At 40.4% G+C, this 72,089-nt stretch overlaps 3 protein-coding genes across 4 annotated transcripts; 1 reads left to right on the top strand and 2 right to left on the bottom strand.

Moving 5' to 3' along the window:
* The first annotated feature begins 18,927 nt into the window (after nt 1-18,927).
* On the top strand, nt 18,928-23,936 carry LOC109464541 (acetylcholine receptor subunit beta-like 1). The gene is made up of 7 exons (XM_019761544.1): nt 18,928-19,128; nt 19,745-19,844; nt 20,973-21,130; nt 21,653-21,808; nt 22,394-22,570; nt 22,763-22,810; nt 23,817-23,936. Exons 1-7 carry the CDS (start codon nt 18,928-18,930, stop codon nt 23,934-23,936), a joined length of 960 nt encoding a protein of 319 aa, XP_019617103.1.
* A 6,326-nt stretch (nt 23,937-30,262) lies between these two features.
* LOC109464679 (DBH-like monooxygenase protein 1) lies at nt 30,263-40,024 on the bottom strand. 2 transcript variants are annotated; one of them, XM_019761717.1, is made up of 15 exons: nt 39,925-40,024; nt 39,479-39,564; nt 38,760-38,799; nt 37,991-38,193; nt 37,070-37,219; nt 36,196-36,381; nt 35,550-35,633; nt 34,865-35,044; nt 34,088-34,190; nt 33,153-33,313; nt 32,398-32,586; nt 31,864-31,923; nt 31,482-31,615; nt 31,052-31,199; nt 30,263-30,433 (listed from the first exon to the last, which is right to left on the bottom strand). In XM_019761717.1, the coding sequence occupies exons 2-15, from the start codon at nt 39,554-39,556 to the stop codon at nt 30,347-30,349; spliced, it is 1,803 nt and encodes a 600-aa protein (XP_019617276.1). In that variant the 5' UTR covers nt 39,557-39,564; nt 39,925-40,024; the 3' UTR covers nt 30,263-30,346. The 2 variants fall into 2 exon arrangements, with proteins under 2 accessions (XP_019617276.1, XP_019617277.1); XM_019761718.1 differs by having other exon boundaries at nt 39,950-40,024.
* A 25,133-nt stretch (nt 40,025-65,157) lies between these two features.
* Nucleotides 65,158-66,676, bottom strand: LOC109464682 (gastrin-releasing peptide receptor-like). The gene has a single exon (XM_019761722.1). It carries the CDS (start codon nt 66,448-66,450, stop codon nt 65,161-65,163), a length of 1,290 nt encoding a protein of 429 aa, XP_019617281.1. The 5' UTR covers nt 66,451-66,676; the 3' UTR covers nt 65,158-65,160.
* Between the last annotated feature and the right edge of the window lie 5,413 nt (nt 66,677-72,089).

Here is a 72,089-nt window from a genome sequence, read left to right as displayed (position 1 = left end):
AGAAAGTGAAATAAAAACAGTTGAAAGCGACATACCGGCTTTGAAATGACTACTTAAAGGCATCCAATGCAGTCTTTAGGGCTTGAAAAACTAATTTTTCAAAGTCAATATTCAAGTCACTTATCTACCTACTGAGTTAAAACCACACTATGCCAATGTATATTGACCCTCAAAGAACAAAAATACCCCAAAGTATGACAGAAAATGGTCACTGGAAGGGCCTTTGGCTGATTTTTAGGGTACCACCCAGAAGATAAAGGGCTCATCTTGGGGCTTGTTTCTGCAGTTTTAAATACCCGAAGTATGAAATACTGATTGAAATGTGCTAATGTAAAGTAGTATGTGTCAACATCATAAAGATTACCTTATCCATAATATTTCCAGTTTTGCTAGAAGTCCACGACAGGCACCCGAAAAGCCTAAGCCTAAAAGAAAAATCGTAAGTCTAGAACTTACCTTTGGACAATTCTTGTACTCTTGTGTGCAGTGTTGTAAAGATATCAGGACAGCTTCCTTCCTGTGAGCGAGTGAAAACGTGTGGCAGCTTCTGAGAGGTCGACCCTAGATCTGAGCCTGCTCCCCGGACACTCCAACTACCAAGGTTGTCGTTAACCAAAGAACGCACAACATTTCTCAACTATTTCCCAAATTTCCGCCGTCGTATCTAGCAGTATTTTACAATGGTGACAGCAGATATTGATGCAAGCTGTTTTATAAACACTGTCAGAAGCAGATGTTTCAAGGCAACAGTAACCTGCTGACAAGGATAGGTTCTTTTGTGGTTAGTACTGGATGTTGTTACGTAAACACGTAAGGCCACAGCAAGCTTAAATTTTATGGATGACATCCTCCGCAGACTCCAAATCTAATGTGAGCGGGCGAAAAAAGGTTCCTACATTTCACAATTTTGACTCAATCATTGTACAAATGGTTTTGATTCAGCTGAATTGGGAACATCACATATACACAGCCAACATCACATCACTGCGTCAAAGTAAGAAACAAAACATTATTAAATCAGAGCCTTTTCTTGTCTCCTCTCTTCAGAGAGTATCTGCCACCCACAATCCAGCATGGCAACAGACATATTATTTGCCCATTTTCGACATGTTGACCACTGTCAGAAGGCAAAAAATTTCTTGTTTTTTTTCCAAACTCAGGCGGAAATTAATGCGCGCTCTGATGTCATCCATAAAAATGACTTGCTGTGGCCTAATGTCCCCATCACCATTTACCGGATGCATGTTGTGTTAAATATTGCAGGAGTATAACAGTAAACCAAATGATCATTTGTAACGCTGGCTTAGGTTGTTATGACTATCCTGAGGTCGATTTCCTCGGAGAAATTATATTACAAACTTTGTGATGGCGTCATTCCACTAGTAAATGTAATTTGCATACATGTATACTGTCCCGAGGAGAGACAATACATTCATATTACAACTTAATACATAGATATAGTCCACTTTTCAGTCAGCATTTTGTATAAGGCGACAGCAAGTTAATTTCATGGATGACATCCTCCGCAGACTCCAAATCTAATGCGAGCGGGCGAAAAAAAAACAAGACGGGCCGAAAAAACAAGTTCCTACATTTTAAAATTTTGACTCAATTATGGTACAAATGGTTTTGATTCAGTGGGAACATCACATATGTACAGCCAGCATCACATATCATTGCATCAAGGTAAGAAACAAAACTTAAATCAGAGTTTTTTCTTGTCTCCTCTCTTTATAGTTATCTGCCATCCACCTTCCGGCATGGCAGCAGACATCTTTGCCCATTTTCGGCATGTTGACCATGTTGGCAACAAAATTTCTTTTTTTTTTCAAAATCAGGCAAAAATTAATGCGCGCGTTGATGTCATCCATAACAATTACTTGCTGTGGCCTAACGTTACGTCACGGTGAATTTCTCCTGAGTCATCCTGTCTGGAACAACCTTGTCAACCGCCGACGACATCTGTCAACAGCCGACGACATGGCAGTAGAGAACGCTCAGTAGAAATTCTTCGTGTGAGCACCAAGGTCGTTCTGGACAATCCGCGGCCTTGACGCTGACATGTGACAAACTGTACTTGCCCGATTTCCCTGACTGATAGTAGCCTCCTGTGCAGGCTCCGGGGCGGGTGGAAATTTTAATACAGCGTTTTGAAAGGGTTTTTAATACGTGTTCTTTTCAATATATATAGCCAGCCATCCTACAACCGTGGGCGGAATGGAACCTTCACTCGCGGCTGGTTGTAGGATGACCGGCTATTAAATTCCTCTCCAGAATAGACTCTGTCAATCCTATAACACGAATAGAATAGAAGATGAACAACACTTTATTTTTGACTGTACTTTATATTCTAATGAACGATCTGTCCTTTTTAATCATATCAAAGAGAAGTTCCCATAATTTGAACATCTAAGTGCAAATGATAGATTTATATTTTTGATGCGTCTAGACAAACCATGTATCACAAACAAGATCTGTTCCCACATTTTCCATTGTACAGAAAACAGCGAGAAGAAGTTGAGCTCTCTATACTAGCTCAGTGACTAGAACACTTTGTATTAGCCTAGTATAGTACTCAGACTTATAAGTTCCTTATGTATGTATGTCTAAGTCAAGTAGTGCATCCTTTGTCTCCACTTTTCTATATATGTTTGTTATGTGTCTGTTATATCTTGACCTGTACCTAGCCCGTCGTGGCATGAATGTACAATAAAGGTATTTCATTATCGCTGTATCAAAATTCCCACCCGCCCCGGAGCCTGCACAGGAGGCTAAGTGAGAAGCGTGCTGTGGGGCATGGACGTCCTTGTTACCCCGGAAAGGCCACGGTCTCTTTGGGAAATGGGTTTGTACAAAATGTAATCGTCCACATTGCTCTGAATCTGGTACTCTCCAAGCAGAGGTTTGGGTTTTTTTATCGGGCTTTTCTTTTATGTAATGGTATCCTTTTGTGTGTAGGGCTGGCACAAAAAAAAAGATAAAAGATACCATTACGAAAAAGAAAGACAGATTAAAAAAAGCCTAAAAAACACGCCAAAAATAAGCCAAAGCCCAAATATCTGCTTGAAGAGTATGAATCCTGGCAAACCGTACTCAAGAGTTGGCAATTAATATCTTAGATCCTACATGTGCCTACATTTTAAGCTACGACTATGGAGTCCGAGGTAAAATAAGTGTATTGTTTGGACTAGGAACCCTTTAAAGTTTTAGGTAGATCCTAGCCTCTTTCAGTCTTCGGAAATGGGTGGAAAGAGTAGAAATTTGCCAAATATGCCAGGGGGCTTAGTCAGCTAAAACTGTACTCCTTTGGCGGACTAACTCCTCTGATGTTATCTGTATGTTTGTTCAATTTCTACTCTTTCCAGCGGCTTACGAAGCCTTCGATCTGGTTAACCACCAGAGGCAAAGTAGATCTGAACTTTACGTACCTAACTCTTTCTTCTCTAATATACAATCAACAGAAAGGTACCGGCCTTCGGTATCAAACTCATACAGAGGTTTCTTGAGTCTGTGGATGCTTTAAAAGTCATAAAAAATAATTTTGTACGGTAAAAATCTGCACAAGGTGAATGTTATACAACAGCTGCAAAGTCTGGAGAAAGTTTATCTTGTTCAGAAATTTCGAGGAAAAATTATGGTTCTCTCATTTCCGCTGTACATGATTTACAGCAACAGCTGTGTTACAGACGGAAGGTCTTGAGACTCTTGACTAGCCTCTACCAGGCTTCAGAAGCGGCTTAAAACGGTATCTTGGTAGCGGCAAACTGTACACATGTAGTCCTTTAGCAGATTACATTATTAGATCTTGGTCTCCATAGCGGCTTGTTATGGTACTGCAGCGGAACTTACGGTTTTGACATCTCGTGATCTGGACATGGTAGGGTCACAAATATATAGGATAGTAGATTGTTTTTCTTTTTCTCGGGAAGAAGTAACACGTAAGTTTTAACTTAATTATCATCACCAGATCTAGACGTTTCCAAAAAGTTTTAAAACTTTAACATCAGTATGACTTATCTTGAAAGTCCATCTGTGTTGGTAGAAGTCATTATGCAGCAAGTTTAAACTGTAATTTCCAACTCAAGAAATTTGACTCACCCAAATTTTCGACTGTACAGCTCCAGTCTTTGTCAAGGAATCCACCGCTTCCGTGACGTCACGCAGATAACACACGTGACTCCGTGAGCAGTGGGTCATAGGTTGCAGAAAGTATGTGGCGCCTCCCGTCTCAGTATGACTTGCAGACATGAAATTTGCGAAGATCACTCCAACCGTGACGGGTTTGGCTATACCTAGATGTACAGGTTAGAATGTCAATGACCTGTACCAAGGTGGTTATACCTCCTTGCCTGGTACTAATTATAATCAGCGCGCAAGGCCCGCTGGGACAGAAGTAATCAAACTGTTGATCTCCTGTCGACATGCTCATCTCCTAAAGACCATCAAGTCTGCAGTTTTATCTACCTCCAGCATCTACTACTACAATCCACAGTGCCGGTGGATTAAACCTCATTACCATATAGCCAGAAGGCGTCGACCAATTAGAAGGCTCCATTTGCCATTGGTTACCAGACCGTAACCTCAAAAGTGGTAAGTAATTGGAATAACCGACCACTTTTTAGACCGTACCATTATGCAGGAGACAGAATACTAACAGTAGCGTTAAGACTTGTAGTATTTGTCTATCAAAACGTATTGTAGATTTTTTTGAATGATTAATTTAATTTAATAATTTATTTGAAAATAGAACAGAATTAAAAAGATATAAATAAAACTCAAAAAGAAAAAGACTAAATTAAACGTGGTACTGTTCCAATGTCACGTGGTCACCGCAGATCATTACCTATATATAGACGATCTGTTTTTCTGTCCATACCATCTCGTTTCACGTAACATAGAATATGGGAGGTTTTTTTGGCAATAGAGGAATTTTATAAAGGCATTTGTGTCAAATAACTGTGTCAGTTAGATAGATAGATGCCCCCGCCTTATCTTAGGTGTATACGGTGATATCACCCCTGATCAGGTGCAGTAACTACCTCATAAACCACCTCGTTTGCTACGCTCACTTGGTGGTTTGCTCGGTGGTTATTGCACCTGGCCAGGGAATATCTCACCTTATAAACCTCGGGCGGGGCATTAACCCTTTATTGGTTGCCGTCAGTTTATTAGTTATACCCCCAAAGATGTGGACAACGACATACTTGCATGCATTATATTGACTACATGCTAGGCCCCCTGGTGGCTTTCTTTTGAACAATAACCTGCTATTAAACTGCAGGGTAGAAACTGTTATAGTCAAATGGCGTAAGAAATATGATCGACGCTGTCTTTCTTCCAGAAACAATCCTTTTCTTTTCAAAACGATATTTTTTAATAATTTATTCTACTTTCCTGCACAAAATTAATCCACAGAAGAAGGAACATTAAACCTTCGTCTTTGGCAACGTATAACTGACGTTCTCACATTTGATAGAAAGGGTTCTCTTCACTAGTGATGGTCCTCACTTTTATCAACGCAATCCACGTTGGCAGAAAAATGTTACTTCTGTTTCAGATACGCCCTTAAAGAATGGGTTTTATGTTTTACGCTAGAGGCGTTTTCTTCATTCTGCTACAACTGACTACGAGCGCCATACGTCACTCATTCACCCGGTCTAACGGGCGACGCCAATTTTCGAAGAAAACGCATTTGTCTTCTGGGGAAACCAGCCGCCAGTGCGGGAGTAATAAGATTTGTACGCCTGGCCACTCGGCGATCGTTCCACAGATTGTACTCTGGCGTCAGGCCCCCGACCCTGTTTGGATATTGTGAAACATCAACAGATACCAATTATGCAAATGATGACATAATTTGCATATATTCTGTCGAAATGTAGATGTCGTTTGTATAATTAATAAGGACAAAAACTCATATATTTCATGGAGGTATGAGATCTCCGAATTCTTGTTTGCATGTACTTTATCAAATGTTTCTTTTGTATTTGCAATTAGCCCTAGGGCATGGGTTTGCAATATAAAAAGTCAGTTATTTGATCAGTACGCAAAAGTTTCCAAAGGTTTACTTTTTTTTCATTTCTGTAAATACGTCATACGTCACCCATTCACCCAGTCTAACGGGCGACGCCAATTTCCGAAGAAAACGCATTTGTCTTCTGGGGAAACCAGCCGCCAGTACGCGGGAGTAATAAGATTTGTACGCCTGGCCACTCGGTGATCGTTCTACAGATTGTGCTCTGACGTCAGGCCCCCGACCCAGTTCGGATATTGTGAGACAGAATCCCGTGGAGACTACGACAGTGTGTGGGCGAGACGAGCGGGGAATGGGAGATCGAACGATGTTATAACTACGTAAATAACTTCATCAGTTTGGTAAACGAATGAATAGCAAGATCCTTTGATCACAACCATTTATTTTTCACGTATATATGTCACAATTGCACTACGTTCGGAAATGCATTGTGAACCATGTAACACCTGTAGTGCACTATGCACCAAGTAATACTCGTATCCAGCGTCAGTGCATGCACAGTAAACCAGTCAGAATTGCCCTGATGAAGATGACAGACGGTCATCGAAACGTCGGCCCGTGAAAAATAAATGGTTATGATCAAAGAACTTTGCTATTCATACGATGTTATAACTTCTTCCGAAAGTAGTTTCGTCAGGTTGCTAAAGTTATAGGATACAAGAGTTTTCTTTTACACAATCAAAGGAGCAGACCTCCAATCAGAAGCTCTGAGGAAGGTGTCTAATAGAATTCAAAACGTCAGCACTTCAGGTGAGAAAATATGGTTGTGAAAAAGAAAAATCCTGTATGTTATAACTGTTAAAGGCATCCAATGCAATTTCAAGGTGGCTAAAAGAAAAATATTCTGGATGGGGAAATCTGTATGATATTGACATTTACGTATACTGTTATTTCTTCTTAGCTCAATTTCATCATCATTTCATATTTGAAGGGTTTGATAGGTGACACAAGATCGGTGGCATGTCAGGACTCGAAATCGGGACCTCTTGGTTCCGAGTCGAGCACTCTGCCGCTACGCCACAAAACTACCCCACTTGCTAGTATTACTTGTTTATAATTATACTAGACATTGATATAAACATCTAGTATATACATATTGTATATGATTGATAAAATGTGGCATAATATAATTCTAATCAAACGATCCAATGTTTCTTCACAAAATACATTTTGTTACTGATACTGCTTAAACCATGTTTTACCGAAGAAATGGTCAGCGCCCAGTGCAGACTCCAAAAAGCCCCGGGCAGCAATTTGCTTCGCGTGGTGAAAGCTTCCCCTTTGCGCCTAAAATCTTCAGGCATTTCGAGGTTATTTAGAATAATGGCATTCGGGGATGGGAATAAAAGGCTCTTGCCGTGAAGGGAAAGAGAGCCCGACCGCCCAACTTATCTTTTGGTGGAAAGGCCAAGCACAAGAGACGTGCTCTCATACAGTTCGTGACGGGAAAGAGCTCGAGGGAGAGAGGGAGGGGGGGAGAGAGGGAGGGAGGGAGAGAGAGAGGGAGGGAGGGAGGGGACGTAGGGAACATTTTCGGTTAAGAAAGCGTTTTCTAAATGTATAACTAAGTAATACTGTAACAATAAGTAACTGGAAAGGCCACATTTGTACGTTTTGTACGTTTTTTTGGGGGTTCATTTTCACAGTCATTCTTGTACATTCTGCATCATATTCAAATCATGGAATCAAGGTGTAAGGCCCCCATTCTACTAGGACGGCGCTCTCACTGTGCTCTCTCTGCGACCTGAAATTGGCCAGAGCGCGGAGAGAGCGTCGTGAGAGCGCCGAGGTCGCCATGTTTTGAATCTAAATTAACGTTGGGGCCGTTGTGCGCTCTCACTGCGCTCTCTCTGCGGTCATTGTTGGATCGCCGTCCTTGGGACTCTCACGGTGACGGTATGAGCAGGTTCAAAACAGCCAACGCTGGGGGCCTAACTGTCCATCAGAATTTTCCGATACGATACTAGTATTTGAAAACTATGGACAGGATGCCACCCCTTATAATCAAATATACATGAATGAATGAAGACCTTTATTGCATTCACATTTTGCCCCACTAGGCTAAGCACAGGTCACATGTCAACAGTCTATACAATGAATATAGATGTATATATAAACGTCTAGTATACACAAGTATTTTCGACTTCCTCTGGCTTCTTGGTAATTGTATAAACTGTGTGATTGGTTAGAGTTGTAATATGAGACGCTCTGCCGAAGTTCTATGCATAATACATTCGTTATAGGCGCAGTACGTTCTGCCAAGGTCCTTACAACAAAAACGCAGAAAGAATCCAGTTAGGAATACGACAATATAGCAACACAACTATAAGTCTCTATAATTATGTTAGCGACTTGATTGGAATTTTGACAGTCTAGGGGTACTTTCAGACCTAAAGCTGTCACATTGCTAAAGGCAAGGGCGCGAATATAACGGCTTTATCTTTAAAACCGCAACACATGAAAGCATGTCGAAACTTAGTTCTATTCTGCGATAAATTATATATTTTGCAATAGAAGTCGGAGTGCTTGACACATCGGTTACCGTATTATTGTCGGCTGCAGGGCATTGCTAATTGCGTTAGCCACGAAGACGCCATGTATCTAAAGCCAATACATGCGTGACGTGTGAACTTGTAGTTCATTTCTTAACATCCTGCACATTGTGATAAGAGCTTGGACGTTTGTCACAGACAAGGTGCTTCCATGGCAAACATTGCATTTTTTTGGTTCAATTTGATATGTTTTTGATAGTCTTACTTTATTGTTTAGTCAATTAGTTAGTTAGTTCGTCGTGTTAACTCTATATTATTTTGTATCTATTTCGATTTAATTTGTTTATTTCGTTGTCACTTATTTCCAATACACGTGTGTAAAAAGAAGTCATAAAAACAATTGGATTTAAGGAAACCCACTCAATAAACCCTTAGGTTTCTTGGGTTCTCCCGCACATTTGGTTGTACATAGTCATTACATATTGTTTTTATTTTTATGTGCAAACTGAAATAAACAATAAAAAAATAATAAACAATAAACATTTTCAAATTCGCGACGAACGATTTCGTCGACCTTAAAGGTTACTGGATGTACAGTTCGTACCTCCTCTTTGTGTAAAGATTTACCGTAACAAATTTCATGCTTGTATCACAAAACACATTTTTGACATGTTCGAACTCAGAAATTACATGAACCAAAGGAAAGGTCAAATGTATATATCAAAGTGCACATATAGTCACTTTGGTGTGTTACTGGAAGAAAATATTGTATAAAAAAAAGGAAAAAAAATCGTTTATACTCACAATAGAGGGTCGCACTGGCGATTAGAAAACTAGACTAGAAAGGTAACATTTGCAAAGCATAATGTTTACCTTCGCATATGGTCTGCTCTTTTATTTTAATTCTTACTCAAACCATAACCTAATTGCTCAAACAGATTCATATATATGGTCGGACAGGAGTCTAAATCCCTCCTACTACAAAATTGCAACATGATGTAATGCTGAGGTCACATTTTCCAAACCGGGGCCCGGCCGGGTAGTCATTTGGAATGAAAAATATGGTATAAAACGCAACAAAGCACAGAAAGGTTGAAAAATATCACAATGGAACTATTTACGTATATTCTTGATGAAAATTGGTGACTTTTCGTTAATTGAAACAGCCCGGCCGGGCCCCGGCTTGGAAATGTGACCCCAGCATTACCCAACACCAGTTACCATGGTAACAGACAGTCTGGTTCAGGTCATTGACCTTTTTTGGTTTGGAGAAGAAGAGGAAGCGAAGTAAAAACAATATGTTTTCCTTCGGTAAACATCACTAGTGTAGAAGTACGTTGTCTCTTTCGCTGTGATTTCAAAAGTCATAGGCTCTACAATACGGGATTTAATCAATCACAGTGATTAAGCTGGATTATCTGTAAGTCAGCTTAAAGTATACCAATCAATGGTACACACGTACCAAGTGCTTCTGTGAAAACAAGGACAATTCCTATGGGCAGGTTATACCCACTTAAACGTGACCGTGGGCTCTTATGTTATCTACAAGTCCATAGTGTACTGTAGTAATGAACCTGATGAAAGCATGGCTTCAAGGCACGCAGTCTAGCATGCTAGGGTCTGCTCAGACGTCAGTAGTATAGTAGGTGCAGTGTAGGTCTCTTCATTCGGGAGGCATACATATTCAACATGTATGGCATGTCTCTTTCCTAACTGCTTTGTTAAGTCTTTGGTACGGTATCTTTCATAGAAAGAAGGAGAGAAAAATCATATTAGAACTATAAAACAGCATGTCTAAATTAGCAATCAAAGGATAAGATAGCTCCTTTCTATAAGTAAGGCCACATCAAGTACATTTTATGGATGACATTCTCCACAGACACCAAATGTAATGTTTTAGGGCGAAAAAACAAGACGGACCAAAAAAAATTCCTACATTTTAAAATTTTGATATCTTAATCCTTGTTAAACAAGAAATGATACATATCTTGTGCTAAATTCACTGCCAACTACATTACAAATCAAATCTATTTCTCTCTAAAACATCTGGAAAAAATCGTCTCCCCTCTTCATATTTTTCACCATCCACGTTCCGGCATGGCAACAGACATCTTTGCCCATTTTCGACATGTTGACCACTGTTAGAAGGCAACAAAATTTCTTTTTTTTTTCCAAAATCAGGTGAAAATCGATGCGCGCACTGATGTCATCCATAAAATTACTTTCTGTGGCCTAATTTCATATTCCTAGTACATGGATAACAACATTCAAAAGAAAAATCGTCTCCCCTTTTCATATTTTTCGCCATCCACGTTCCTGCATGGCAACAGACATGTTTGCCTATATTTGGTATGATGACCACTGTTAGCGGGCAAAAAAATGTTTTTTTTTATAAGAAATCAGGCAAAAATCAATGCACGCGCTGATGTCATCCATTAGAATTACTTTCTGTGGCCTAATCCATGTTCCTAGTACACGGACAACAACATTCAAAAGAAAAATCGTCTCCCTTCTTCATATTTTTCGCCATCTACGTTCCAAGGCAACAGACATGTTTGCGCAATTTCGGCATGTAGGCCACTGTTAGAAGGCAACAAAAGGTTTTTTTTTTAAGAAATCAGGCGAAAATTAATGCACGCGCTGATGTCATCCATAAAAATTACTTGCTGTGAACCAATTCATATTCCTAGTACATGGATAACAACATTCAAAAGACATCCCCTAAGGCACTATTATCATGACCGTTGACCTGACCCCCATTAAACATGGACCATTGTGCTGCCAGGTATCTACTCGGCCTGTATCCCGGGTATCTACAGGTTTATTGATCCCCGCATGTTTTAAACGATAACACGAATAACTTGCATTGAATCTCAAAGACTTCCTTCTTGTATTCTATGGCAGTCTATTCGCTCTTATGCTGAGGTCACATTTCCAAACCAGGGACCGGCCGGGCAGTCTTATAGAACGAAAAGTATGATATAGAAAAAGAAACAAAGCACAAAAAAAGTTGAAAAAAACTAGTAATGGGAACTATTTTGCGTATGTTATTGATATAAATTGTTGATTTTTTTCGGTAATCGAAACAGCCCGGCCGGGCCCCGGTTTGGAAATGTGACCTCAGCATTACTCAAGACAAGGTTGAGTAGAGAGAGGTGGCGAGCACACTACCGCTATGCCTACAACACTCACACTAGCTAGACGCATCCCGTATGGTTTAAACGATAACACGAATAACTTGCATTGAATCGATATCTCAAAGGTTTCTTCTTATATTTTATGGCAGTTTATTCGCTCTCTTACTACTCGAGACAAGGTTGAATGCAATTGAAGTGGCTATGCCTGGTAGACGCAGCAAGTTTGGTCTAGGGAGGGGACAGGCAAAGCTCTACAAGCAGTTAGAGACAAAGCACAAAAAGAGGAAAAAAAACGCAACCACAAAATATCCAAACTTTCCAAAATATCTCAACTTTCTTGTGTCCTAATTGTGGTCGAAACAGCCAAGCGAAAACAGGGCTGATAAGCCACAGTAGACGCTACACACAACCACAACACCAGACTTAAAAGGCCCATTTCCCACCAGGATAAAATTGTCCGGATATCGAGCCGAATTGATTTGTTTTCGAGCCGGATCGGAGCCGGATCAAAGCCGGATCAAAGCGAATCAATTCGGGTCGATCCGAACAATTTTATCCTAGTGGGAATGGGGCCATTGAGTGCTATATATTATCTAGCCTGTGTGCCAGCCAGCGGGACCAGATAGTACAGGACACGGGGTGGTCCCTCAAGTACGCTGAACGAAAGGCTAAGGACCGTGATGCCTGGCGGGAAAAAATGAAGAGGAGCAAGGGGCCAGTCCTGGCCTAAGCATTTAGGCAGGTAGGCAGGCAGGCAGGTGTGCCATCCTCCGTAGTTTCCGCCGGCTCTCTAATGTCGATGGCACCCAGGCTAGCTACTGTCATCTCTCGAGATGGTAGGGTGCCTACTACTGCAACTCAAGACAAGGCCCACACAGTTCAACATTGAACCATTCAGTGTCCATCTTTATTTGTAATATTGTAACAAAGGGATAAGGTGCAAATGATATGCACGGTGCAGCCTTGATTGACTATTCTTAGTCAAGGTCAAAGCCTGTTGGGTCGTATGTAGTGTAACGCCACACAACGGTATCCCCTTCGTGCAGATAAACCCAGTCCACTCCTGTAAAGCAAGAAACACACACAGCTGAGTTCTACCTGCATCAGGACATCAATACAGACATTTTCAATGTTTGCTCTTTCTTTTAACTTGTCCATTTAGTGTCTTGGAGCTATTTATTTAGGTGCACTCTATGAAACCTTTTCTTACCTGCCCACAGTCTACTTTCAGACAGAAAGATGAATTTGCTTCGTTTTACATTCTACTAAGCGAACAGCGACACACAGCGATTGTGTTCCACACGACAACATGACTACCAGAGTGGAAAACTTCGTTCTGCGCAGCAGAGATACCGTATGTAATCTCCAAGCAGATCCCTCTCGGTGGCAAAAAGACAGTATCAAATTGGCCAGGCAGTATCCATTAGCCAGAGAAGCTCCGCGGTCACCGACGGAGATCAGGACAAAAAAACGGCCATATATAAAAAGGTAACGATCATTCCCCACAACCTCTGCTTGGAGAGTAACCGTATGTACAGATCCCTTGTGGTGATAAAGTTTATTTTAGACAACCAGCTAAACAGCCGTAGGGAAGCTTCTTACAAGCTCACGGATTGATTTTGATGGAGGGGTCACAGTAGTCGTCACTTTTAGTGAAGGGGGAGGGGATATACGTTTTATCCAATGTAACAAATTCTTTTCATCTTTTGTATCATTCTGGAGCAGATTCCAAAGTTACTGGGTCCAGTCTTTCTAAGCGCCTTATACACAAAAGAGACAGAATGAACATACAATAGAATATACAACGTTAGGCTATATTGCAGCAAGGTGTACCTTGTGCGTGAGGTACGCCATTGCCGTCCTCAAGCTGCCAGAAGGTGTTCACACTGTTGTCTGCAGCCAGGTGGTTAATGGACGTCACGTGATGACCCCACTGGGCATGGTAGGTCGCCTCGAACCTGATTAGAATGGAAGATAAACAAACATTTTTTGTCCAAATTAGGCCATCTTGATTTGATTATATGGATGACATCCGCGCGCGCATGAATTTTCGTCCGTTTCCAAAAAAAGTTTTCGACCATACTGTAAATCGTACAAAGCAACTGCAAAATTTAATAGCATATGCCGAAGATTGCAAAAAAATATTGGAGAACGATACTAATGTCTTAGAATGCCAAAGTCAAGTCCAAAGGAAAAGAAGAAAATGTGAAGAAATGAAGAGTCTATTATTATTCGCCATACCATACTGTGTGTTTAGTCATTTGTTCAACCTTCATGACCACGTAGATTTCATAATGAAGGCAACTTTTTTTGCAAAACTTTTTTTATTCACACGTTTTGGGGTTCCCAGAGGATGTCATCCATATAATCAAATCAACATGGCCATGGCCTTACCATGAAAGCTCATCTGCGTTGGTAGTAATCATAGTAAAATGTTGCACTTTGTTCCAACACAAGGTGTACACAGAGATCAAATTTTCAACCACCCCTGTCACCTTCATCATGATAATTGATGACCAATCACTTCCGAACGTAATCTCGAGAGTTACGGTTACAGACACGTGACCTTATTTTTACGAGACCTTACGGATACGTGACGCCAACAATTTTTGTCCAAAGGCATGTTATTTGTTCCTGTGTGTTTGTTCGCTGTTATCTGCTCGGAAATTTGCGCAAGAGTTCGCGCGTTCGTGGATGTTTGCTAACGATAAGAAGGTCATACACGTACAAAGAGTTCCACGATTTCATACCTTCGCCAAATGATAATAACATTGACGAATGTTGACGAATTATAGATGATTTTCATTGATTATGAAACAAGATCCTCACTGGCAAGAATTATATACAGTGAGAACTTTATTGACACAACAAAAGTACAGCGACTCTCGTAAGGTCTAAGACATGTAGATAATTTTTATACAGACAAATATACATGGGTACAACGAAATTATCCTACGTACAAAACACTAGATGGGTCAACGAATACTACTTGTTCTAAGGTCTAAACATTCTTTGATATATTTACCTATTTGTACACAGTAAGGGTTATTGCCTATATATCTGATTCAGTTGATCATATTCCTATCCCATCCCTTTCTCTATTCCTCTATACATATCCCTCTATCCCTCTCCTTGTATCCCTAGGCCCATCCCAGGGGCCTATTCCTTTATCCCTACCCCCTTGTCAACCAGTTCTTGAGTTAGCCTCATTAAAGCATCTTTTAAACAAACAAACAAACAAACAAACCATCACACACACCAAGAGAGACACACACAGACACTGACTCTACCGAGGACATGGCCTAACTTGGCAAATTAAGTTGTCAAAGCGCTGGCTAATTCAGTATTCTATTCTGTAACATCTTACATACGTGAAGTCAGGAATGGTCTCTCTTGCAATCAGCATCAGCTTGTAGACAGACTGTCCGGCAGGCATGGTGACTACAGTGGTGTACGGGACCCAGGTAGGATCCACGGCATTCACAACCTCCAGAGTCACATGGGCAACTCCACGTTCTGTGAGAGAATAATAATTGTTTAATTTTTTTTTCCTCTAGAAATATTTAACCCTAGAAAAGAAATCTGTATCTGTATCTGTATCTGTATAGCCGGTATAACCGCCTTTCGGAAATATATCCTTTATGGACACACGTCAGATATTCTTTTAAACAAAGCCATGTTGTTAGCTAAATATTACATCTTTAAATATATTGTACGAAACGAAAGTTTTAGATTACAAAATATGCGCCAACATTTAGAACACTTGATGTAAAAGGGGTAAGCCACAACGCACCATGTATTTGTATGTGTGTCTGTATGTAAAATTTGAAATAAATGATTTTAGAAAATTATGATAATAATTGTTTTATTACAAATTCATGCCCGAGGGCTAATTGCAGGAACAGAAGAAACATTTGGTATAAATAAAAACTGACAATTACACAGAGAACTACTGATAACTCCTAAAAAAACTACTGGCAAAAAAACTACCGGGTTTGACTTCTTTTTTGAAGAATAATGAGTATTGACTAACTTTATTGCACAACAACTGTACAGGGTACAAACTATGGCATCTACACTTTTATAAAATTAGCCTAAACAATACAAGAGTGGGTGGCTTGTATGAGATAGGTATGAATTTTTACAATCATTGGAGGAATAAAAAGGAATTGCCTCTAATGTCAGACTAAATCAAGGAATTATGACTAGTTTTGGGAATAGAGTGTACAACTAACTCAATTAGGATTGAGTTTGTTTACAACTAACTCAATTAGGATTGAACGTTTTAGTGTGTTTTTAGCCTTGAAAACGGCAAACCAGCTCTGTTGTTGAAACTATCTGCCCTGTGTTTTATATATACCTTACACCTGAGGGCACTTCTTGAACTGGTTCGACTACTTCTGTATTTGGCATAGACACAGCGCTCAAGACAACAACCATGGAGGAATCTGACAAAGAGGTCAGTGCAAATGTTTTGGGGCTCTTCTGTCTTGATATGATTCAGGACCAATTTAATGTATAGATTATTAAAATGACTTTGACTTTACCCCGAACATTCTCTGGATAAAACAGAGAAACTGGAAAGTCAACGGGAAAGAAAGTCTTGGGGAAAGGCTCGTACCTCGACACACCATATATTTTTTATTTACAATTCGACATGAATAATACTGGACATGGTGGTGAGGTACTCTAGCTATAGCTAATATTAACCTCACCACCAGACATACAGGTATATATAGAGACAAAATACATGACAAAAACAACAGGGAATAGTACTCTCCAAGCAGAGGTTTGGGTTTTGGGGGTATTTTTAGTGTGTTTTTAGGCTTTTTTGGGGGGGGGTTCTCTTTTGCACTGAATTTTTTTCCCCAAAATTCAGTGCAAAAGAGAAACCCCCCCAAAAAAGCCTTAAAAACACACTAAAAATACCCCCAAAACCCAAACCTCTGCTTGGAGAGTAAGGGAACAGCAAATGGGTGGAAATGGCAACACGGTAATTATGGCAATGAATAATTAATGAATGGTAGGAATTAATCTAATACAAACCGTTTAGTATCAATAACGTAAGTTCGGGTGATTGTCAAAATGTTACAGTTTGTATCTGGGTGTAAATCGGGTGATCCTCTAAGTAAAATATTACATAAGAATTGTTCGGACATGTTATGTACATGTCCGATACACCTTGGTATTAGGGGTCAGAATACAGTTTAGATTCAGTTGCAAACTTTTCCTCGCTACCTCCGTTTTCTTCTTGTAACTGAAATCCTAAGTAGTACTTATCTGAGACCCAAGAAGACATTATGAAAGCACTGGTGTTCATAACACGCGTACGAGGCAAGTGTCCTTTAACTATATTTTGTATTTGATGTCTTCATTTAGAGTGCATAAAAACCATTCGAGTTATAGTGGAGGTTATATAGCTACACAAACTATCAGACATTTTAAAGGAAAGTGAATGTAGGAACAGCACAAGATATAAGCAGCCCTCAAGGAAATATAGAATCTGACCTCTGATTCCCTTAAACTGAGTTCGTCCTTATTGAGACACCTAAATTGGAAGGTATTAAATTGGAGGTTAGAACGATCGACCAATATGGCTACATTGCCTTAGGGGCAGGTGTGCCAAATGACGCAGTCAATTTAGACTAAAGTGTGTGTGTGTGTGTGTGTGTGTGTGTGTGTGTGTGTGTGTGTGTGTGTGCGTGCGTGCGTGCGTCAGTGTGTGTGTTTTGTGTGTGTACATGTGTGTGTGCATGTATGTGTGTGTGTGTGTGTGTGTGTGTGTGTGAGTGTGTGTGTCTTGTGTGTGTATGCGTATGTTTTGTGTGTGTGTGTTTTGTGTGTGTGCCTGTGTGTGTTGTGTGTGTGTGTGTGTGTGTGTGTGATTCTATCAGACTTGGCAGATCATGTTGTATTGATAACCTGACACTGTATTTTTGTATTTTTTTTTAACCGATGTCCTTCCATATTCCTAACCCCCGACAGGAAAATGTGCTTGCTGAGTTGAGGCAAATCAGATGTGAGGTCAAACAAATCAACAATTACCTGGAGAGCAGCAGCGGACAGAAATGGTACGCCGGCAGAAAAGGGCAGGTGAGTTATGGACTTCTTACTTTTGAGACCCCACAAATTTAGTTTCTGTATCTGTATCTGTATAGCCGATATAACCGCCTTTCGGCGTAACACACCAGCTTCGGAGGCACGCGGCGCGGCGGCATCTGGCTATATCACACCGATCGACTTGTTACACCTAACCCTTATAAGCTTCTAACTCTAGACATTGTTTGAAGCTATCCAATGACAATGCCCCTACTGTACTTGGTGAGAGCGAGTTCCACTCTGCGATACTTCTAGGAAAGAATGAATTCTTGAACAGCTCAATCCTTGGTTGATAACTCTGGTACTTGAAGGCATGGCTATTTCTTGTTCTCATCTGGGCTGGTATTAGGTACTTAGTAGTAGTTGGGACGTCAACCAGTTTATTAGTAATTTTGAACATCATGCATAGTTTGGAGCAAAGCTCGATCATATCTTGATGAAATGTTATTTACCAAGACAGCTGAGCTTTTCTGTTCATGATTCCTGCCCCCCTTCCCACTCTCCCCAGATGATCCGAGTGCTGATCACCCCCACCCTGTTCTCCCTGAGGGATGTGGACACCGTCAAACAGGAGTTCTCGGCAGAACTCTGGTATGAAATTTTCTACAAGGACAAGACTCTCAAGGGGATTAAAAATAGACAGGTAAGAGGTAACCTGTGACGATATCGATTCAATTTTACAAGCTGAGAATGGTGTAAAAGTTCATTCACCCAGTTACTAGAGGATTCTTTCAACAGTGACTAGTTAAAAGGGTAAGGATACTGACCTCCAAATTTTCGATGACTATCAGTCCATCTTGTTCACGGAGTGCATGGCCTCGTTAAACCGGACCGGAGGTTGGGAGCTCCCCAGGACAACTTACCCTTGCTCCGGAGGGAGGCAACAGGGGTAGGGCCCAGCAGACCGATGCAAGTCTCGAGCCTAGTCTCGCGCTCTCGCCACTCCGTGAACAAGATGGACTGATAGTCATCGAAAATTTGGAGGTCAGTATCCTTACCCTTCCAACAAGTCACTGATGAAAGAATCCCCTAGTAACTGTATCTATACGTGACAAATTAATCTTTTCAACGATATTCATTCAACCAGCTTTACAATCATGCATGTGGCACTAACATTGGCCAGGTGGTCCTTATGTAGAGTTGCAGACCACGTATACAGGTTTAGTCCATGTTTCAGGAAGTAGACTGGGACGATCAGTGGGATCCGAGGATCGTGCTGAGGAACACGACGAGCATTGAGAGCGAGAAGTCAGCGCAAAACCTGATCCCGGTAGTCGGGGAGGACGTGCCCATCGTGCACGAGTTCAGGAAGGTCCGGGCAACCTTCAAGGTCGACATGGACCTCACGGACTTCCCTGTTGACCACCAGGTATGTTATCTGTTCCTTTTCACAGCTCCGATTGTGCAGGGATGAGTAATTTTTTTAACGGAGTGGTTCAATGCAAGGCCTATACGACTACTTCTCGGCATTGAACTAGAAATATGAGAGAAACATGGCTATGTCAAGACAAGAGGTGGTGGTGAACGTTTGATTTGAAAGCCTGAAGATTGTAAGATGGTGGGAAGCACTTGTCAGGGAGGGAATTCCAAAGCTTGGCCGTACGGGGAAAGAAACTGTCACTGTAAAAAGATTTCGAACAAGGAATAATATTCAATTTGGACGGTAAAGTTGTGTGAGCTAGTGGAGAACTTAGTGGAACGCTTAAAAGTTCTGAGTGGTGGAACTAGCTGGGTGAGTTCTGCAAAGCAAAGACCATGAAAATATCTGTAAAAGAGGGTTGTGGAATTAAGGTACCTGACTTGTACTAACCGTTCGTCTACAAGCCTCGGCCCTAAACGTTGCCTAGGCCAAATGCATCACGACTACACTCTCGCAATGTCACCATTTTCGTCCAGTAACGTTCCATGTTGAGTGAGTGACAATTACTAACCACTTGATTACGCACGCTACATTTTCATCCTTGATACTGTTATGATGCTTCCAGAAACTGACTGTCCAGCTGATGTCAGGATGGCCACTTAAGAAGGCGGAACTGAGAAAGAACTACGGGTCCAATGACACCATTAATGACGAGGACTTTGCAGGTAAGGCGCGGTGTTACATTTGTCGTAGACTGTCGTTTGTTTTTTTTATCGTAGAATTTGTACATTTGTGATATAATGAGAACTATAGAAGTAACATTTGCAAAGCAAATGCATAATGTTTACCTTCGGACATGGTCTGCTCTGTAAGTCTTACTCAAACACATTCACATACATGTACTACGAGTATATGGTGACAGGAGTAGAGCAGACCATGAAATTGCAACATTATGTAACCCAACACCAGTCACCATGGTGACAGAAATCAACAAATCATGTCATTGTCCAGGTCATAGGTCACTGCTTGGAGAAGAAGAGGAAGAAACTGAGTAAAAACAATATGTATTCCTTCGGTAAACATAATAAACTAGAAAGGCCAATATTTGCTTTGGAGCAAATACAGCGATGGGTTCACCACATTTTACGACATGGCAGGGAAAGAATGAGAAACACAAGGGAAAACAATGATTTACATTGATATAACTATAATATGAAGTAAAATACAACTAAAACAACAGTTGGATAGCTATTCCCTACTTTATTGGTTAGGATTTTTAATTGCATAATGCAAACTGTTGATTTTCAAAAAAAAAAAAAACGTACCAATGCCCCGCATTCCAATGCTGGAGCAGGAAAGCTTGAAATCCCTACCAAAACACTTGAATACAGACATACTGTCAGTATGGAAATGCTCTGTGCAGGTGTTAATCAAGTTAAATCCCAACAGCCAATCAGCAAGAAGAATAGAGGAAAGCTGCATGCCTATTGGTTGATGCCCTGCATTCCATTGTGATGACTCATGCCCAAACGTGGTAAACAAGGCACACTAACACAGTAATACATTTGCTATAACACAGCCAAAAAACTCAAATAAAACCATTCTAAAAGCCTGTATCACAATAATTTAAAAAACGCCTAGGGGTATTTGCCCACTGTACCTCCATACCAAATTTCAGGACCTCGGGCCCTAAAATGAAGAAGCTGAATCCATTTAAAAAATGGCAGGAGAAGAAGGAGGAGGAGAAGAAACATCAGAAAAAGCAACATGGGTTCACCACCACTTCGTGGTGTGGTGAACCCATAATAATGTCTTAATAGTGACTATATCTTTACCACCATCTAATCCCTTAGATGCAGACCAATGGAATGTGAGTGAGTACCTAGACTGCAGGCATGGCACCAAAGGCAACAGCCAGTCCAAAACCTTCAGCGAGTACCCCGTGTACAACATCACTGCGCACGTGCAGAGGAAGTCGGCTTTCTATAATTGGAACACCGTGCTTATCTTGGTATGTGTATCCTTTTTTTTTGATTGAGACTTTTACTTTTAAAGAGACTCTTTTTAAACAATCAGAAGTTTTTTTTCAGCCGACGTTTCGGTGACCGTCAATGTGAACCAGTCAGAATATTGCCCTGAAGAAGGGAACAGACGGTCATCAAAACGTCCACTGAATAAATGATATGAATCTTTATTGCATGTTCTTGCCCAAATGGGCTAAACGCACAAGAGGATTATGCTGTATGCAAAACATGAGTATTACATACTGGAACGCTATATTCTAATGCTAAGTGCTAGGAATCTATACATTACAACAATACTATATACTATCTATCATCTACAAATAGTTTTGAAACATTTGGAAACATAATTACATAGTTTGTCTGCTATACATTCGTTCTTGCATGACATCAAGTCATTAAACGTGTCCTGCTTTGACATTATTCTTACATGTCTTGTCAAATTGTAAAGTATCGAATAAAACTCCTGGTTTTGTAAAATTCTTCTGTCATCTCTGTTGTTTTCCCAACAGTTCCTGATCATGGCACTCTCCTTCACCGTGTTCTTCATCCCAGTGGAAGATTACAAGGACCGGCTCGGCGTCATTTTCACTCTGCTGCTCACAACAGTAGCCTTCAAGCTGGTGGTGTCCCAGTATCTCCCCACTGTCTCCTACCTGACTCTCTTGGTGAGTAGGAATTTTTCTGGTACAAAATTGTGGTAAACAAACTTCTTGACATAACATTTCTGTTGTATTTGGTGGCAGTTAGTCCTACGATGATCACTCTCAGTGAGTCCAATATTGACGTTTCAATGCTGTTAACGTTCCAGTAACCCAAACACAGGGCTCGAAATTCATTTTTGGGAATATGTGCACTGGTGCACCATATAAAACAAAACGTAATCACAGATCTTGACTGCTCCTCTTCTGAGCTTGAATCTGAAATAGAAACTTCAAAATCCAAGAATTTACTGTTTTTCTGACACTTAGATGCCAAGACTATCCTTCCTGTGTACTATTATACATTTCATATGTACAAAAATACCAACAAAAAAATGGGTGCACGGCTCGAATTTTGGGTGCACTAAGGTGCACATGCACCCAGTATTTCGAGCCCTACAAACTTAATTCACTGTCTAGAGATGTTCTCTTGGCATTGCACTGAGCAAATCTGTAAAAATACCGTGAAAACTTCCTTTCCTTCCTACCAGAAAGGCAAGGGCAAGTACATATTGGGGTATTCATCTTCTTTATCATCTTGATTCTTCTTAGGACAAGTACGTGCTGGCGTGTATCATCTTCCAGTGGGTGGTGGCAGTGCAGAGCACGGTGGCCTCGGTCATCAGGGACAAGAACAGCGCCAGGCTGTTTGACTGGGTCTCTGCGGGTGTGCTTGTTGTTGTGGTCCTTTTGGCCCACCTTTTCTTTGGGATCATCATAAGGAGGAAGGTGCGTACACAGACAGCGACAAGAGTAGATTTATATATGTTTAAAGTTTTGTTAAAAAGTTAAAACTTTTGGTCCAACACAAAAAACATCTCTCACCTAGAGCATTATTTGGAGTATTCGTGTGCGCGATAATGTATGCCGTATGACAGTTATTTGCATGAAATAATCTTTATGCTTCGAATACTCAATTAGGTGAACGAGAAGGATGGAAAGCTGCGAAAGATTCAAGAGAAGTTCAAGGTAAGGCTTTGCATCTAGTAGACCTCCTAATTACGAAAGACCATAGGTACAATTATGTATTTTTTTTCTTGCGTGTGTACTTTGAGTTTCTACGAGTACTTACAGTTTCTATCGGAGTTTTTATGAGTACTTAGAGTTTCTATGAGTACTTAGAGTGTCTATGAGTACTTAGAGGTTCCATACAAACTCTAAGTGCTCACAGAAACTATAATTAAGTACACATAGAAACTCTAAGAACACACACAAGAAAAAATTGTACCAATGGTCTTTCGTACCTAATTGCTCCACCCCCTCCATGAACTTCCCCTCCATCAACAAAACAGTGATATCAAGTTCAAGGCTAGTTTATGAAATATATCATAAGCTTTATATAATTTTCAGATAACGTTCTACGGTGTATTTTGGAGACGTCTTGCTCAGTTATGATGACAGGAGACATATTCATAAAGTATTGTACTTGTAAAATGCAAGCAACTGTTAGGGGAGCACTAGTTTAACACACAAAAAAGCATCTTGGAGAACGTGACATCTGCTCAGACTCTCAGAGATAATCTTCTAGTCCAGGTCAAGTTAAGTGTATAATGAAAGAAACAAAAAGTTTTTGTAAAAGGTCCCTTAGTACAAATGAAGTATAAGGAATAATATTGTCCGGCTTCTTGCTCAAACACATTCATATATATGGTCAGACAGGGGTCTAAATCCCTCCTGCTATGAAATTGCAACATTATGTTACCCAAAACTAGTTACCATGGTGACAGACATCAACAAATCATGTCATTGGCCAGGTCGAGGTCAGTGTTTGGAACAGAAGAAGAAGAAACGTAGCAACAACAATATATTTTCCTTCGGTAAACATAAATATAGTACACCTACGTCGAAACACTGCAAATTTACAAAAGATTCAGAGACAACAACAATGTTATGATATTTCTTTGTCAACACTTTAAGATGATATAAACGCATCAAAGTGAATCCTTGTTATATCTTGCTTCTTATGTAAAATCAGCGGCTAAAGGAACGAGTTGACAAAGCCTACGAGAATCGTGACACGGACGCACCGGGGAGCACCAAGACCAACATGATCATCAAGGGCTTTACCGACGAGGAGGTTAAAGAGGTAATTTGAGCACATTTGAACCTTCAATGTAAACACTCTACACTCACACAAACACTCACATCTGCAGACAAACACAGGCATACACAGACACAAATACGGACACGAAAACACACACACACACAAGGACACACACACACAAGGACACACACACGAGGCTCGAGGACACACACACACACACACAAGGGCACACACACTGGGCGAAAAGGCCTCGAATGCAGCCATTTACGCACAGGGATATTTACGCATTTTTAGCAGATACAAGCGGATGCAAACGGATACGGGTAGGATCCGTAAAATATCCTAAATTTGCATTCTTAGGGATCCGGAATGTTTGGATCCCTAAATATCCCAAAATGGGATTTTCCACGGATACCAATTTGTTTCTTTGGGAATTTTTTTGCATACCTGGACTGTCCGGATCCCAAAGCATTCCAAAGCGGGATTTTCCGCGGATTCCAATTTGTTTCTTAAGGGATTTTTTGTACACCTGAAGTAACCTGGACTGTCCGGATCCCAAAGAATGCAAAAAGCGGGATTTTCTACGGATGCGAATATTTTTAATAGGGATTTTTCCGGATATGCGATATATCCCCACGTGCAGACGTCGGTATTTTACACGGATGCGTACAGATACAACTTGTGATTTTCCCGTATCCCTATCGGATTTCCATACACATTTCTCTGCATTTGCCTCGGATGCAAACAGAGCCGGCGTTTGGATTTTTAGTATCCGTACCTCGGATCTTCCCGAATCCTTACGGCGTTCTCCTCTGGATACGCCCGTGTTTGATATGTATACGTGCAGATCCAACAAGCAAGTCAAATTAAGTAAATGAAGGAATAAACGAATGACTAGATTTAGCCTGAAAGCCTTTATTAAAACTCCGCACATACTGTGTAAAGCGACAAAAAAGAGAGAACTAACTATACGAATACAATGTCATGTACCATATGTAAAATAAATATTTGCAATACTAAACAGGTAGAACTAGAACTATCACGTCATGCTTCGCCAGGATGATCGTCTCACAGTCCATCTTCTTTGTAGAAGTCTGCGCTGCAGTCTTACCACGTTCTATCAGTCGCTTCTGACCTACGAAAAAATACAACAACAGAAAACAAGTACAGTGTAAAAATGGCATTTTGGCCAGAATGTGCTAAAAACCGTTAGGATAACAGTCTCCCCAGCGGCCTGGATGCCAGCAGCAGGCATTGTTATGCGAGCCAGCATTGACATGTGAAATACCCCCCGTGAGAAGCCGGCGCTTTTACATATGGGAACAACAGGTCAGATAAAGGTCACACTCGGATGTGAGTTGCGAAGTTGAGTTGCTCCAAGGACATTATACTTGGTTGCTCTAAACTTTCGTCAGAAATGATCTGAAACCATAATGATTATACTAATTAAAAGAGTTTCGAAGGTTTTACTCACTTCTATATGCCGTCAACAGTCTTATGCAGTCGGTTTATGGTCCAGTTGAACTGTTCGTCAGGCGAGTCTGCAACGTGTCATGACATGCCTGGCGGCTTCGTGCCCTCGCCGGGCGACGTATAGGGCGATGTCCCCGGTACGTCTCTCGTCCTTGCCACCCTGCTCGGCTACTGATACCGTCCAGTCGGTGTACGGTCAGTATCCTAGACTTTGAAAATCAATGCCGTGGTTGCTGAACTTATGTGCAGCGGATATATATGGACAGCCAGCGGGACGATAGAAAGGGACGCACACTCAAGCAAGCGGTCACTGAAAGTCACTGAAAGTGACCGTTGAGTTTGATTCTCCCCCGGGGGGGAATCTCAGATTACCCACAAGGCACTGCTGCTGCCGGAACTGCTCTGCGGATCCAGCGAAAATGCAGAAGTGGATCTTTGAGAGATGCTCGGTTTTGACACCGGCGAAGGTTGTATGTGAACCAACTTCTTGTCTGATACGCAAAGTTTCCAATCAGCAAAAATCAGTACAGTCACAAATCCGAGCAGACATTTGCTTATGCAACACGCAAAGGCAACGTACGTACAATGTACGTATATGGCTATTTACGGGGTGCACCCTCTTGTGGCGACTGTAATTTCAACAATTTGCGGATGCGTACGAAAACAAATTCGGATATTCAAGATATCCCCAGATTACCCACAATTCGCTTCTGCTGTGGAGTGGGCCCGCAGATGCGTACGAAAACAAATTCGGATATTTAAGGTATCCCCAGATTACCCACAATTCGCTACTGCTGTGGAGTGGGCCCGCGGATGCGTACGAAAACAAATTCGGATATTTAGGTATCCCCAGATTACCCACAATTCACTTCTGCTGTGGAGTGGGCCCGCGGATGCGTACGAAAACAAATTCGGATATTTAAGATATCCCCATATTACCCACAATTCGCTTCTGCTGTGGAGTGGGCCCGCGGATGCGTACGAAAACAAATTGGGATATTTAAGGTATCCCCAGATTACCCACAATTCACTTCTGCTGTGGAGTGGGCAAGCGAAAGCGTAAGAAAGCAAATTTGGATATTCAAGAAATCCCCAGATTACCCACAATTCGCTTCTGCTGTGGAGTGGGATTAAAAAAAAACAGGAATACAAGTATCCTTGTATCCAGTGTATAATGGAGTATCTCACATATTTATCTTACAAACGGTGGTATCCGAGGTACAAAAATATGGCAGGATATGACCCCTAAAGATGTGGCATGTTGCTATCCTAACAACGTATTATTTCTTAAGTATACGTAACCAGCAAGTATCCATACGGATACCGTGTCTGCATCCGCTGCGAAGTAAGTATCCTTACGAATGCCGCATCTGCATCCGCTGTGAGGCACGGATGCATACGTATGCGTTACAGATGTGTGTGGGATCCGCAATTCTGGGGATTCTTGGTGTGGGATCAGCAATCTTTGGGATTCTTGGGGATCTGCGCAGCATCCGTAAGGTGATGCAAATTGGGATCCTTGGGATCCGGCTGCATCCGAGGCCTTTTCGCCCAGTGACACACACAACGGCACACACACACACACACACACACAAGGACACACACACACAAGGACACACAAGAACACACACACACAATGACACACACACACACAAGGACACACACACACACAAGGACACGCTCACACAAGGACACACACACACAAGGACACACACACACACAAGGACACACACACACACACACACACAAGGACACACACACACAAGGACACGCACTCATTGAGACACACAACATCATAGTCGCACACACACACACACACACACACACACACACACACACACACACATACAGAACACGCTCAAATGCATTCAACAATTTGCATTTTCTAGCGTTTCTTACTCTCCTCCTTGCATTTTGACCAGACAAAATTCTACACTTATCATTAAAACACAATTTCACATTTCAGCCCAACAGCCTAAAGTTGGTAAATATCATGGTCATGCCGTATACGCCCTGATGTTTCAGTTACACACCTTGTCTCTTTTTGAGGCCGAAAAAGACACGTATAGCTTTAAATCGGCCTCTCCTTATGTTTAGTGACTTAGCAAGTAATTGCTGTGTTCTTCCCTTTATCTTCCAACAAAAGTTTGAGTGCGACTCGAATCGTGAAGATGAACCACTTGCGTACGGCCTTCAACACGACCATGATGGAGTCTAGAGGGGCGATGTGAAGAACTTTATTGCACGACAATTGCACATGGTATAATGTATGGCAAACTACATAAAGAAAGTAACAAACAATAAGATAAATGTGTTGAATAATGTCAAATAAAACCTAACATATCTTAATTACTCAAACAGTAAGAGCTAGCACAAGTCTTTGATACAGTGTTACAATAGAGTGGGCTAATCATAAGTTTCGGTATTTTTTCTAATAACAAAGCAGTCCTTTATATATCTACTTATTTTTGCGTTGTGGGAACCTTTACATGTAAAGATATATTCAAATCTGTCTCCAATATCAAGATTCTTGAAATCTGTGTGAAATGTGTGACTGCCAACTGAAGTGTACTCGACCATCTTCTACACTTTTTTCTAGCTTTGTTGGTTCCAAACATTGGATTTCAAAGCTAAAATGCTGTTATCATTAACTTGGTAATTGGCATAATAATTTAGAGTGTTATGTTTTTTAATATCAATTTTAAATTATACTTTGTATCATGTACTATATTATGAAATGATATCATAAAAGTGTCATAAAAAGGGTCATACAAGCCCAAAATATGTCGCTGTTCAGTGGACCAGACATTGTACCAGTCTAGTATATCCATTTCGTCTGAAGTGAGTCTAAAAATAGCGGCACAAAGTATACTGTTTTTGTTGTAATAGAAGAAGTATATTTTGTTAATTCTTGCTTACCTGACAATGTGAAGTCTGATGCCAGCAAAAGCACCAAAACCCACAGGGTAGATTTGATGCAGCTCACCACCATTGTTGTTGCAGTCGTGGGGTTCACTCTTGCAAACGTAGCCTCAATGTTTTAATGTACAACACTGCGTATTTAAATATCCGTAGGTGACCCTAAGGCCATGTTGATTTGATTATATGGATGACATCCTCTGGGAACCCCAAAACTGATGCGAGCGTGCGAATAAAAAAAGTTTGGCCCCCCAAAAAGTTGCTTTCATCATCTACGTGGTCATGAAGGTTGAACAAAGTACACAGAGTATGATATAATAATCTACTCTTCACATTCATTTCTTCACATTTTCGTCTTTTTCATTTGATTTTGGCATTCTACGACATTGGTATCGTTTTCAAATAATATTTTGCAACTTACGGTATATATTTGCTCATTTTGCAACTGTTTTGTACGATTTACAGTATGGTTGAAAACTTAATTTTTGTACAAACGGCCGAGAATTCATGCGCGCGTGGATGTCATCCATATAATCAAATCAACATGCCCTAACTGCTATTCATACATGTCAACGAATACAAACAGAGCCTAGGCCCCTTTTTTCCGCTCTCAGGAAATGGCGGATGCTGGCAAGGTTTTCAGGTCAAGTCAAGTCAAAGTGTTTATTGCACAACGATTGTAACAGGTACAATGTATGGCAGATAATAGAATTACTAGCTGGTACGGGTCTATCAAAATTCTACATATAGGTTCAATAGGTACTGTGTCTGGCAGAATGTTGAAAAGAACTACTGACTAAGAACTATAGTACACCTCTAAAAGTCGTACTAAGCTATCATGACCAATGGCCTGACTCCCATATAAAAACATTGTACCTAAATCCGGCATGTGTGCTGCCAGATAACTGTGTAAACTACACGTATTGATCGCTGCATGTTTGTCCTTGACTGTATGTAGCCCATTGCTTACTACCTCCCTCTATTTCAAATGAATTCTCCCGTCCAATAGCGCCACCCAGTGATCCAAGCCACAACTGCAACCCTTACACACAAGCCTGATAAGACCACTCCATTTTAGCTACAAACTTTCTGCGGCAGGTTTTGAAATTGTGGATGTATACAATAACTCAGAGGATCATTTAGAGCCTAAGAGTAATAACCAGAAGCAAGTTCTGACTCCACTAGTACAGCCAATAGATCAACATGTGAGCTTGCGTACGTATGCGTACACGTATGAGTGTTTGTGTAGTGGTGGTGGTGGTGGTGGTCGGGTGGGGGGGGGGGCGGATGGGCTGTGATACTGTAGTCAACAAAGAAGAACGGACCTGCGCTTGAAGTTCGCCAAGAAGTTGGAACCTGCAGCTCTCCTTCCAGTAATTGGTAACACCCAAAACAGAATAGCGACAAACTCAGACATGTTTAGAACAATTAACAGTAGAACCAGCCGATGTAGGGACTCGCCCATGTCGTATCTTGTCAGATGCATTAACATGCAAATCAAATACTTCCGGATACTGCGGCAAATCTGACGACTTGGTTTAAATTTGAACGCTTCGTTTTTAATGTTTATTGAGTCAGGCGTACTTTTAATTCTTTTAAAGTTCGTTTAAAAGAAATTTGATTAAGATTTTTACCAAGAGTAATTCAGAATTTTTTCATGCTCAGGCTTTTGAATTTATTCTGATGCTGCAAATTAAGTTAAAAGTTATTTCAATGCATTTTATTTTTATGGCAATACAGTTTTATTACTACAATCCCGTTATGTTAACTGAAATGATGTGGAAGAGCTGGGAATTTAGCCGTTAGGCTGGCATATGCGCATGCTTTCGTTTATACAATAAATCATTTATTCATTCGCTCATTCATTCATCCATGGACTTTCTATTCATGCCTTTTACTGCATGACTTTTGTATAATTGTTTTTGAACTACGAACTCAGTTTCCTTTGTTTCTTTAGAATATTGAATTCAGGCTCAGTACACAAGTTTGCTATGCTCTAGTATCTACTTTATTGACGGAGGAATTCAATGGGTCGTGAGCCTCATTGTATCCTGGGAACGACGACGATATCAGCACCCTGGGATGGAGATGGAGTTATCGTCTGGAATGGTGGGTTCAGGAGGCGCGTTGATCAACTGGAAATCATTTGCCACGTCCTAGCGATAACAAAGAGAACTGCACTTAAACTTTCGTATGACACACAGCATAGAGGTTTTTCAAATGCTTTAGATATAGCAAGTTTGCATTGTGTTGTGTTTGTATTGCAACGACAAAATTCTAAAGCACCGTTGACCAAGCATCCAAGGAGATTACTATCATGGAAGTTCATCGTGTTGGAAGTTACATGTTTCAAGTTAAAACGTTTAATTTTATAATTTTGATCCAACACAAAAATTCTCTCACTGAAAGCTTTCGACCAGTGAAGGGTGATGGGCCCTGATGTAAATAGATTTCACAACTCTCAGGAAATATTCTTACAATTATTTACGTCAGGGCCCATCACCCTTCACTCAACCGCGACGGGGGCCGACATCGTCTACAAAATATCTTTGACCCAGTGTTGACGTCACATTTTAGAAGAAGCTACGTGACAAGTCTCACTGGGTCAGTCTACTGAGGAAGACCAGAGTAACTTTTCGAAATCTCTAGATGAGAGAACTTCTTGTTGGATCGACAGTTTTAACATTTAGTTAAAACATCCGAATGAAATCGCAAAAGATGCGTTTTTTTTCGGCGTTCTGCTGGAAATACTGTACCTTTATGTAACAACTCACCGGATAACAGAAGGATATCACCTGACCGTTACGAACGTGTTGTTCGAAACGTTCAGCCTCCTGATTGGTCCATGGGTACTGGTTGATGACGTCAATCAGGGTCTGGTTAACCATGTTGGGCGGGACGTAGATCGGGTACGGGTACTCCCTACAATAATCAAAGACAAAAACTTTGATAGTCATTCCAACTTTTAATAAACATCATGCATAATGTATCTTCGTAGAAGGAAAACATTATTGTCTTTGCCCAATTCAGCCTTCTCTTCTTCTTCTACAAAGACCCGGACCAAAATTTTAATTTTAATTTTAATTTTAATTTTAATTTTATTTTAATTTTAATTTTAATTTTAATTTTAATTTTAATTTTAATTTTAATTTTAATTTACGGCATTGAAGTCAATTCTAAACATCTAACATAAATCAAACATACCAGTGGGCATACTGGACACCGAAGAAGGTTGCCTGTTGGTTGATGTCTGTCCAGCTGTAACAGCGAGCCAGTTTGATCCGCGGGTAGTACTGAATGAAGTTTAGGCACATCTCTTCCCTGGAACTCAGTCCTCCCTGTTTGGGAATGATAAATGCTTGCAATGTTGGATTACATTATGTAGCAAGTACGAGGGGCTGGTCAAAGATAGGACCAAGTGCTGTTGAGAAGACTTTCCCGATTGGTTCGAGCGGGAATTCCAACTAAGTATTACTAAGTCAGTATATGTTTCCACCATCTTTGAATGAATAGCATTACAATCCAAACGAATGCAAAATAGTTTTATTTTCCATCCGTGTTACAATCATACGTAATTAGCACTTACAAAAGTGGTCTGGGTCCTATCGGTAGTCTTGTAGGTGCATTCAGTGATGAGTTGGTCACCCTGTAAGGCAAAAAAATAGATACATTTTAGGCCAGTCTTGTCTATTATGAAGACTATATGGTAGATTTACATTAAGTAAGAAAAACAAGAAAGGTAGCATTTGCAAAGCAAATGCCTAATGTCAACCCTCACAGTTGGTCTAGGCTAACTGTAACTGCTCTGTTAATTGTTACTCAAACACGTACACATTCATAGATGTAATATGTGGTGAGAAGCCCCTCCAGCTCTGTCCTGCTACAAAATATAACCCAGCACCACAGAGTGTCTGCTACATTGCTAGTTACCATGGCGACAGACGTCTAGTCCAGGTCATTGACTCTATTTGTTTGAAGAAGAAGAAGATGAAGAAGAGGAAGTAACAGAGCAAAAGCATATGTTTTTCTTCTGCGAAGGTAAACATAATTAGATGCCGACATAGATACAACAATTGTGCAACAATAAGAGAAGTAATAGAAAGGGTCGCCTTTTCCGTACCTCACTCACGACGACCTCCGGTTCGAGGAGTCGGATCTCCTGAAGATCGAAGTCGTACGACTCGTCCCGACCGACGTACGACTGCACCACGCCATTTCTGACCAGCTTAGTACGCACGGCAATGCCGGCCAGGTGAGAGTGGGGCATGGAGGCAAACACGTTGATGGGATGGCCCTGCTGCTGCAAAGCCTGTTGTACAAAGGATATCGTCATAGAGGTTCATCAGTCACGTATAAATTAAGAGTTAGTAGAATATTCATCAGTGAAAGCTGACTGTTTTGAAAGCTAGAAAACACATGCGCTGGAATGAATTGTAATGAGGATTAGAAGTTTTTACGCCACAGTCTTCTGGGAAAATATCTATAGAAATGTGAAATAAATACTACCTAATATTGATATTTGGATTGTATAAAAGATCGAGTGGATATCTCAATCTGCATTGAGGAACATCTAAAATAAAATGCTTTAGTTTTACTGAGAGATGAAAACTGACATTGACCTACAAAGTACACTGGAGTAGCTATAGCCTTATTACTTGGCTTCGGAAAGCGGCTGGAAAGAGTAGAAATCGGCCAAATAGACAGCATGCCGGGGGAGTTGGCCTGCTGGAGAGAACAGTTTGCCGCTCCCGAAGCCTGTCGGGGGTCGCTACATTCTATGTTCCCTCCAGCAGACCAACTCCCTGGGCATGCTATCTATTTGGCCGATGTCTACTCCGTTTTCCGAAGCCAGGTAGAGGCTAGTTTAGACCTTACATCGTCCAGACAGAAGCAGGTGCCGGCGGTTTGGAAACTCTCGGCGTGTGGAGGGATCATGAGCGTGGGAGCGCTGTTGATCCCGATGTCAAGAATGCCGGCGTCGTACTGCCTCACGTTCGGCGTGTAGTAGAACCTCAGTCCGGAGCTGTCCCGTACGCCTGTAGCATTGATAAGGACATGGAGGGCATGTTTAAAGTGAAAACCTTTGTTCAACAAAGAAATGTTCTCACCTAGACGATGGGTCGCCATCGTTTATCAGATACCTCACACTCCAGAGAAGCCACGTGACTAGTCTCAATGCATGGGTCAGTCTTTTGAAGAATACTACAGTGACTGGTCAAACGCTCTATAGGTGAGAACATTTGTTTGTGTTGGAACAAAAAACTTCAACTTTAAACATGTAACTACCAACGCAGATGAACTTTCACGATGACACTGAGGACAGATAACAAAATTAAGTTTGGCTATTGGCTAAGTACTGTCACACATTTCAATCTCAAAAGCTCGTCTGCGCCAGAAAATTTTCTTTCCAACCTTCCAGATATACAAAGAAAACCGGGGGTTGACCAGCTCAACCTTCGAGAACGGTTGATAACAGTAAACAAACACTATCTTTGACCTCATTTTCTCATGCATCCATCCGTTCTGGCCATGCAAGGCCAGACCACTCAGATCTGTCATTACAACCACTAAACTGGTGCAATGAACAAAATTTGACCAAAGTAGGAAAATTCGACCCTGTTCCTTCTATCCTAAAAGTATCCAAATTGGGCTAACATTTTTAAGAAAAAAATATTTTCACAATATCAATTAGGGGTTAGAATCATTTTGGGGCCTTCACTGAGGAACACAACCAAACGGGCAGCGAAACCGTCGCGCCTTACAAGTCTGCGAACGAGGCTACTATGTGTGTCCTACACTGAGTGACTTACCACTGAGCCTATTTGGGTTGTCATAGTGCATTTCCATCATGATGTAATCTGGATCATCGTCTGTTCCCATCGAGAACCCCACGTGGTCTGGATAGGTGAAACCCTGTAGAAACAGTAGCAGAGGATTTGGACCATTTATGTTGTTGATGTGAGATTTCAACTTATCAGCCTCTTCGTGTGTGTGTGTGTGTGGGGGGGGGGTGGTACAATTAGGGTTGACTAAATGTGGCGCGATTTTGCCAATTCTTCATTCCGTCTGGTTCTGCTGATTCTGAGTATTAAAGTGTAAAGAATTCGTGTACGTTAGTATGTTGTTTTTAGGATAGATTTATTGTTGTTTTTTATAGGTACTAAATCTAATGTCTTGTATGTGTTTGTAATGTTCTATGTGTGGGATCAAAGGACACGGACACAACACCAGCAACAGCTGCCTGTGTCCCACGTGTATTGCATCGTTTCAATTACCGAACCGCACGTCTACCTGAAGGAACCCCCCACCCCCGCAACGGTTTATTTGCGGCCAGTCCAAAAAGCCTGATGAATATAGGGGTGCTTCTAAAATATTAAATCGACCACGAAAACAGCTACGGTAAAAATTAAAATGCGTGCATCATCATGGGTATGCCCGCAGACGGCATGTAAAATGACATGCCGATTACACAAAGGGAACTGTGTGTTTTTATACCTGCGAACACGAAAAACTGCCCACAATACTCCGTCCGGAGGTCATGACCTCCTTCACGGAGTAATACTAGTAAATCAAATCAAATCCTTTACCTTTCCTCCCACCGCCCATGCGGTCATGATTGATTGACAGTTGTTCCATTCGACAGGCATATTGGGATGGTAGCACTCATGGCCTCCGTCCACCGTCGGGGGGACCATGCCCAGCTTACACTGGTATACCAGGATATGGTGAACCAGCGCCTCGTGGCCGGGCTGCACGATTGGCTCGATCTAATAATAAAGGGACACAGAAGTTCCGTGAACAAGGCTGACGGAGTTACAGGCACATTTCAACAGTTTATTCATAAAAAAACAGCCTCGCAGCCTGTACAAAAACATGCTGAATAACACTGTTTTTTACGGTTGATTATCTGCCAAATACAAAATCAATATTACAATACATATACAACAACACAAACACAAACATTACAAAAGGCCTCACATGGGCACTAAAGTAAAGACCAGACCGTCCTAAGATTCTTCCTGCGAAGACTTGTTGGAGTTAGATGAAAATATGGGTACGTCCCAATTCACTTAGTGTTGGACAGAATTTAGGCCTTTCTGTCAAAACGGACACAAAATAAGCCAATCTTTGTATGATGGCATATGAAGGAATGAAGGAATGAAGGAATGAATGGATGAATGAATGAAATTCAATTCAATGTGAATGAATGAATGAAATTCAATGTGAATGAATGAATGAATGAATGAATGACAATAAAAGTTCCTGGTTCACCTTGACAAGATGGTGCTTTCTGTCCAATACAGGCAGCCGCATGGTGTTACACAGGTACGTGGTGTCCTTTGAAGGGATGAGCACCTGTAGGGCAATACGGCCATACTGTCACTATCATACAAAAACATTGTACATGTAAAAAGATAGAGAAACGTGGTCAGATAAAACTTTGTTTGATTTGCCATTGTCAACCTGTTTCAGCTTTTTGGAAAATCATATCCAGTTGCTTTTGATTTGCTTTTTGGCGAATCAAAACAATAATTCAAATAATAACCAATCATTGGTCATAACAATAATCATAACAATAATTCAAATCAAAAGAAATCATTGATCATAACAATAATCATAACAATAATTCAAATCATAACAAATTATTGATCATAACAATAATCATAACAATAATTCAAATCATAAGAAATCATTGATCATAACAATAATCATAACAATAATTCAAATCATAACAGATCATTTATCATAACAATAATCATAACAATAACTCAAATCATAACAAATCATTGATCATAACAATAATCATAACAATAATTCAAATCATAACAAACCATTGATCATAACAATAATCATAACAATAATCCAAATCATAACAAACCATTGATCATACTAATTGTCATAATTGACAGTTACTAACGTTTCCTGCGGTCAGTTCAAAGGTAAGGAGACTGCTGTCCTGCAGATCGAGGTCCTGAGTGAACTTCTGCAGCAGGATGATGCTCTTGGTGCCGCGGGTCTGCCCGTGGTACGTCGCGTGGGCTCCGTGTCCATGGTCTATCGGGTCGTGGGCGCTGAAGGACCAGATGACTCGCTGGGTGTCTTCCTGGGGTGGAATAAAAAAATAACGGCTCTTGATCAGTGGCCAATATGCGGATGTTGCCACATCGGCGCAACAAATCCGTAAGGTGTTTTTGGGCACCCCAGACAGACAGAACATCTAAGAGGCTCGGTGGGTGTCACTCCACCGTATAGGTGGGGAAGTCGTGTAAAGTGCCTTTCCCAAGGGCACAACGTCGGACAACGGTGAGTATCGAACCCGGGACCTCTCGGTTCCGAGTCCAACGCTCCAACCGTTGCGCCAACGACGCCACTAGGGGGAATTGTAGCATCCATTGTAGTTGCTTCACCCCCAGATAATCATGCTCAGATACGGTTTTCGATAGTCAACACAGAACGGTGCCTGAGGCAAATCTACGTTCTTGCATAGGTGAAGACTAGCCAGAACCGTGACTGATTCTTACCAATTCAGGCATAGATATATATAAGCATGCATATGGTTCTGTGTACTTTATGGCAAACTTTTCGAATATGTCTTTGCTGGTATTTACATGATTTGTTGAGTGTTTGTAGTTCCAAAGCTTTCAGAAAGATAAAATATGTCTTTAGCTTCGAGATATGTGTCCAATATGCAGCCAAAGTGCATCTATGGGATGCATGAGAATGACAAAATCTTTCAGTCCCCTACAGTGTCAACAGTAGATCTCTCTGTCCTGGTAGATCCTAACCCTTACCGTGATCTCCCTGTCCTCCGCAGTGTCGCATGGCTTGAGCCTCCTGCGGAACCTGAGCACAGTGTGCGTGCCGTTCTCGTACCCGGACAACAGCTCCACGTCCTGGCGGGCGTCGAGCCGGGGCTCGAAGTATCCCTCCGCGTAACGGTCCTGTAGTACAAGGACGGCGGCACAAACTCATTGTTACATAGTGTCTTTTTGTTCGTGGGCTGGGTGTGACAGGTCGTTCGGTCTAATATAGCCAGCTGCCGCCGCGCCGCGTGCCTGCATAGCTTATGTGTTACGCCAAAGGGCGGTTATACCGGCTATACAGATGCAGAATAATAGTATCACATTAAGTAGTATATGGCCAAGGTAGCTGTGTTATATTATTCAGGTGGGCATGAGACAAGCCTGTTAGCTTTCGAAAAAAGCACGGGATATTACCATATTTCTAGTTACATCTAGACACACACGTACACACATGCATGTATACATACATACACGTACACAGACGTACACATACGCAAAAACGCACACACACACACACATACACACACACACAGACACACACAAATACACACACACACACAGACACACGCACACACACACACACACGCACCACACACACACACACACACACACACACACACACACACACACACACACACACACAAAGGAAGAAGCATCGCTGACAACCCATCACTACCATAGCCTCTACCAGGCTTCGGGAGACAGCTGAAAAGAGTAGAAATCGGTCACATAGAAAGAGAACATGCCGAGGGAGTTGGTCCGCTAGAGAGTGCCGCACCCGAATCACAAAATGTACTCTCTAGTGGACCAACTATTCCCTCGGCATGTTATCTCTCTATTTGACCAATTTCTACTCTTTCCAGCCGTCTCCCGAAGCCTGGTAGAGTCTAGCACTACTGTACTGTTTACCGTTATATAGGCCTGGCCGTCCTTCACCCAGCCGATGATGACGTCAGATCCAGCCATGCCCCCATTGGGCGACAGGCCCAGGCCGACGTACCCCTCGGTCTGCACATGCGCCTCGAACGTGATGGTCTCGCTGTCGAACTTCCACAGCAGAACGTACCGGCCCTGCTCGTCTAGGGAAGCCTGGTGGGTGAAGTCTCCTGTGTCTGTGATTGGTGAAGTACACAACAGATCACACTAGTCAGAAATTAATTCATAGCATGCATTCCCAAATGGTAAACGGGATCTCCAACATGCCACGGGTATAAAACTTCGACGACAGCAAGTCATTTTTATGGATGGCATCAGCGCGTGCATTAATTTTTGCCTGATTTTGAAAAAAAAAAGAAATTTTGTTGCCTTCTGACAGTGGCCAACATGCCGAAAATGGGCAAAGATGTCTGTTGCCATGTCGGAAGGTGAATGGCAGATAACTATGAAGAGAGGAAACAAGAAAAGACTCTGATTTAGTGTTTTGTTTCTTACTTTGATGCAGTAATATGTGATGTTGGTTATGTATATGTGGTGTTCCCACTGAATCAAAACCATTTGTGCAATGATTGAGTCAAAATTTTAAAATCTAGGAACCCTAATTATAATAATTCTTTTTTTAGGCCCGCCTTGTTTTTGTTTTAGAGTCTGGGAATCGATTTCATCCATAAAATTTACGTGCTGTGGCCTTATGTGACCCTGAAAATGTTACAGAATTATTACGTTTTATATTGTTTCTTACCACGGCTGGAGAGCTTGAAGTCCCTGACAGCACCGAGGATCTGTGGGTGGGAAAGAATAACAAATATTCATTCATGTAGCAAACTCTCTACCTGTCCAATATTATCAATGGCAACGAGAAGCCTACCGTGTGATATGGCATCTGTGTTTTGCATTAGATACAAGGTAACATTTGCTAAACGTTTTGTTAGATCGTAACAGACCCAATGTCCTCTCGTTCAAATCAAAGACCTTTAGACTCAGATAGCATGGTAACTAAGGTCATTTGTTGTCGATGTGAAACATTTCTATACACCTTAAAATGGCATTATGTAACATTTTTGCACCAAGTTGAATTCTTCATGTGATTGTTATTTACCTACTTTACAATACATATCTGTGCAATTATCTCTCATTTCTGACATTTGTGGTTGGTGCTTAAACAGACCACATGTTGGTGAAATCAATTTGTGGTGCCACCACAAACTACCAGAATGTAAAGAAGCTTTGAAACACGCTCGTATAAGGCGTCAAATTTTGGCACCTACACTCCCTGCATTGTACTAATTTTCAATGCAGTATGGTCGATTCAACTTACTTTGTTACGAAATGACCAGAAAATCTACTTTTTCTATCGTCCTAATGTTACATCATGCAGCTTTAAGAGTTTGAATATCGAACAGTATCAGTTGAAAGTGTTACTGGCAGCCGCTTAAAAATGTGAACCTTCCCTTGACTCACCTCTTCTTTCTGTATAGCTGAGGCCAGCAGGCAGGTACAGCCGCACAGCAGCAGGAGGAGGGTGGGCACACCCCGCATGGTTCACACTGTCCAGCGGTACGGAGATAGTATTTTTTTTGCAATTCAACATGTATAATACAGGACATGGTGGTGAGGTACTCTAGCTGTAGCTAATATTAACCTCACCACCAGACATACAGGTATACAGTGCAACAAAATACATGACAAAAACAAACAGAAATGGATCAATGAAAGGTAAGGGAAAACATGTTTTGTAGGCATTGTAGGAGTTAATCTAATACAAACCGTCAAGTATCAATAATATAAGTTCTGTTGATTGTCAAAATGTTACAGTTTATATCTGGGTGTAAGTCGGGTGATCGTCTAAGTAAAATATTACATATGAATTGTTCGGACATGTTATGTACATCAAAGATAGAGCCTACCGAGTTCTGTAGATAGTATGGTTACCGTAAAAAGTGTCGTTCGTCTTGCAGAAAGGGACGCGGGGATTGAGTTGTTACTCCTATGGCCGCACTCCTGGAGTGAGGTCGGAGTGTCCTCGTCCTTATATAACATTGTAATCTGATCGACCAGTCGGTCGAACGGACGCCCCTCCCCATTGTCATGAAACTAATGACTCGGTCAACTTTTAGTCAAAACACAAACATGAAATATCTCTGCTGTGTGGACGTTGACTGCTGGTCAGCATGTGGATGTTAGTCATTTGTTTACTTGGACTAATGAAGAAGCAGTATTGTAGACTAGACCTGTAACCGCGTGAATGTTAGTCATCGTTTGCTGTACCATATAGCCTGAACTTAAGTACTCTGGATGAGAATATACGGTGGTTGTGCACTAGAATTGTGTCACATATTCAGAACTTTCGCGCAAACACCAGCAGACCAAGTTTAACTGCAGTTCGAAAGCAGTAATAGTCTGACCAGATTTAGCATAGTACATTTCTATACAAATCGAATTGGAAATTTTAAGTGAAATTTGACTGACAACCACGCCCCGACCAACTCTCGAACACCAGCCAACCATGACCGAACCTCCCATCCACATCCAAATGTTTTAAACATATTTTGAAGTTTTTTATTGCCGCAGCCGAACAGTAGCCGACCTGGCCGAACACTAGCCTGGGTACCATCCGGATTTTTGCTACGCAACGCTCTCGATTTTGTCGAGCGTTGCGTAGCGAAATTCCGGATGGTACCCAGGCTAGCCGAACACCAGCCAACCTACCCCTAACCATGGTTGGAGGGAGTTCGGCAGTGTTCCGGAGGCCACATTCGGCTATAGCTATGTATGAGATTGGCTCAATGGTAAGCCTGGATAGACCAAATTTGAGTTGTGACAAAACCGTCTTTCCAGAAATCCAGCACAGTTCTCTCGTTTTACCTTTGCACTTTATCATCTTTGCGGTAAACCCATGATGCTGCAAGATTTTTCTTCATTCCAACTTTTCCTCAAAACAACTACAGGATCCTCAGCAGATGAGACGTTAAATCTGTAACATGGTGGCACTAATAAGTAATCGTTACAGAACGTCGGTCTCATGGACTATCAAAGAGCATGCCTTTTCTAGTTACGTAAACAAAAATTAATGTGTCTTAAGAGCTGTTGTTTTGTGTTTTGTTACTGTGAGTGTTGTTTATGGAATTCTTGAGCTCCTTGCCGGCTGCCCCTGTACGTGTTGGTCCCAGAACAACCTCTTATCACCTCTTATCACAATTTATCACGTGTGAGATTTGACTCAGACGTAAACATTATAACAACATTCCGTGGTTACTGAACTACGATCACCTGTTTTGACAGTAACTAACGAGACAGGTGCATGTTAGTAACCACGATGACAGAACATAGAGATCAAAGGTTTCCTTGGTAAATTTTAGTGTCTATATCTCTCTGATTCTGCAGCAAGTCTTTCATACAGTCCCTTCAGTTTAATCCCTGTTTTGCTGGCACTATACCAGATCCTTACAGAATGTGTTATGTTGTATAAAAAAAATAGATGCTTGTTAATTCTTCGTATTGTGTCTGTGATGAACGGAATCTATGTTGGACCGTTGTAGGTAAGATATGTCCGTAAATAGTTTCATCATTAGCTTGATAAGTCACTGAATAAAGATACTAGTTTTACACAACCAAGTGCTTCATTCAGTCGACATTCAGTCGCGGTTCGAACCCGCTTCCGCTACGCCACACGACCCCACACAGGTGAGAAGCAAGTAGCTCCCGTACCAATCAGATCGCCCGATAGGTCGTTCACATATACGTTATATAATTCTGTTTGGTTAGGAGAAACGTCACAGTAATCAAACGTAGATTATTAACCTGACAGCTTCCCCTACTCACACAGCATCTTTCACAATTAATCATAAACAGGGGCTAGGTTTTGGTACGGACAGTTGGTTTGGTTGTACTTGGTTAATTTTTGGCCAGACTAGAACATATGAACAATTGCAGAAAATACAATCTGATGAGAAAAAAAATTATCAAGCACAATGAAATAGCAATGAATTAAACACCAAAAACGTTAACTGCAATACGAATTACATTAAATACTACATTACTTTGAGAGTATTGCCCTTTGTCCTTGATTTGCATGTGGGACTGTGAGGGCAAGTTTTAGTGTTTATCGCCAGGGGGCGCATGCAGTACATCTTTACATGTACCTGATGAGAGGAAAGAAAGGCAATTTAGGTTTTGCCATCAAACTCCTCTCAGATTTTTAATACATTTCGATAAATCATCTCATTTCCGTTTTCATTTCCAAGGAAGTTGGTGTATTTTTCTTTTATCGGCTTTCCACTTCATACACAATTTCGTTTATTGGTCAGCTCGGAAATTAATAACGTAATAAAACTGAGTCAAATTCCAGTAAAAATACATAAAACGACAAAACAACCTATCTTGATTCCTGATGTTAAAGCACACTGGCAGCGATAGCGGGGAAGAGTGAGATTGAATCGTATATTTCCTCACTTCCACACGCTTTTCGCTGCAATAAAATAAACCTTTACGGCACTGTTTTGACACTGAACACAAATCACTTACTTCTCGGAGAAAACATGTACACACGTTTTGTGTGAAGACGAGTGTAGAATACATTTTCTAATTGCACTGTCACATTTCCAAGCCGGGGCCCGGCCGGGTTGTTTGCGTGAACGAAAAATAAACAATTTTTATTAAGAGTATACACAAATAGTGCTCATGGTTAATTTTCTTTTTTTTCTGTCTTATATCATGTGACCGCGCCATAACCTGTTATTGTCTTTTGTTAAAATGTCTATTGTCAAAATCGGTAATGTTTTCTTGATTTGGTCCAATTTATACAATGAATGAATGAATGAATGAATGAATGAATGAATGAATGAATGAATGAATGAATGAATGAATGAATGAATGAATGAATGAATGAATGAATGAATGAATGAATGAATGAATGAATGACTGTTTATTATCGTGCCATTGCGATCAATATGCTGCCCAGCCCATATGGGCTTATTAGGCACCGACAAAATACAAAATCAAAACAAATCAAAAGGTACATAAATTATAACTTAACATAATATACAATAAATCCAGGAAATTAAGTAGTACTGGTCATATACAGAAATCAAACCAAATGTAACATAGATGATAAATAATAACAATTTAGGTTCAACCAAAATTGATAATGGATAAAAGTAACAAGAGTAACTGTCACATGACTGTTACATACAGAGAACCAACTTAACAGAAAAGTGAACAGGTAAACGTAGCAAGGAGAGAGGAGAACCAAACTGAAAATGACAGTAAAACAAAATAAGATCAGCCTGTTATGAATAAATGTGAATAAAGTTTACGTTACGTTACAATGATAAAATGCCACAATAAATCTCTACGGTTAGCTAATTACACTAAAAGATTTGAAGAGGAGTGTACAATACATTTTCTGACTTGTCATTGTCTTTTGATGTAAGATTATTTTTTCATGACCTTCTTCGACATTTAATTCATAAGAAGACGTTATCAAAATCTGCAATGTTTTCTTGATTTAGTCCAGTTTATACAATGACAAAATGCCACAATAAACCTCTACGGTTATCTTATTGCACTATAAGATTTGAAGAAGAATGTACAATACGTTTTCTAACATGTCTCGTCTTTTGCTGTAAGATGGATTTTTCAAGACATCCCACGATATGTAAATCATAAGAAGTTAAAAGCTTTAATGTTTACTTGATTTAATCCAGTTTAAACAATGATAAAATGCCACAATAAACCTCCACGGTTAGCTTATTGCACTACAAGATTTGAATAATGTGCAATACATTTTCTGACCTGTTATCGTCATTTTCTGTAAGGTCAATTTTTCATGAAACCTCTGCAAATATAAATCATAAAACGACACTAAAAGCTGGAGCTTTCTGTAACTTTTTCTCCATCCAAGCCAGTTTAAACGATGATAAAACTGTGCAATAGCCCTCCTCCCATAAGACGTATATTCCTGCACGGATCGGGTATTAGACTGTATAAGATTGATAACTTCCTGGAACAGTTTGACCCAATGTAGCCCCAGCAGTCGCTGTATTTCCGTCTAGGCTCCGATGTTCCCGTATTCGGTCTAAGTGGCCATTTCTCAACCTCTGCAAGCTTTCCCGATAGACTCACTCAACTAGGAGACCTAGTTTTTACCATCATTAAAAAATGGAGGCATTGTTTTTGGCGCGTCTGTCTGTGTGTGTGTGTGTGTGTGTGTGTGTGTGTGTGTGTGTGTGTGTGTGTGTGTGTGTGTGTGTTTCCGCACATTTGTAGACAGCATAACTTCAGAACGCCTTTATGGATTGTGATGATATTTGATATTCTGGTACGTCTTATGAAGCCAACGGTCAAGGTCAATTATGGGCCTCCTGGTGGCTGACCTTGGTACTGCAGCAGAACTTTTGTATTTTGAGGGAAACAGATGTGCCGGTTATGCACCAAAACACCAGCTGTCAAAGGCTTCCTCTAAACGCAAAACACGTGTGGTCAGGCAGCGCGCCTACCCGGTTTGATTGATGAGGTTCTCTGGAAAAGGCTACAAGTACTGAGTTAACAGTCTGACCTATTTCAGGACAAAAACCTGTGTTATTTTGTTCTGTACTGTAGTGTAGTGTACTGTGTAAAAACATTTACAAAAACTCATATATTTTATGGAGGTTTGAGATCTCCGAATTCTTGTTGGCACAAGCGGTCTTTAAGGAACGCTCAGAAAATGCCCCAGATATAAGCTAACGCGACGGTGATTTTTCAGAAGTCTTTAGCTATAAATACATGCACTGGGTAATGGGAACAAATCCCTGACCGCTGGTCTCACATTGAGAGTGCAATCACGCTGCTCCAATTGAAGCTCATTGGAATCAAATCTAGAACGGAAATCTGGCCTACAGTCTTCCATCTATCTCCCCCTGGCCTGCCGGACGTTTGTCTTCATTTTTTTTGTGGGAACTAAAACTACCGGTAACTTTAAACAGGCTAAATAATGTTGAGACTGTTTTATTTTGAGTTTGTATCTCTCTCCCCCTCTCTCTCTTTCTTTCTTTCTCTCTTTCTTTCTCTCTTTCTTTCTCTCTCCCCCTTTCTATCTCTCTGTGAATGAATGAATGAATGAATGAATGAATGAATGAATGAATGAATGAATGATGCTTTATTTCCATGTAGTGTGTGCTTGTGCCTGTGTGTGTGTTTGTGTGTGTGTGTGTGTATGTGTGTGTGTGTGTGTGCATGTGTGTGTATGTGTATGTGTGCATGTATGTGTATGCATGTGTGTGTATGCATGTGTGTGCGTGTGTGTGTGCATGTGTGTGTATGTTTGTGTGACTGTGTTTGTGTGTTTGTGCGTGTGTGTGTGTGTGTGTGTGTGTGTGTGTGTGTGTGTCTATGTCTGTCTCTGTCTGTGTGTTTGTGTGTGTACGTGTGTTTAAGAATGTGTCTTGAATATTTATTTTCTTCTCCAAAAACATTATGTTTTCGAATTCGGCGTGTGTGTGTGTGTGTCTACATGTAGCTACATGTAATGATCACTCGTCACGCACCACAGTTTCCTACAATGAATCATTCTGTATATTTGATAGTTTTCTCTTCATTTATGTAAACAAAAAGGCACTCTGTTCATCAGACTGTAGCTGTGTAACACAATCACGGTAATGAACGAGGGAAAAAACGACCAGTAAATTAAAACAAATCATCTCAGTCACACCGGCACGGTAGCTAATGTTCTTCCTTCGAAAGTTAGGCCACCCCAATTCAATTTGTTGGTTCTCGGATCGCCTCTTCGTTTTTTCCTGATTTGCAAAAAAAAAAATTCTGCTTCTGAATCAACTACATCAAAATGTATGTATATTTTACCCCCAGCAGTTAAGGAAAGTCCATTTCTTCCTACTTGCTACAGTTTTCCATATCTATCAATGCAGTCATTTGATTAAAAGTTCAAAATTCATTGTTTAAATCTTGACCCAGCTTTTTGCGTTGACTTCATGGCTCCTATCGTACAATTTGGGACTATAATAGGATGCTTAGAACTGTTTTTTTTTTCGCCATGTCGCTTCATATTTTTTTCTGAGAAAATCCGAGAACCAGCAAATCACATTGGTGTGGCCTAACAATTAATCGTCACTCGCATCGATGATAGTCTGTGGCCAATTAATTTACAACTACAGGAGACAAAACAGGACCATTAATCGTTTGTAAGATAATTATCAGATATTTCGTACGTCCAGCTTTGAAGTGCATTGGTTAGTTAGGCCACAACAAGTAAATTTATGGATGACGCGCGCATTGATTTTGGCCTGTTCCTAGAAAATAACAAGAAATTCTGCTTCCTGTAACTATGACCAAAGAGTCACCACATGGCGACAAATCTTAAGTATAATGTTAAACCTGTAACGCGAAATATGAGCACAGGACACGGAACAAGAAGACAGCTGCTGTACCACTGATTTAAGTTCTTGCATTTTTGTCCTCAATTACATAGTTACTGTATGATGTATTTATTTGAGAATCTTCCAGTTTTGCACTGGGGTAAGTTTGGAATAGTCCACTTTTGCGTGTGAGGGAAATGGACTGAAATATGCTGTATTTGCTCCCAAGCAAATGTCGGCCTTTCTACTAATTCCAGTTTATTGCTGATTTCATAACGATCTAAAGACATGTTGGTTTTTACTCTGTGCTATCTCATTCAATTCTTGTCTTAACATTCGTCGTGTGTGGTATATTTCAAATCTAGAACTCTCAATTTTTCGGCACTTTTTGTTGTTTTTTTCGCTCTCGCGTTAGATTCAGGGTCTCCAGAGGACGTCATCCATAATATTACTTGATGTGGCCTTACACTGTATATTTCACCAACGTTGCTAAAAGGTTGCCAGTTTAAGTTTGTGCTGACATTATTCTTTACCAACTCGGCAACGTTTCATTGTGTGTAAGTAGTAATTTGTCTCATGTGATTGTTTCCATTATCTAATACTACTAGACTACTTTATGGTATATTGAGTTTACCTACAATGTACGTCGGAAGCTGTGCTGATTGAGGTTGAAAAGATAACATTCTAGACTTGCTAAATTGTTTCAGTCCGTGCATGACAAAGTCGCAATGTCCAGGACACTCGGCGCCGATCATTTGTAAGGGTAGTGATTGGCCAAATACCGTAATCCAATCAGCCTAACTTCAGTATTAGCGGCAAAACGTCCTTGCCACGAACAAAGTGCTATGTTTAGTCTCCAGTTAGAAGGACTTTTAGCCCTCTTTCTCAGGAGTAAACAACACTAATTGAAAACATTGAAAGGCTAAGACAGGAAAGTGCACAAAGTAGGCCACCTCCTTAGGGCGGTCATTCTGTGTGTAGAGGAAGGAATTAAAGTTTGTTTTAAACATCTCAGTTCCCAAAGGATTGTCCTAAACAGTTGTATCGCCGCTTGTAAGTAGTCAAGTCAAGAACGTGCTCATACATCTTAATGAGACTGTTACTACAGACAAGGACGTCCTTGCTACAAATAATACCATTACCTACAACCTGTAATGCACTTATTTTTGTCCTCATAATACCTTGTACCACGACGTATTTACTTCCTAGTTTCTAGTATGTTACTGTTCAAGCAGAGCTTTTGGCATTAGCTTATTACCTCAATGAAAAATGAAGGTACTCGTTTTTGGTGTGTCTGGGTGTCCGTCTGTCTGTTTACCTACCATCTCAGTGTCTATATATGTCGTAAAATCATAGTTGGTTACGTGCCTTTTGGTAACAAATCCGAATGCAAATAACTCATTCAAAAGCTGAACCCACCAGATGTTTTGGCCTATGTAGTATTACCTAAATCCTAGTACAATGCTAAACTTTATTCCAACACATGTGAAAGTCTACTCAAGGATCAAATTTGATCCATGTGTGTGCCCAGTGTTTAATTTATATACTAATAATAATGATAACTACCAACACAGATTAATTTCCTTCCATGATGTAAATCCTAAGTTTCTTCGAGGACTTCCGCAAAGTTGGCCTGGTACATACTTCCATGGACTCGCTGAACACCCTTCAGAATACATGAATACTGACATGACCATTTTCTCAGTACGCACGGGAAACAAACGTATGACGCCAGCACATTAATGACGACATTAGTGGAAAATTGACGGCATGACACAGTTTCTGTGGGCGTTCTACCAAGGGTATTTTGTCCTCACATTGGCGTCATTCACCGGCATACTTTCTTCTTCCCACGCATACTTTGTCTCCACCCCCGAGTATATGTGTTAAATGACCCAAGACAATAGTTAAAGGGATCCAATGCGATTTCAGGGCAGCAAGACTGGAAATATTATAAATAAGGTAATCATTGTTATATTGACACATACTGCCTCACATTGGCACATTTGAGTCAGTATTTCATACTTTGAGCTTTTAAAACTGCAGAAACAAACCCCAAGGTGAGTTCTTTATATTCTGGGTGGTACCCAAAAAGTCAGACAAGGGCCCTTCCAGTAAGAATTTTCTGTCAGAATTTTGGGTATTTTTGCTCCATGAGGGTCAATATACATTTGGAAGGTGCGGTTTCAACTCAGTATGTAGATTAGTGAATAGAATATTGACTTTGAAAATTCGGGTTTACAAGCCCTAAAAACTGCACTGAATGCCTTTAATGGTCCGGCATTCTTTGAGACCGACAACTGTAACGTAGCAACAAAGAAATACCGGGTTACCCATCAGAGGTTCCCCGCTTCCTCGATTTAGCCAAGGGTCGCAAAGGTTAGACATGATGAGGTAAGAATGAGGTGGAAATAGAAGCACATATCCGGGCTTGAAAAGACATTGAGAATCCCTGATGGAAAGTAGAAATCACGTTAAGAAGCCCTGAGACAGTACTGATGGCAAGAAAGTTGGACATTGTCCGAGAAAGTCAATTTGTAGTGTAGTAATCAAGTGATTGACGTAGGGATTAAGATAGAGAGACACTGGTTGAATTTGTCTGTTGGGAAATGTAGAGGCAATTACATACCTGACATGGGCTTCGGGAATTTCTTAGAAGTTAGGAAAAATACCACGTGGGACTGCGTATAAAGAAGATGAAAAGTCTAGAAAAGTTGTTATTTCTTTCAGCAGTTTTTTTAAGGATTATATACTAAATACCCTAACATTCTAGTTGTCAAAAGCGAGATATCAGATATTTCTACTTGGCTTTTTATCCACCCTTGTCTCACGACCTCTGTTACACATATTGCCGAATATGGCCTCTGAACACTAGTACTGCTGAACTCCCCCACTCATGGTCGGGGGCTGGTGTTCGGTGCGCGCGGATGGCCAGACAGTATAGAACATTCGGGAGGATGGGCCGTGGTTGGGGACCGGTTGGCTGGTGGTTGGAAGCAAGTCAGCAAGGCGTAGTTGTCAGTCAAACTGTACTCCAATTAAAGGTTTGTAAAAAATTGATTTGTTTCGTATAGAAAGATCGTCGTATCCAAATCTGTTCAGACTGCTTCCAATTAAACTTAAGCCGACTGCTTGCTTGGGGTTTGTTAGGTTCTGAATGTGTGACAGGGGCTCTACGCTACTCCTTGGCACCTCTTGAGACACAAATTGAAACAAATATGCTGACGAAGACATACTTTAATCTGTGTGGGAGCAATCGATATAGAAGTTCGCCGCTGGAACCGGAACACCAAACTAGGTGGGCGTTAGTCTAAGCCTCGGGTTGTCTGAAAGGGATTACACACTGACGTCATAGGTGACGTCATAGGTGACGTCATATCGACCGAAAAGTTGTTTGCAAAGTTGTTCTGGTCTCCCACAGGAGAATGTACTTCCGTTCAGAGGAAATGTGCGCCAGTTCTGCCGACAAGTTCTTTCCATCATCCACTTATAGGAGAAGATTTCTGAGAAGTTTACTGCTAAATAAAAAAAAAACAACTAAGTGCTAAGTGGAACTAGAAACCCATCCTAGATCTAAACACTGCAAAATAAACATATTTTCAGTCACATGTCGTTTTTTTACATCTTGTCTCTACGTTAAACATGATTGTTTTGTGAAAATAGAAGAGTATTAAGAGGGGTAGTCTAAGGATATTGCAATGGTCTTAATGCTGCTTAGTGGCTTTCTTATGGTCACTAAGTTATACTCGTATATAGACTGTCCCAGTTTCCTATGTGCTTGTACTTGGACATGTTTTGTATCCATTTGCCTATTGTGTACTAAAGCTTCACTTTCTCCAGTCTCGGCACATAGTCCACATGTGTAATATAACCTAAGTAACCATTCATTTGTGTTCCTTGACTGTTGCCAGACAGGGGTCCCAGACTTCCTATCTTAAAGGCATCCTATTCAATTAAAAAAATATTTTGGATGAGGAAATATATCTGATACTGATATTTGCTGTCATTATTTCATACTTGAAGCTTTTGAAATAGCTAAAAAAAGATGTTACGCGAGGCGTCCCTTTAGACCACTAATAAATAGAAATAACCAGTCTGCGACACAAACCAAGCAACCGTTTTTGCCTCAAAGGTATCATTATGCAATGAGATAGGGTTGATTCACCTTACTTAAAATCCAGTTTTACTTCGCTGAAATTGCATTGGGTTCTTAAGACGTTGCCTTACTTTCAGGTCATCCGAAATGAAGCACAGACAATTATTATTCCGTTTATCATTACATATCAGAACCCTGCCGCGCCCAGCCACACGACAAGGGAAATCTGCCGGGCTATTGTTGATGTATCTAAATCCGCAGTCAGTGTAAATTGATTGAAATACTTTAAGTTGTGCCATCAATCATCACATACCTGATAACGTGCATGGCTTTCCCAAAGGCGCTTCAGCGATGGCTCCCTGACTTCTGTGCTGGTTTACTCAGAAATGTTTTTTGCAAATGGGTTGATGGCAATTTAGTTACAGTAGTTTGATATAAATCAGTGCGAGAAGTGAATGAAAAAATTTTGTGGCGGAAGCTTATAGTATAAACAGTTGGGATGGAAGCTCAAACGGCACGGTAAATTTGTCGCTATGAAATGTATAAGACACACAATTCTTCTCCATTATAAAACAGGGAAATCCTTTCAATCATTTCAATGAGGAAGAATGTTGTCAATAGCGTAGTAATTTCTGGCGCAAACAATCTACCCTCATTGAAAAAACAATAAACAAAACAATAAAGGTACAAGAAAGTCGTTTTCTGCATATACAGCCTGCATCGAAATAAGGCCATATTGATTTTGATTATATGGATGACATCCACGCGCGCATGAATTTTCAGCCGTTTCAAAAAAAAAGTTTTCAACCATACTGTAAATCGTAGAAAACAGTTGCAAAATGAGCAAATATATACCGCGAGTTGTAAAAAATAACATTGGAAAACGATAACGATGTCGTAGAATGCCAAAATCAAACGAAAAAGACGAAAATGTAAAGAAATGAATTTTTGACTAGATTATTCGCCAAACCATACTCTGTGTCATTTGTTCAACCTTCATGACCACGTAGATTTCATAATGAAAGCAACTCTTTTTTTGGCTAAACTTTTTTTTATTCGCACGCTCGCATCAGTTTTGGGGTTCCCAGAGGATGTCATCCATATAATCAAATCAACATGGCCTAACCACCAAATGAAGAAATATTCTATGTACGTCAAGATGTCCCGAAGGGCCACAATTAGATCCCGGTAGCTTATCCGTCTTACTCTGGGAATGTTATCAGTTAGCATCGGTATTCTATCATAATCTCAGACTTACCCGTATATATAAACACATTACTTTTCAAACCTAACGGCAACTGAGTTAAAGGCATCAGGGCGGCAAAATTGGAAATATTCTGAATAAGGCAATTTGTATGATATTGACACAAACTATCCCACATTGGCACATTTAAAACTGCAGAAACAAGCCCCAAGATGAGTCCTTTATTTTCTGGATGGTACCCTAAAAATCAATCCGGGTCCTTCCAGTAACCGTTTTTCGTCAGAATTTGGGGCATGTTTGCTCCATCAGGGCTAGAAATTCAGTTTTGAGAATAGGTGCACTGGTGCATCCAACCTAAAAAATTGTGTGCACAAATATTTTTGGGTGTACCATATAAGATAAAGTAAGTAGAATGTCAGCAAAAACTCATTAGGTTTCATTTCAATCTAAAGAAAAGTACAGAACAGTCATTGTGTTATTTTTCTGACACTTAGCAATATGCTGTATACTACAGTACCATACAATGAAATCTTTACATACGTAAACCTACGAAAATAATTGGGTGCACTGGTGCACCCAAAGAAAATAACTGGGTGCATAGCTCCAAATTTAGGTGTACTGCACTCAGTATTTCGAGCCCTGTCCAAGAATGTTGATATACATTGGGACAGTGTATTTTCAACTTTTTAATCATTTAAGTGACTAGAATATGGACTTTAAAAAATCTGGTTTCCAAGCCCTAAAAACTGCATTGGATGCCTTTAACTATATGCACAGGTGAGCATGTACTGTTGGAGTCATCACTGGTTAACTCTTGGTCAAGGACAATCCTCAAGTGAAATGCCCAGGAAAGCCTATTATTTCCAACACATAACTCCCAATATCCCTGCCTAATCTCATACTATGATCCTTGCTTGATGCCTAGGTTAATACACGTATCCTATGGGGCATCTTTCAAAAGTACGGAAGGGTTTTATCATTTTTTTTATTCCCTGTGCGTGTAGGCAGTGGAGAGATGAGGAGATAGCTGCACGTTCAGGCTGAATGAGCAGAATCTGTCGGTGGGTGGAATGAGACCGTACAGTATTGATCGTGTTTCTGCTCAATACATTCAGATATACAATGTTTATTTGCCCAGTAGTAAGGTATGCCGTTTGAGTCTGAAACCAGCAATTAGAAAAACAAATAGATAAAAAAACATCGTTCATCCCAAGAACACTCTCATCTATGTAATGCCCACAAAACTCTAAGTAAACGTTCTTTATTGCTGTTTATTTCGACAGATTTTAAAGATTTTCACGGTGTTTATAAATGTATCACAGTAACTGCAAAATGAATATAATTCAGTCCCGATAAGGACTGCAAGTTTGATTGTACAATAAAGTTAGAAAGTATGCTTTAAAGCATTAGAGGTCATTGAGCATTTTTTAATTGTTCATTTATCAACGTACATTTACGTAGTTTTGTGCTTTGCTTGCTCTATCTGCACAGCTGTGTTTTATCTATTGTCTTCTGCGTTGGTGGCGGCATGAAAATAAGTTTAAAACTTGAGTGTGCCGTCACCATGTCTTATCGTTAAACTTTGCAATAAAAAAAAGTCTTCCAAGAAGTTTCCAAACTTTCTCCGATAGTTGTACGTTTGTTTACGAGGGTCAGAGTCACAAACCAGACCATTGCAATGTTTACAGTCGTGTCCATCTTCATTGCAGACGAAGAAACCAATCAACTCTCCACCGGCGGAAGGAAAGATCAAAAGGACTCGACCGGTCGTTAAAGGAGATGTCCAATACAAAGACGGTGCGGCTTAAGTGAAAATCAATGTTGCACACGAGGTTACGGCATATGGCGGTGCAGTCCATTTTGAAAGAGAAAACTCACTCAACAACATAAAACAGTTTTACACCAACATATCGTGAGATAAGCTTCATATAGACCAATGCTCTATCAGTACTGCTTACTCTTAGAGCATTGCTACTTGGAATAATGCACGTACTTTACATGTCGTTTTTAACCATCGCGGTAAACTTTGTTTATATTATGTATGTGCAAATAAATAAAAGTAAAATAAAATAAAAAGTACTGGTGCAATATCACAATTTATGTATCCTTTTTAAAGTTCTGTATTTTAATTGTATATGGCAATAGTGTATGCTTTTGTGTTTTTACCTTCGCCAAGAAGGTTATGTTTTCAGAGGCGTTCGTGTATGCGTGTGTGTGTGTGTGTGTCCGTCCGTCTGTCTGTGGGCACGATAACTTGAGAAGGCTTAAATGGACTGTCTTGATGCTTGGTAGGTCTTGATGAGACCTCAAAATGATTAGATTTTGGACCCCCTAGCGGCTCGTTTAATTGCACATTGATTCGCAATTCAGTGTTTTGTTGTTCGCTGCGAAAGATCAATATATGATATTCTTGAGTCTTGAGTCTCTTGAACTGCTCACTCTAAAAACATTGCTTTTTACGTCTCATCTTGAACCCTATACGCTTTGTTAATGGCAATCTGTTGACCAAATCAGTTACTGGAACATTCCTTTTTGTGACCTACAAAAATCCAAGGACACAGCTTGGTGCAAGCGGCAGACAGATATTCATCAACCAGAAACAAATACGGTGTACCACCTTTCGGCAAAATTTCATCGATTTTTCTTTCCGCATCACTGCTATGGTAATGATCAAGACTATCAAAAAAACATCCACGGGATGCTAGATGATTGAATGACGCAGACTATTCTCCGGTACCCACTATCTGATTCAACTATCGAAATGAACTTATAATGGCATACGCTTCCTGTAGGTCAGGCCTTCAATGAGTTCTGAGTTCAACAAATTGTATCTTATCGGAAGAGATACGTTGCGGACATGGCTTTCATTCCTGCGGTTATTGGCATATATAGCAATGAATTTCACCTCCTACGGCTAAAGGTCTGCGAGGTCAACATCTAAGGCTTTGCGATGATGAGGCAGATATATCTGTGGTAGGGATGGCATTGCATCATTGATGAGAATATCGTCTTCGATAACTTTTACAGCAATGGAATTTTCCTCAACCAAATAGGGGTAGATCTCTACTGATCCTCGCCATATGTGGCATTCAGACCAAAGCTTCTGCTCATTTTGTCCAAGAAAATTGGAGATGAATTTTACTTTGTCATGTTAATGCTCTAGATATGATGGTTTCCATAATAAGCTATTTGCATCTATCGAAGCAAGTACAACAGATATATTTCAACAGACTCGAAGCTACAAACAGATTTTCACATATCTTCGAATGCAATAACACCCACAATGCTGAAATATATAAAAGACTGTTTTGTTGTTTTAGTACCTAGGATGTTGAGCGTCATTTTATTCTATAAATACACTATATACTTAATACTTTTGTACTATGTTCAATAGTCAATGCCATGCATTGTACCATATACAATTGTCGTGCAATAAATTGTAGCCTCCACCAGTTTCCTTTGCAGGCTGAATGAATAGTAAAAGTCTAAAAAGGGGATATCATTGGAAAGAGGAGTTCAAGTTGGCTGCCCAGACAAGGTTCATTTGCTTGCAACTATTTGCAATGTTCTTCTTCTTCGTTTTTCTGTATAATCCGATAGTTACTGGTAGGTGGGTTCCGCAACATTTCCATAACCTCGAGTCGCTATCCAGGTTTAAGTGTTTGGTGCCTGGGGGCCAATAAAATGGTTGATGAGCGTCGACAACAGCTTGGGGTTAGGATCAGCCGGCAGAAGATTGAAGCAATCGATTCAGAAGCTTCTGGTTCTACTCAGGACCATTCGGTCAGGGTGTATTAACCCCTACGGTAGGAATGGTAATGACACAAGTGGCCAAGGAGTCTCTTTGTGCAAAAAACACCCCAGTTCAGGGATAATGAACAAGAAGAAGATTGCAGTTATTTATCAAGAAAAGGCAAATGTTCTACTTGGGAAAGCGGTTCCGGTCATGAAACACAAAAATTAAAGGTTTAGTATATCCATATTGAAAATCCTAAAAAAAGGTCTGAAGATGATCACATTATATCATGTCTTTTGTCCCAAATTGAATTCGAACGCCTGCTACTCGAGAGCTCTGTTTTTTTTTTATTGCAACATTTATTGACAAAACATTGTGACGGCACACTCAAGTTTTAGATTTGACTGCCGACACATAAGACAATACATTTTTTCTATGGAATGCCTAGTCCCAGCTTAGCTGTCTCAAGGGCGCTGTCTAATACCACTGATGTGGCGGTTAACACATGTCTTAAAATTGTTTCTGTCCTTTAAAGTAACAATGTCCAGTGGGAGGGAGTTCCAGAGCTTTACAGTGGCCGGTAGGAATGTTCTTCTGTGGGATGTTGAAAATGACTGTAATTGCAGCAGGACAAATACAGGACAACAAAGCACGAATTTACATGGTAAATATCCAGTAAAATTTGTTTTGTCCCAAATTGAATTCAAGCGCCTGCTCCTTTGTTGTACTCTTTCCAATTGTACGTGTTGCACCGCAAGGATTTTCTTCCTAAATATGTATATTCCAGGCAGGCCCCCATAGGTCAGATTGAGTGCTTTTCCTCACATCGTGCGCACTGAGACCATTTTGCGGAAAACCTAAAGTGTGCCGTTAAAGTGTCTGCTTTGAAGTGATATAATCCACAGGTGGTCCTGATACACCTATAAAATATAGGACATAATTTACAGTAGCGTGTCTGTGAAAATGAAAAAAAAGTATAATTTGAAGATGATTTACCAATATACAGACACCTGAAATGGCATTCAAACGCTGTTTTCCCCATTAATTTTATCAGAATAAAAATAAAATTGTAAAAAGAAATAATATACAAATACACAAACAGGTACATGGAAAACAATAAGCTACTTAAAAACCAAGACGGCACGATCAGTCTTGATATTACATGTATATAAAACAAAAGATTCCTTTACTATGGTTATTAGCAAAACTGTAATTACTACATAGTACTGAACCAAGAATAACTAACATAATTAAATAAAATATTTTATCTGACAAGGCAAAATCAAGACTACGTTAAAAAAAAGAGTAAATCTAGAAAAAGAATTGTGGTAAGACATATAGGGAAGCTAGATAATTAGCATAAAATAACACGTTCCTTGAAAAGCACATAATATAAAGGTGCTAGATCACTGACAGGACGTCATGTAGTGTGCATTAGCCCAAAAACGTCTTCACAACCCAATGAAATTAGATCCCTTAATGCTCTCAGCCCCCGACCCATTACATGTTTGGATTGCCAATCCGTAGAGCAAACAACACTCCCTGCACCCCATGCAGAACCGCATTAACCTCCCCTGAAAGGAAGGGGTTACAAAAGGTCCCGGATGAGGTTACCAAAGGTCCCGGATGAGGTCAGCAGATGTCCCGGATGATCGCATCGCCTGGATGGTCGGCGCTTTGGTCGTTTTTGTTGCATCTCCGCGGGGAAGACATTAGAGTGGTTTTGCGGCTCTACCGTTCCGAGGAGAACACTTTGCAGACTAAAATCAGATCTGGCCGACAGGGAAGGTTCTCAGCCGCACAAAAGACTGGTGTACATCATGTCATTACTTCATTGTAGCAGACAGTGGATAGTGCTGTGAGTTACACAACGTTGCCTAATGTAGACCAGATTGATTTATTAAGTCAATGTTTTTAAAATAAATGTTAGGAGTACGTCTCCCAGCAAATTGAAGTGTTTTCTTAAAACACATATTTCAAGGTGGTGGGATTCAAGTAACGCAAGGATGGTTTCTGAAATAACATTTGCAACTCATCGTTTGTATCCATCAAAGTTACTTAAAGGGCCTTCCCGCGTGACGCATAGGGCGGCGCCCATCTCCGTTTATTAGCCCTAGGCCACACACAGCAATCACTACAGTAGGGGACAGTCAACTGATAGTGGTGTGTGTTTAACTCCCATACTCTTTCCCAAATGCTGAGCGCTAAGCAGAGAAAGCAGTATGTACCAGTTTTAAAGTCTTTGGTATGACTCGGCCGGGGATCGAACTCACGAGATACCGAATGCAAGGCGAGCACTCTGCCCACTTGGCCATTGCACCGGTGTTGTAACCATTGCTTTAGGATTAACTTACTATTTTGCCAAGTTTGGTCACTGACAGTGTTGAAGTGACCATGAGACCGTGTGTTTATAATATCACCCTTAGGCTACTGACTAGTAATAATTCTTGTCGGTTAGATCTTTAAAGTGATTGACAAATTTCTCATTTTTTTCGTTATAGATCATTTAATTTACCGATATTTCGGCCTGATCTATACTGTTGATTTATGGTATGTGTTTAGCAATTTTTCATATCGTGATGGAAAGTTTTTAAACTCGTTTATCAAAACTTATCATACAAATATCGTCAACACACCAGCTCAGGTACATCGGCTCATTTTTAATATTAGATATCGATTATTATAACACATGAGAATGTGGTATCTTTCTCGATGATGTGTGCGGTCGCTGGGTCGCCTATGGTGTGAACATCAGTCAATAATGTTTTATTGTAATATGAGGTGAAGTGTAGTGACCGATACATGGGCACAGATGCCTCAGGCATATTGCCAGACCCTTCAACTTTGTGACCAACACCCATGTAAATAAAACAAGGCTTTTACAGTCAATAGTCACAAAATGAAATTGCGTTTTGTCTCCACTTGCAATTGACGATACACGATAGCCTCTACCAGACACCGCGGATCGCTGGAAAAATAGTAGAAATCGGCCGAAATAAAGGAATAATATACCAGGGGAGGTAGCCGGCCAGAGAAGATCCAATTCGCGACCCACGGATTGGATTCCTTTATTTTGGCCAATTTCTACTATTTTTCCAGCGATCCGCGGTGCTTGGTAGAGGCTAGATGCACGAAGGTTTTCGTGAAGTATGTGAAGATTACATTCATGTTATAAAGGTATAAAGGTGATAATTATACCGGTACCATCACCATCATCTACCGTACCATATACCGGTACCATATTTGACCAAAAATTATCTCTAAAAATCATGCAAGCATTAGATTGATTTACACGATGACAATTCATTACCGACCGATTGTGTTGGTCTTGGAAGATTTTGTGAATTTTTAAATCCTAAACCAATATAAAAGATACAGCTTGACACCCAAAAACTTACCTGCCTGATGAGCTGTTCACTACATAAGGGGCAAGGGTAGTCTTCCATATTAACCCTAAACAGTACACCTGGGGTCCGCGCGGACCCCAGCACTATATATTCTATAATATCTTTTTTGTTTCTAAAGATTTTTTTCTGAAATTTGAGGTAATTGTCACCCACAAAGTTGTCTCTCAATACAGTGCAGAAAACTCCGTTTCTATCATTTATAAAAAAAATTATATCTGATTTTCTTTTGGGGTCCGCGCGGACCCCAGCCGGCTTTCGATCATAATGGATACACTGGCGTTCTTATACATTACCTTATTTCCGTTTTTATATGTTTTTATGCACTCATCGTATGTCTACAAAGTTTTCAGAGAAAGGTGTAGTAAAAGAATTAAATTTTAATAACTTTGGTGTAATTATGACGTCATATGACGTCAGAGCCAATAATATAGTCCGCCATATTGGATTTTGACCAATGACGTCATCAAATTAGCATATTCTATGCATATTAAATGATTTAACTTATGTTTAATTATATAAGATGTTATTAATGTCTGAAAAGAAGTGTAATTTAATATAAAACTCCGAAAATTTTTATGTTTAAACCAAAATTACTTCTATTTTTAAAAAAATTGCCTGCTAGAAACCCGTTGCCATGGCAACACAAAAAAACATCAACTTACTAGTATAAAACTTATATGAACTTTTTTCCAGAGACATTTTAAGAAAGGTCTCCAAATTTGATACTTCTAGCGCAAGCCGTTTAGCCGCTATTTGAGATCAAAGTTGGGCCTCAAAAGCCCCTTAAGTCTGAAATGGGTTTAAAAATCGGGTATTTCTTCTTATCTTCTTTTCTTCACCAAAAAATAGAAAAAGTTCAAAATGTATGATTTTTGTATGTAATGTGGACACAGAGGTTCCCACATCAGTTTGCAAAACAATTGAGCTGGTAGCATGTTGATAATTTATAAAATTTAGCAAAAAACTGTTCTGGGGTCCGCGCGGACCCCAGGTGTATAGATTAATCAGTCTGGGAAGGTGTTCTGTTGAGGGTTAAACTTGTATTTCAACCAGAACTATACCTAAGGCCACAGCAAGTCAATTTTATGGATGGCATCCTCCTCAGACTCCAAATCTAATGCGAGCGGGCGAAAAAAAACAAGGCAGGCCGAAAAAACAAGGTTCCAACATTTTAAAATTTTGACTCAATCATTGTACAAATGGTTTTGAATCAGTGGGGACATCACATATACACAGCCACCATCACATATCACTGAACAAAGTAAGAAACAAAACATTAAATCAGAGCCTTGTCTTGTCTCCTCTCTTCATAGTTTTCTGTCATTCACCTTCCAACATGGCAACAGACATCTTTGCCCATTTTCGGCATGGTGACCACTGTCAGAAGGAAACAAAATTTCTTGCTTTCTTTCCAAAATCAGGCGAAAATTAATACGCGCGCTGATGTCATCCATAAAAATTACTTGCTGTTGCCTAAGTTTGCAAACAGTTTTAGCTGCCATATTTGTGTGGGCTTGAACAACCATTTAGGAATATTTAGGGAAACTCGGCATTTTAAGAACGTCCACGTGATAAGAAAAATGCAATGTGCCACATACGTCAGCTATTCTTTTCTCTGTCTACTGCAATATCTATGCAGGTATAAAATGCAGAATTTCTGACACAGGACATTGCCCCAGACACAATCACCAGCAGCTTGATGGAAGCTGTTGTCCGTAGCAATAAAGTACGAACCTCTGAGGGCCAATAGAAATGTACGTGCGGGATCACGCAGGGAACAACAGTGGGACATCAACAATGTTATTGACGTTTTTCTTGAATAGGTCTAAGAAAAGAGATAGATGATTTCCTTCATATATAATTTACTTTTAATTAATTAAACATTTTACGGCTTACATGTAACGTTGCAGCTACCCGACTGAATCTGGGGCCTACCTAAAGTAGAACGCCATAATGATTGGTTGTTCCAGATTAAAATGCAGTTTTAAAGTAGCACGCTGTTACTTCACTGTGACGTCTCTGTGAAATGAGCTCTTTAAAATCGTTTTGGTCCTCGTTTACTATAGTACATTTTGGAATGAAATTGCCAAACAAATATTCCAATTGACGTCTATACCTGTTGTACGTCTGGTCACATTTTCAACAATCATATTGAAGTTGTTGGTTGTTTTAGCATAAAATACAGCAATGTTACTTCACTGTGAGGTTTCTGTTCATAGGCATGAGCTCTTAAAATAGGTTTCCTGTCCTCGTTTACTTCAATTAATATTACTTTGATATAACATACATTGCCGAACAAATGTACCAAAATTGACGTCTATACCTGTTGTGCATCTGGTCATATTTTCAATGATCACAGTTTTCACTCAATTGATGATAACCGTTCTGACCAGACAGAGCATCTTCGTTGACGTCTAGATTACTCAGGTGTTTATATATTTACCTTTGCAGAAGGAAAACGTATTGTTTTTGCACTGTTTCATCTTCCTCTTCTTCTACTAATAAATAAGGTCAATGACCTGAACCAGACGTCTGTCACCATGGTACATGTGTAGCTAGTGTTGGGTTACATCATGTTGCAATTTTATAGCAGGAGGGATTTAGACTCATGTCACCATATATATGAATGTGTTTGAGTAAGAATTTTGAGAAGAGTGAGGAAGATTTAACAGAGCAGACCATATGTAAAGGTAAACATTATACATTTTGCTTTGCAAATGTTACCTTTCTAGTTAAGGGTATATTTCTGATGCTATATGATTTCATTGATCCGGCTGATAATCATTTCATGCATCCTATAATTTAAACCCCGTCTAATGAGGCTGATTCCATCACAGTCAGTTAATCAATTAACGACTGTCGTCTTGTGACGAATTGATCTTGTACTGCCCCTAATTTTCTGCTTTAATTATTCATATAGCCCCCATTGAGAATGCATGAAAAAGCCAATTCTGCCGAAGACACCTTCGTGAAATCGATTGTGTGGAGTGACAGCTCACTTCTCATGTGGGGCATCTGTGGATTCCCATGAACAGATATTAAAGGCATCCAATGCAGTTTTATGTGCTAGGAACCCCGATTTTTCAAAGCCAATATTTTAGTCATTTATCACCATACTGAGTTGAAACCACACTGTCCCAATGTATATTGACCCTTATGGGGAAAAAATTCCAAAAATTCTGACGGAAAATTGTTACTGGACGGACCTGGGCTGATTTTTAGGGTACCAGCCTGAAAATAAAAGACTCATCTTGGGGCTTGTTTCTGCAGTTTTAAAAGCCCCAAGTATGAAACTCAAATGTGCTAATGTGAAGCAGTATGTCAATATCACAAAGATCGCCTTATTCAGAATATTTCCAGTTTTCTGCCCTGAAATCGCATTGGATGCCTTTAAGAACTAGACAGGACTACTTTCCTATCTCTAAACTATAACGTCTTGTGAGTAAGGATGGATTCAGGACGAAAACACATCTGTTTATCTTTGTAATCGAATAATACTTTCAATGTTTACATTTCAATACTTACATGTTTACATCAAACCTTCCAGAAAAATACAGCTTCCATCTTCTACGCTATTTAAACCATTGAATGATGTACATAGTAGTGTACTACATAGAATAAGCATGCCTATATTGCGTCAGACTAATATAATTTTAAAGCAGAAATTTAAGTTTAGAGGGGAAAAAAGTGATAACGATGGTCCAATATAGTACAGTCCCTTTTGAGTTCCCTGGATCCTAATGTACTAATGTAGATTATGTTTGTTTGAAATAATATAGATATTAACAAACGCTACAGAGATTACAGGCTTAAATATATGGGCAATCTTGTATATATATGATATGGAAGTCTAGTGTACACAGACATGTATATCTGTTACATATTGATACACATGGTTGTTTTTACACTTTCTCCTACATACATTCAAGTACTAGACAACAAAATATCATTTTTAAATACAAGTTATTACTGATATGTTGCCTTTCTTTTCACATATCTTGTCGACCTTTTGGAACACAGATTTGATAAGCTAGGGTGAAATATATCTCAACATGAAGCACAACTAACGTATACGACAATCTTTACTGTTTGTACGACTATTTTTACAGTTCATACGACTATCTTTACTGTTTGTACGACTATTTTTACAGTTCATACGACTATCTTTACAGCTCGTGTACTATTTTAACCATTCGTACGACTATCTTTACAGTTTGTACGACTGTCTTTACAGTTTGTCATCACAAAAACTAGACAAACACATCTTACTTATTATCGAATCTTATACTGTTGTTTAGATTGTATAAACAATATTGCACAACATCGCTCATCACCAGAATACCGTGCATTGCACATATTTATACCATGGTACATGTAGGCAGTTATGGCACAATCACTACACAGTCGAACAGTTAATATACATATTTTTTTATCATACGCATCTTGAAAGTTATTCTCTTCTTTTATTAATTTCAACTTCATTACATATTACGTCTAAAAGGCCAAGGGAATACAGGGGTGTCCTTTTAAACACCCTGGTCAAATTAAGATAAATAGGACTTAACAAGATATAATAACAGAATAACAATAATAATAATTGTAACAAAATAATTATAACAATGATAATTATAACAAATATTAACAATGAGATAATAAAGTAATACAAACTAATAAATAAAAATAAAACAAAGACTTAACGATTCAAAGAAATAAACAAATTGATATCATCGGTAACAGAAAACATTAGTTGAAACACTACCAATAATAAAGACTAATAATAACAATAATAATTGAAATCTGAAATAGCTTCTGTCGTTCTATTCTTTTCTCACTTTTGTCATCCTAAAGGTATTGGCTTAGGCTTAACACTATCATATTTTTTTCAATCTTGTTCAAAGTCATAAAGTAACCAGCAAATTAATACTTTACAGACTTTGGATCGCTAAGCGATTCTACAGTGTATTGGTAAACTGTGTTGGTCCTTGATATCATTTTGTCTAATTCCTAATAACAGACATAATCATTGAGTTTTGCTACACTCATTTAAGATTTTTTTCATGTAGCAGAGCAGTAGGTATAAGCCATTACGGCAAACGTATGTCTAATCTATGTGAGGAAAACATCCATTGTATCTATTAATTTCATAACCATCTAGAAAAATAGATACTACACAAAAAGTGTGCCAGAATATTAGCCACGAATCGACAGTTTCTTTGATATCAAATCTCATGGTGTATGTTGACCATGTTGGGTCACTCACATTATTACTTAATTTTTTTACGACCAACTAGATATTTTGTGCTGTAGTCTAGATTATATATATATATATAACAACAACTCTATATTTTGCACAAATCTCTTTGGCTAATCTAAAGATGAGTCAGTTGTTTTGTTTGGTTTTACTACTAATAAAAAGATGCGTTGTGGCTTTAATCACTTCATGCAATTATTCCTACGCACATTTCAATTTCCTCCTGGTCTAATCAATAGCCGGTCCATCAATTTGAAAATGTAGATTCCAGGAAATGAACCGTGGTGCCAAATTATACCACGCTAATTTTGATAAACACTTAATCGATTTGTGACCGAAATGTATTCTCTGTTTACTAAAGGTGTTGTACTTGAAATGTAGTAAGTTAGTACAAATGCTTTGTACTGTAAATGTCATATTTTCATAAATTATTGGTTTACAGCTTAAGATTTGCTCTTTTTGCTTTAGTTACTAAAACGAATCTTACTCAATTTGTGTAGAGTTTTGAATGATTTTCATAGATGTCTCGAACTTTTGTTTGTAACTCTTGGCAGATCCACCACAATAGAATCCAAAGTAACTGTGCACACATGCGTTACTGATTATTCCTAGTGCCAATTGAAATTCATTAGCTTTATTGATCGAAATCACTGCATTGTTTATGTCATCCATTCGACTTCCAATGCTTTGAATGATATATTAGTACAATCTGAATTATCAGATGGTTAATGTGAGATCTTTAGGAAACTGTTCTTCTAAGATGCAACATCAATTCTCATTTAGTTGCCGTACTTGACGACCATGTGTTCATGTGCGTCTGATCTGTCGAAAGATCAAGCCTCAAATTTGTAACCATTGCTCATAAAGACCTTTGGAGGAACGTTCACGATTGTCTCTCATCTCGCGAGAAGTTTGTTGAAAGTCTCGCGAAAAGTTTGTCGAAAGTCTCGCGAGAAGTTTGTTGAAAGTCTCGCGAGAAGTTTGTTGAAGGTCTCGCGAGAAGTTCGTTGAAAGTCTCGCGAGAAGTTTGTTGAAAGTCTCGCGAGAGGTTTGTTGAAAGTCTCGCGAGAAGTTTGCCTCGCGAGAGTCGGCCGATGTCTAGAGGACTGTCATGGTTGACATGCACGTGTCAGCTCGTGTCATGCCCGTGTTGTTGGTGGTGGTGACGGTCCGACGGAGGGCCGTATATCTCAGCGTCCTCATCGCGTTCTCCTCCAGCTGCCTCTTGCGCTCTGCCTCGGTGGTGCAGCAGCACAGCAGGTACCGTTTGAAGAGGGTGCGGAAACTCTTGCTCAGGAGGAAGAGCGCGAAGGGGTTGACGCAGGAGTTGGAGTACATGAGTCCCTGGGACACCACCATCCCGGCGAACTGCACCAGGGGCGGGGGCGGGAGAGGAGAGTCCCCCCAGGGAAACCAACGCCACAGGTTGACGATGTGCACGGGCAGCCAGCACAGGGCGAAGATGGCCACGAGGATCAGCACGGTCTTGGCGACGTTCTTGCGTGCCTCTAGTTGTCGAACCGTGGACATGTTCTTACAGGGCATGTTCCGAGCCGACAGGATGAGATGACGGGCGATCAGGACGTAGAAGACTCCAATAGTGATGAGAGGAATACAGTACATCAAGGTAAACTGTACCAGCGCGTTCGCTTGGGGGTACGTCGGTGTGTACTCCATCGGGAACGGCACACAGGAGCGCATGTAGAAAACAGACGTTTCGTTATGGCTGGTGGCGTTAAATCTTGTGATGACTTTGGAGAAGACAACGTCCGGAACGGCCAGACACATGCTGCCTATCCAGATGGAAACGGCCAGGATGTTGGTACGTCTGAGCGTGTGGTTAGCCTGGAGACTCATGGGCTTGACGATGGCTCGGTACCGGTCGTAACTCATGGCCGTCAGCGTGAAGATGGACACCCCGATGGACGTGAACTGGATGAAGGGCATCAGTTTACACATGATGTCGCCGAAAACATAGTCCGGAAGTAAGTAGTTGGCCACGGTGATGGGCACGCAGCTGACCAGAACCAACAAGTCCGCCAGGGCCAGACTTGCGATGAAAATGTTCGGGACGTTTCTCATGGTTTTGTTGGACCACACGATGCGAATGACCGTCCCGTTGCCGAGGATCCCAGTCAGGGCAATGATGGAGAAGATCACCGCCACGATAACCAGAGCCCACTCCGGCGGTTGGCCGACTGCATCGTCGTTGCTATCGGGCCCCATGGTGGGCCACTGAAAAGTCTCCCGTGTCAGATTAGTGCGATTACCGTACTCATCACCGGTGTACCACGCCGCTAGCCCTGCCTCTTCCGCAAAGCCGTCTGAATCAATCGAGTCTGGGAGTGAGTTCAGGACAGAACTGCTCACCATTCCTCTTATCTTCATGAAGCGCACGGCAACACGAAACGCCTGGGCTGCTGATTTTTTGTGGGCGATAAAAACTTGGAGGGCTTACCTCGCGTCAGTTCTTCACCGGTAGTCTCTCGGGCAGGCTAAGCCGATAAAAGCTTCAGTAGTGTCTGTCGATTCACCAACGAATTAGCTGCAACACAAAACGCATTTTGATGTTACCGAATTCTGGATTAGTCCGACCGTCATCATCTCAACTACAGTCAATCAGGAAACGTTTAGAAGGATGATGCTCTAAAAAGCTCTCAGTCTCTGTATCGGGAAGGAAAATCAATGAGGAGTATTCTCAATTGAAGCCCAAATAGAGCACGTCAGTAAAGCTGTTATTAACAGGGAGAACACTTTGTCTGGTGCTGGCCGTGCCATACGTCTGGTACATCGGCTTTGAAGCTACTGTTAGCCTACTGTGTTACCTTTATTATTAACTGTCGATCCGCTATATGTAAGTTGCCCAACGAATATGCGCTCGGTGGAAGAAGAAGTTAGAGCATTTCTTTTTTCAATGGACTCTTGACGAGATTGAAAGAAATACACTTAACAGTAACACCAACTTTACCAACCTTTTACCATTTACATAGCCCACAAAAGCTACATTTCTGCGTAAATCACACATTCCACTTATTACACAAAATGTGAGAAATTTCATTAGCCACTACCATTAAAGAAGAAGTCAAACGTGACAATTGAAGATGTTAACATCTCATATAGTAGATTAGACACGTTCGTATTATTTGCATTATAAATGTACATTAATAGTCACTAAGCATTCATTTTATAATTTTGTACTTCCAACTACCCTCCGTGCATGGAGTTCCAACGTTTGAATCACTTTGTTTAAAATAAATGTTCAAAATCAAGTATTCATTTCATGATTTTGTACTTGCGATTAGCCTTCGTGCATGGATTTCCAAATAAAGTTGTTGTTGTCATATTAACGTTTGAATTACTTTGTTCAAAATAAATGTTTAAAATCACTGCGTATTCATTTCATGATTTTGTACTTGCAATTAGCCTTCGTGCACGGATTTCCAAATAAAAATGTTGTTGTATCGACGTTTGAATTACTTTGTTCAAAATAAATGTTCAAAGTAAATGTTAAAAATCTATCAGCCTTTTCTTCACTTCATGTGATGAAGTATTCTCTCTGCTTGCCAGATGGATACCATTGATAACGTTCTGAATGTCGAGAAATCTACAGAGTTCACGACTTCTGAAATGTTGACGAATCTCTCACACTCTCCTCCACAAGGGAAATACAACATATTAACAGATAGTGGGGTTTTACCTCATCACTCAAGCATATCAGCGCATCTATATTGTTTCTCATAACTCTTTGAATGAAGCAGGTGGTACATCTGAACACGCGTACGCAGTGAATGATATATAAAAGCCATAACGGCTTATCTATTATAGATTACCATAGCAGACGCTAATGACTAATAAATTTCCGTGGGTGTGTTTGTAGTAGCAAGCTGTTGATAGCCCAAGTGCACGGAGCACCTTAGGTGCAAAGCTAAATATGTAGACAGGCTTAGTCTAAATCTAGATATATATTACAGGCAAGGGCACCGTATAAAAAGACTGAGTGCGCAGTGGTAAGGGAACACAGTCGTAAGCTAAGTAAAGAGACTCTTTTTACACAACCAAGTCTTTTATTCAGCCGACGTTTCGGTGACCGTCTGTCACCTTCCTCAGGGCAATTCTGACTGGTTCACTTGCCCTGAGGAAGATGACAGACGGTCACCGATCAACGTCGGCTGAATAAAAGACTTGGTTGTGTAAAAAGAGTATCTTTACTCAGTGTCTGACCAACCTGATGAAACTATTCACAGACAGTCGCAAGCTATTTAGAATGACTGTGAGACCGACTAAAGGTACGGAAGGCACTTAGAACACTCACTATACATTCCGCATATCGAGTATTCTACTAAATATGTAGACTGGCTTAGTCTAAATCTAGATATAATACTGGCAAGGGCACCGTATAAAAAGACTGCGCGTGCGGTGGTAAGGGAACACAACCGTAAGCTACATAGAATAACCGTGGGACCGAATAAAGGTACAGAAGCCATTCAGAACAATCAATCAATTGCGCACATCAAGTATTCTACTAAATACTAGCTTGTAGATTGGCTTAGTCTAAATATAGATCTATTACTGGTAAAAATACTGTAAAAAGACTACACTATAAGATAGACAGGGTGTGTTGCGGTAAGGGAACACAGCTGTAAGCTACTTAAAACGACTGTAGGAACGAATAAAGGTACGGAAGTCACTCAGTCAATCAATCAATTGCGCACATCGAGTATTCTACTAAATACTAGCTTGTAGATGGGCTTAGTCTAAATCTAGATCTAGTACTGGTAAAGGTACCGTAAAAAGACTACGCTATAAAATAGACAGGGTGTGTTGCGGCAAGGAAACACAGCCATAGCTACTACAATGACTGTGGGACCGAAGAAAGGTACAGGAAGCCATTCAGAACAATCAATCAATTGCGCACATCAAGTATTCTACTAAATACTAGCTTGTAGATTGGCTTAGTCTAAATCTAGATCTAGTACTGGTAAAGGTGCCGTAAAAAGACTACACTATAAAATAGACAGGGTGTGTTGCGGTAAGGGAACACAGTCGTAAGCTACTTAGAACGACTGTAGGACCGAATAAAGGTACAGAAGCCATTCAGAACAATCAATCAATTGCGCACATCAAGTATTCTACTAAATACTAGCTTGTACATTGGCTTAGTCTAAATCTAGATCTATTACTGGTAAAGGTGCCGTAAAAAGACTACACTGTAAAATAGACAGGGTGTGTTGCAGTAAGGGAACACAACGATGGTGGGACCGAATAAATGTACGGAAGCCACTCAGTCAATCAATCAATTGCGCACATCAAGTATTCTACTAAATACTAGCTTGTAGATTGGCGTAGTCTAAATCTAGATCTATTACTGGTAAAAATACCGTTAAAAGCCTACACTAAACTAGACAGGGTGTGTTGACAGAAAGTGAACACAGTCGTAAGCTACTTAGAACGACCACTGCTTGAAAAACCACGTTTCCAAGAGTTTCCAGTCCCGCACACGCCCGTGAAATTCGCCGTGTCCTGGTCGCGTCCATGGATTTCCGGGCTCCGCGTGTACGGCCCCGGATATTTCCTTACACTCCCGGATTCGTGCTCGCCGTGCACGTGCACGGAAATTTACGCCCCGCACACTTGGCGTGTGTTGGGGAGCGGCTAACAATAAGGGGTAATTAGGTACTGCGTGTATTCATGTTTCAGGTGATAATTACTTGAACCAAAGTTGCCAGCACTTTAATCTAAGCAAATTAGATATAGAATGATCAAGGATTGTTAATACAACATTTGAACCTATGCGTCCCTGGCTTGATTTATCGTGATGTCGTCCATACGACAAAGCACATTTGAGCGTAGGGCGCCCCGACGCTGGGGTTATATGACCTACTCGGTCAAAATGACCTAAATCTACACTCCGGTCTAAATCTGAATTTTTTATTTTGGAAATAATAGTTTATCCGTGAGATTCATTACCATGATGTAATCAAACGCTTGACTAAAGGGGTTTGAACTAACATGACCTGATCAGTTTGTTATGATTTTTAGGTACATGTATGGGTAATAATATGCAAGCTTTACATTGTAGTTCGGTCGATGTGTATTGTGATGTGTCTGACATGGCGTCCGTTTATGTGAATAGCCTTTATGTAAACAAAGGGAGAACTCACAGCGTCCCCATGCCTGGTAAAATACTGAAATCCAGCAAAACAAGTCAACCCTCATGACATTAATTGTGGATTTTGGATACATTTACAAAGAGTAAGGTTATGTTGGAGTTGAAGTGCGGTTTTATTCACTTAGTGAGCGACAAGTTGTGTAATTCTAGAACGAATAAAGCCATGTAATCATGACGAATTAGAATTATGAAGATCATTTGTCTGCCTTGAAATAGATACATTCACACAATCAGAAACATCCTATCATCCAAGTGTTCAGACTGCACAGGCGATTTAACTAAAACCTATAATATAAAACAAGATGGTTGTAGTATTGAACGCGATCACGTGATTATATGACTGACGACCAATCCTACCTCGCTCTCGCCGGGACCAGCCAATAAGAGACGCGATGCTTTGTTTTGGTGGGTCGCTTGAATCTTGCTTTGTCACAACGACGGTTTGCTTTTTCAAAACACGTTTGTCTCGGCTTGCAAAGATTACTAGTATGTTCCTGAACTAAATGGCGTCAAACATTCCGTTCTGTTACTTCGTTTTCGCAACGGAAGAAATGACTCTACTACATTGAAAGGACAACACCGCAACGAACCAGCAAACCGACAGGAGGAAGGGTAAGCTAAAACAAGGATACTATTATATATACGGCACTATCGTTACATATATCTTAAACATGTTGTTTAAAAACCTTGGCTAAGTTGTGCCTACGGCAGAAATATTTATTTTGGCAAGAAGTGTACACTATTTTTTTTACTGATTAATAACATAGTTTATTATTTCTACTTAGAAGTACATCGATATAGTTTGTATGTTGCTCAGAACATATGTACTTTTTTCAGGCGCGGATTTGGGATACTTTGAGACGATTTGAAGAAACTTTATCGCCAGGCTGTCGGAGAGCTCAGAAAAGAAAGAAAGAAAAGCGACTGCAGTCACACAGAAGAGGGTGAGTCTATGCAAATGTATATCTTTGCATACGAAGGCCGACAAGGCTCTTGACAATTTGAATTGTTTTCATTACCGAGGGAAATGTTGTGTTTGTATTGTTCCCATGATTACAATGAAAAGAAACAAGTAGACGTTGATGCTTGATGAATGGAGCCTTTTTCACCTGGACAAAATTGTTGCTGTCTGACGTTAAAAACATTCGTTAAAAATGATAAATGACTTCTCCTCGAAATGTGTCCATACAGACGTCCGCATCTTTGCCAGGCTTGTTTATAAAACGTCTAGTACATGTACACGTAACTTCAAATGAAATTCAAAAATGCCTTCGACTTTTGACTTAGATTTTCGTTTTCCATGTCCTGCAGGCCAGGCTGGAGGCAAACAGGCAGACTGCACACCCAGGCTCAGATCTAAAGGCGAGGGTGCTGTGTTAAAGCGCCCGGCAGGCTCCGACGACCCAGGCCGGCCCCGCTGCACTCCCGCCCGGGGTGCACCCCGCGCCCAGCACGCCGCTCCGGCCTGACTGCGATCACAACCGACACCAACACCACGCCATCCCGCAGACAGACATGGAGCAGTTTGTCCTTCCAGGATGAAAACATTTCGCTATGGTCCCCTGAAGCAAGGGGGGGGGCATACCTCCTGGCCTTCAATCTACATGTACAACTAAGCCTCATTTTGTAGAGGCGACAACGCAAACTTTACGAAACCGACAGCTTGTCTTTAACGACATTGTAAATTGAATACGTGTTCATGTAATTAATTTCTGAGCAAATGATCTTTTTTTGTAATGACGTGATATTGTTTTCTGCCAAGCCTCATTTAACTTCACGTTAGGTCTGCAATTATGTTTTTGCTACACGTACATGTATTTTGAAGAACTTTGTTTGAGGCCTTCTTTGTTTATTGAAA

This window comes from Branchiostoma belcheri, unplaced genomic scaffold (assembly GCF_001625305.1).
Source record: "Branchiostoma belcheri isolate BF01 breed outbred unplaced genomic scaffold, Haploidv18h27 scaffold14, whole genome shotgun sequence".
In the NCBI taxonomy this organism is placed as follows: domain Eukaryota; kingdom Metazoa; phylum Chordata; class Leptocardii; order Amphioxiformes; family Branchiostomatidae; genus Branchiostoma; species Branchiostoma belcheri.
This window is presented reverse-complemented; position numbering and strand designations above follow the sequence as displayed.

Coding starts and splice junctions, on each gene's coding strand:
- LOC109464541 (XM_019761544.1), top strand. CDS start 18,928: ATGTTTCAGGAAGTAGACTGGGACGATCAGTGGGATCCGAGGATCGTG. Junction 21,131..21,652: donor GGAACACCGTGCTTATCTTG/GTATGTGTATCC, acceptor TTTTCCCAACAG/TTCCTGATCATGGCACTCTC. Junction 21,809..22,393: donor TCTCCTACCTGACTCTCTTG/GTGAGTAGGAAT, acceptor GATTCTTCTTAG/GACAAGTACGTGCTGGCGTG.
- LOC109464679 (XM_019761717.1), bottom strand. CDS start 39,556: ATGCGGGGTGTGCCCACCCTCCTCCTGCTGCTGTGCGGCTGTACCTGC. Junction 36,382..37,069: donor CGGAGGACAGGGAGATCACG/GTAAGGGTTAGG, acceptor ATTCCACCCCAG/GAAGACACCCAGCGAGTCAT. Junction 32,587..33,152: donor CCTGCTTCTGTCTGGACGAT/GTAAGGTCTAAA, acceptor TTTGTACAACAG/GCTTTGCAGCAGCAGGGCCA.
- LOC109464682 (XM_019761722.1), bottom strand. CDS start 66,450: ATGAAGATAAGAGGAATGGTGAGCAGTTCTGTCCTGAACTCACTCCCA.